This window comes from Diuraphis noxia, unplaced genomic scaffold (assembly GCF_037042655.1).
Source record: "Diuraphis noxia isolate RWA-SAM2 unplaced genomic scaffold, SU_Dnox_SAM2 contig0002, whole genome shotgun sequence".
NCBI classification, from domain to species: Eukaryota; Metazoa; Arthropoda; class Insecta; order Hemiptera; family Aphididae; genus Diuraphis; species Diuraphis noxia.
In genome coordinates this window covers 37,067,227-37,139,315 of record NW_028301712.1, presented here as the reverse complement: position 1 = coordinate 37,139,315, position 72,089 = coordinate 37,067,227, and the positions used below count along the sequence as shown (strand labels likewise).

Below are 72,089 nucleotides of genomic sequence, written 5' to 3'. Positions count from 1 at the left end.
ATATTATGAATACCACGAAGAATTAGTAATTTTTAGCTATCATTTTTTAGTTAATTAATAATTTAAAAAATGTTTATTGATTTATTACAATAAAAATCTAACAAGAATAATTTGGAGAATTATTGAAGTACAAATTATACTCACTGCAGATAAATTGGATATGCGTTGGGTTTTCATTTTAAACTCTCCAACAGCTTCAATAAACTCATTCATGAGTCTATAATCTATTTGTGAAAATAAAAGCTAATTAATAATGTTTCTTTAAAAATTACAAATACCTTTAATACCTTGACCCATATCAGCGTCATTAAATTTTTCTAATTTTTTAAACCCTGTTTTGTATTTCTTGCCATCACAATCTAATTCTTTCTTATGAATATTAACACATGACAAACTACAAGTTTTCACTTCACACCTTGGGCAGCAGTACTTAGCAGCATCACCGCTGCACACTTCACAAAAGCCCAATCTGTATAAAATAATATGACAAATTTGCATTTAAAAAATTATTTAGAATAAAATATAATGTTTTATATTACCGATTCTTAGATTCCATACTTTTATTTAACACAAATTAAAAGATTTACTACAATACAGAATATCATAAATAAATAAAAAATTTAATTTTCTAGAAACTAGGTAAATTTAATGTAACCAATACAAAGTGAACTTTAAGAATTATAAAACTGAATAAAAATATTTTAAAAATCAATCACTTAATAAAACAAAATAAAGCATTATTTTAAAATTTGAAATATGCTGCATACTCTGCGTTGGCGATTTGCCGATTTCAATGATTTCATGTAACATGAGACATGACACATGTGACATGCACATACTCACATGGCTTGGCTTTTGTCTATCATCACGATTTAAGATAGTACTATCTTACATGAACTAAGATATACAGGACTGGACACAGAGCCTTATCAGCCGGTCAGACAATGTTACGCATCACTCCTTTAAGTGGAACTTACGCTATCTGGTGACGAATTGGTTTATTAATGTTATTACTTAGTAATACTAAGTAACGAGTAACGACGAATATCATTAACATCTAGTGCATTGTATAAAGAATAATATTATTCCTTAATTTACCATGAATACTATGATCTAGTGTTATAGATGTTTCAACTTTTAAATTTTAACCATTTGTTAATTGGTTATAAAATATATAAACTCCTAATAAAAAAAGGTGCGAAAATTATTTAAAATATTTATCATTCTGTATTTATATATTATACATTTAAACTAAAAATATTACTTAGTAATAAAATTACAATTAAGTGTTGACTAGTTTTGACAATTTTTTTTTTTTTAACTTAATTTGTTTTGCTCTCTATTTTGAAATACTGAATACTGCCGCATGCACATTGTAATGTAATATGTTATTATATCAGACATAACATCGGTTTTATGCAGGGAGGAAACAAAAACTGTTTATTATTTTCAGTCATGTGGTTGACAGTTAATTCAAAAACATCAGCATATTTACAGTACTGGGTAAATAAATCTTCTATATATCTAATAAATTCAAATAAATTATGGTTAGGATGTAATAACCAGCCTTTGGATTTTATATTTGTTAGTGCAGCTACAGGATTTGCAGATGCTTTTGTTGAACTATTGAAATATGTTGTACATTCTTCACACTTATAACGTTTAGCTAATTGCCTAGTTATATAGCCACAAACATAATAGACCACACAATCCACTGCTGAAGCTTTGTAATAATTATGATCATCAAACACTGAATCAACTTCAATGTTTCCTTTCTCAATACATGTATCAAGTAAGTCCTTTAATACCTTAATTTTTTTTGATCTTTCAGAAACATCTGTAAATTAAATAAGTATTTTTTAAATTTTTATTCAATTAAATTAATTTAAAATGTTAAAATGAGAAATTAATAAATTAATATATAACCATCATTTTCATATATTGTTTTTATATTCATCATAGTAATTTTCGGTACATCAGTGTTAAGTAATTCACAATTTCCGGTTGTAGGAGGTTTAAGTATAGAATAAACAGATAGAATTTTGTATATTTGTATGAATGTTGGTGTGGAAGGATGATCATTAGGACCTGAAGCTTGGCGAACAGTTCCAAAAAATAACTAAAAGAAATGAAATGATTAGGTAAAAATATTATTAATGTATATTTGTTTATTCTTACTTCGAGTGAGTCTTGATTCATTTTATTAGTTAATACAATTTTGGACCATATTTCAGAAGTATCTTTATTTTTCGGAGCTTGAAATATCGAGTACTTTTTAATGTGCTTTCGACTTTTACACAGTAACACAGAACAGTTGTTAACCATTTTTAAATTTTTTACGGAGGTTATAACGATATACACAATTTAAAACAGTATGCTTAAAGCATGTACAGTATAGAATGATATTATAATGTGTTAAAATAACCATATTTATGTTTTATTTTTGAAATATGTATTTATAGCATGTAAATTGTGTTTTAATTAGGTTGCAAAGTTATTCTCATAGATTGCGCCAGATCCACTTAAAGGAGCGGCGTAACATTTACTGACCGTACCCCTCATACCCGCCCACCCAACAGTGTCCAGTCCTGTATATCTTAGTTCATGCTATCTTATCATATTATTATTTATTTGCTTATTAAAATATTATCAATTTGTTTGATAAGAATTTTGATAAGATCAGTTACATTTAGTAAAAGTGGTTGATGATTATATAACATTAATTCGGTAATGACGGTAATTCCTATTTCCTATGAAGAATCATTGCAAAAAAAAAAAAACACCTAAGCAATTATATATTGGCAAATAAAGGAATTAACGGTAAAATATTTAAAATAAAAACTACAATGCTGGTGGCCTTAATGGTTTAGCCGTTCGGGATATATTGGGACAAGCTACTAACTAACAACAGACTAAGAAATAATTTTGTTCTGAGAGGTGCCCTAGTTGAATGCACAGAACACAGAACAATAGTCTCTGAAAAGATGAATTTATTCCATCTATTCCGTGGTTTAAGCATAGAACAGTTATGGCACGTTATGGTGGTTATGGTCTAGCTTAAGTCAAGTTATGCAAATTCTGTTTTCTAAGGTTGGTAATAATGATTTGGCGGTCTAATGCATATTCTCATAATTTTTTTTGAATAATAGGAAAGTTGGTGAATGGAGAGTTTCTTTTATGTTAATGGTTATTGAATATATAACGTTATTAATATAACTCAGACTTAATTATTGTAGAACCTGCTATGTATAAAATGGGAATATTATAGTAAGAAATAAACAATATTAAATATTTACATATATATTATTTTTTGAGGTTAGTGCTTATTGGCAATTCCTTAACGGATTATGGATAATGGATACCTTTTTTTGATATTTTTTAAGATAATCTTTTATCTTAGTTAAAGCCGCGCAGCATGCCGCATGCCTTCGACAGTCTGGTTGGTATTGACTGTTTTCAGTTGTGCTAGATTTCTCTGTGCTTATTTAGTTTTCCCGCTAAATGTTAATCTTAAATTACATTTTTTATTTTTGTTTAGCCAAAAAAAAAAATTATTGTGAGAAATAAGTAATAACAATTTTATCATAAAAAATTATTTTATTTATAATAAGTACATTTCATTTGAGTAATAATTATTTATTTTTTAAATGATAAATAAGTTATTGAACTTGTATACATGTTTAGTGATACTTAAATAAGTACCTATTTTCCTAGTTGAAAAAGTGATTTTAAGTATACTTTGGTAAGTAATATTAATTTCTAAACTTAATGCCGAGTTGCATAGATAATAACTAAACATGTTTTAATGAATCAATAGTGAACCTATAATCCTTGACATATAGTTTATAGGTTCATTAAATTTTAGTCAACTTAAAATAAACCAATTTTTATGCAACTGGGTATGAGGGAAATTTCCAAAAAGTTATTTAACTAATTATTGATGTACCATGTAGATATTTGTCTACTGGATAGATGATGGATTCTACATTAAACGTTTCAAGATCCATGGATACCATGTCCATGAAAAATCAATCACTATCAGCCAAAGACAGTTTAGATTTATCGGGAAAAATGTTGGATAGATTTTTTGCAGCAGATGACTCATTTCCAACACTTGTTGAGAAAATGCAGATAAATAAAAGCAGTCAGTACTTTCTTATTATATTATGATTCGGATTATTTATTTATTAACAAAAGTGCTTTTTCTTGTTACCTAGGTCAAAGTGTTAGTGGTTGTACTGAAAATGATTATCCTAAAGAAGAATTAGGGATGTCTTCAATTACTCCCCTCAAATCAAAACACAAGGTACCACTACCGGGTGCATTACTAGAACAATGGAATGGTATTTTTATTTTATATCATTGTCCTATTTCCTATTATTTTTTAAAACATTAATCAAATGTGTTTTATGTTTATGCGCAATATAGGTACCATTCAATGATAATTTTAGAAAATTATATTTACATAATATTTTATGATATATATATATATATATATATATATATATATATTAACATTGAATTACATTTAATTTCAATACATTTTTGTTAATCTAGATGCACAAAATTTTCATCGGAAGTTAGGAATATTTCCTGAGATCAACCGAGTTTGGGTAACAATTGATCAGGAATTCTTTTTATGGGACTATAGTGAAGGGTAACTTATTATTAATTATGATCTATATAATCATTTCATTGTATAATTTTTATTATAGAACGGATTTATCTTATTTTGATGGAATGAACTCTACTATTTTTGCAGTAGCATTGGTACAACCAAAACCAAATATATTTCAATCTCACATTAAACACTTGTTAGTCTTAGCTACTGGATTAAACATTGCAATATTAGGTGTTACATTTAAAAGAGTGACCAGTGTTGATGGTAATGATGTGATGCCATTTTATAATAAACAAATAATTATATTTGTCTATTTAATTTTAAAATTTGTTTGCACGTTTAGGTAAAACTGTAGAACAATTGGAACTTACTACAGATACCATTTATGAAGTTCCCTCTGAAGGTATGATAACCTCTAGAATTGTTGGAACCAACGATGGACGAATTTTTCTTGCAAGTGAAGATGGTAATCTGTTTGAAATTGATTATTGGGTAATTATTGCAAACAATATTTTTTTAAATTTTTTTTTAATATTAAGTACCTAACTGGTTCTTTTAATGTATTAATGAAATAATGAGTAATGTTTTATTTAAAACAGAAAGATTTGGGATGGTTTTCAATTAGAAATGGAAGTCGTTGTAAGATAGTTTGTCATTCAGCTAGTACTTTATCGTATTTATTACCTTCATTTTTAACATATGCAATGACCGAATCTTCTGCCATTATTGAAATAGCTGTTGATAATACACGGCATATACTTTACACTCTAGCTGAAAATAGTTCAATTGAATTGTATGATCTTGGACTTGATGGTAAATCTACTAGCCGAATTGTTTCTTTGTCACACTCTAATCTTGAGCATCAAGTTTCAAAGTTACTCAGGTAAATATAAAAATATATTTAAAAAAGTTTTGTTTGATATTAATCCTTTCCCTTTATCAAGTCGTCTTAAATGTTTTCCTGGCCTTTTTAGTTGTTTTTGTATTCCGTTAAAGAACTTTCAAATAAGAGTAAATAATAGTAATTTATTTTGTATAATTAATAGTACGGTTCATTGTTAGTATTTCATGATTTCAATAAATAGGCAAAAACAAAATTAGACAATATCTTGAAGATCCTCTAATCATCATTTCTTGACCTTTATCATGCAATAATATATTTTATTTGTAAACAATATATATATATTTTTTTTTTTTTTTAAACTTAATGCTAGTATTTAATATTATAGTGAATAAATAATTCATTAAAATTATTTTTTAGAATTAGTGTGATAGGCACTTGAAACCATACATTCAATTAAGTTACAACAAAACAGACTAACATTTGTGTAATGTAATAAAAAATATAGTATTAAAGATTTTTTCTAAATATATCTAGTAAAAAACTTAATTATGCGTAAAATGATGAATGCAGCTAATTAGATATCCTTTTTATAGTCACTTGCTGTTTAAGCACCACATAGAGTGGTGTTGTTCTACTGTACTATAATTGACTATAATAAACATTAATAAAAAATATAAATTCCTATTGAGTAATGATTATCAATTTGGTTTAATTTTTTCAGAACTATAGAAATAGCTCAAATGACTTTATTGAGTAGTATAAAAATCATAGAAGAAACTGAATCACCAGACATTCATCTATTGGCTGTATCCAAATCTGGATTTAGATTATATTTTTCTACTGGAGCAATAACCTCTAGAAATACTAGACCTTACACGTTACAACTTGTACACATCCGTTTACCACCAGGATATAATAGAGTTATTGGAAAATCTAAACCAAGTAGTGTTCAGCACGTGTTGTACAACAGAGGTATAATTTTATTTTATAGTTTAAAATCCAAAGATTATTATTAATATTGTTGTTATAACTTATAAATGACAATTATTTATCAATAACATATTAGAGTTGTTATTTATCTATTTGAATTTGAAACTCATTCATTTTAGTAGCTTATATTAATCAGTAACTATGGCATTTTAATTTTAAAATTATATATCTCCTCAAATTCTAAATACTAATGCATCATTTATGTGAATTCATGAATTATAATTGTTTTATCTTGTCAATAAGTTGTAAATAACAAGTGTTATCTATTACTTTCAAAATTGATGTTTCAATTTATAAATGCACTTTTACTTAGTATTGCAGAAAATAAATGTAAATCATAGGGGAACTTTAACCTGAGGTGAATAGTAGAAAAGTTCTCAGAATATCAGAAACTATTTTTATAAGCTTTCTACTTTGTAAGAGATGCTTCTACACATGTAATTGCATGTTTTGCTAGTAAAATACACTATATAATCACAATGAAAACATACAAGTTCGAATATTATAGACTAAAACTCTGTTCCACTTTTTTTTTAATTCTAAGTATATAATAGTATGGTGGAATAATTTTTGAATTAGTGTTTTTTAGTTTTAAGTGTGCTTTGTATGATTGTATGTCCAGGAGATTAACCACTATTATTCTAAATATTTTGTTTACAGGTACTATTTTAATGGCATGCAACACTGATATAACGAATTATAGGCCAATGTTGTGGTGTATATCCCCGGATGAATATGCATTTAGTTCTAACTTTAGTGAAAGATATTTTATTACTGATTTGGATGTTTGTCCATTATCATTGAATAATATAGGACCAAATTGGTTGATATACAATGACCCAAGTTCACCACAACCACCACTAATTGTTCGTCAACAATTTGAAAATCGTCAAGAATATATAACTTTAGCCCCACAAGTAAGGATTTTCGAAAACTTTGTTTTTACTTTTAAACATTATTTTCTTCTTTTAATAGGGTTTAGAAATTTTTGAAATGCTTCGACCTTATGACACCCTGTGTGAATTATTGGCCAACAGTCAAGGTTCAGAAACAGATGCTATCAAAACATATTTTAAAAATTTCACAGACAATCAAGCATGTGTAGCATGTCTCACAATAATTTGTGATCAGTCATTAAAAAACATAAAGGTTTAAATTTATTTTTATGTAAAGCTTGGACAATTTCTTAAATTTATGTTTGTTTTTATAATCAGATCAAAGAATACGCAACTCATGCATTTTTTGCTTATGGCAATGAGCCTAAATTAGTTACTGAAAATCTACATGAATCACTCCATCAGAATAATAGTAAGAAACAATTAGTGCTTACTGTTTATACTTGAATTGGCTTATTAAAAAATATATGCTTATTTTAATTTATCTATTTGTTCTTATAATTTCAAATGGTAAGTTATTTAAAAATGACACAAATTTAGAATTATTGTTTCAAAACTTACAATATAGGTACATGAGTGGTGGAGTGTTTTGCCTCAGTCACTAATGTATTCTGAGATCAAGCATTAACTGGTATCACTATTTCCCAGATGGGTGACCATCCAGGATTTTAGTGACAAATCCTTGTCACATATACACGTGTTCTAACAAACCATATCCTCCTTTACATAAATAATCCAGGATAATGACCACAGATGTTGAGCTTGCTCTCAAAATAAAAATGATTAAATAAAATTAGTACTTTATTTCAAACTTGTATTATTCTCAATATTTGATAGTAATTTTGAATTTTTTGTTTTATTAAATTCATTTTTTCAATATCAAATGTAATAAATTACTATATGTTGAGTTTGTGAATATACTTTCTTTGTTTTTTTTATAAATTATTGAATTATGAATTAAACATTTTTAGGTTTTAGACAAGGTTATTTTACAACATCGCCGTCTACACAAGCTTTTATAAAAAATCAGACAAACATCACAAACTTACCATTTGAATCTACTAGCGTTCAATACTCTTCAAAACATAATGGATTATATTTATTTGTGAGTCGTTTATTGAGGCCCCTTTGGAACATTAAAGCAGTTAATATGGAGGCCACTGATGGGAAAACTTATGTAATATAATATAGTCAATTTTAATGAATAAACATTAAATTCACCCCTTCATTTATAGATTGTCAACACAGTTTCTCCAGACGATTGTTCATTTGTTGCAAACCATTTGCAAACTTTGCACTCTTTCATGGACAATTATTCAAAAATGTTGGAAAATCATACCAAAACACCATTGGATGTATCTAAGCGTACAGCTGCACAAGATGCACAGCAATCTGAATCAAAATCCATAGAATGTTTGAAACTATTAGTTGTTCGTAGTGCTGAAGTGTTTAATTTGTGGAAATTGCTCAGCGAACATCAATTTTATCTTATAGCAAATAAATTAATTGATGTAAGTAAAATTAGAAATTCTTTTTATAATTTAAAAAAAAAATATTATTTTTTGCATATTTTTGATATTAAATTTTGTGTTTTACTATAAATAACCCAATTTATTATAATAAAAAATATTTATATTGTTTTCAGCAAGAACAACGTTTATTGGAAAATGTTACTTTCAAAGAATTGATCCTTGTACATCAAGAAATGTGCCAAACTCTAGTACAAAAACTATTAGATACGTGAGTATAGATAAGAATAAAGACATTTTGCTCCTTGGAGCAGGTATTTCTTCAATTTATTAGTAATCATTGATTACTATTTTATGGAATAATACTGCTAATAAAATATTTTATTATAATTATTCTGTGATTTACCATAATACAAAAATCTTATATATTTTTAAAAAGCGTTCCCTCTACCCACATTTAATTCTAATATGAGTATAGAGGTTTATTTATGTTATATTTTCAGATATTTAAGTGAAAGTTCGTCTATTGAATCAATTAGTACAAAATTACGACAAGTCTGCCCATCTATTTACCATTCTGAAGATGCTGCTTGTGTAAAAGTAAATAATATTTAAAGTATAATTCAAGCCAAAATTCAAATCAAATAAAGTGTACTAAGACATTGTGCTTTTGGACGTTGCTCTCCATCTTACAAACTCATAACATAACAAATTTTAAAATCAAAATAATCCTTTTTACTGTGTCATTTTTAATATCCGAGTAGATTGGCATATCATTAAATTTAATATTTAGAATATTATCTTGATTAAAAATTAAAATATCCAAAATAAATTAGCTACATAGTCCAAGATAATATTCTTAGCTTAAATCTGATATGTTAATTCATTCTTATATCAAAAATAAGAGAGTGAAAAGGATAATGGCTCATATACACTTTCACTGTGACTTGTCTTTTTATGCGAATGTGAAGTTGTTTTCTTTTTTTGAGTTAAAAAATCACACATAGTGGATAATGTTTTTAAGGTTAAGACACATCAATTTGTCTAAATATTTTCTCATATTGATTTAATGTTCATTTAAATTGACACATTTTATTTTTGTTATTAAAGTCTAATATAAAGTCAAATAATATTAAAATATTAAATTATAAAAATTTGCAACAGGTGATTACTCAAAAATCATAAATAAAAATTATATAAAAATTATATATATATATTGTATTTCATGGATGTGTTTTTTCTATGTTAAGTGTGAGTGTTTAGAGAAAAAATTAAATACTCTGTAACATAAAATAATAAAAGTAAGATACAAAGTATGTACAAAATTTCAAAATGTTTATCTGTATTTTAAATGTAAATGATAAAAACTATAAATTATGTCGCCCATTAAATTCTTTTAGGCTTCAGAAATGATTAAATTAGCGCAGTCTACTGTTAATGAAGATGAACGTAAACGAATTCTATATCAATCGCTTATGGTAATTATTGATTAAAAAATTACTTTAAATTACATCAAATTGTTTTATGTTTTTTTTCTCATTTGATTGAATTAGGTATTGAAAGAAGTAGCACCAAAGTTTAATTTAACATCAATTTGTTTACAATACACAAATTGTGCGTATATGGAAGGCCTATATCAAATATGTAGAGATTGTGCTCAAAAACTTGATCCAAAGAACTTGGGTGGTCATTATTTCGTCAACAATATGGTATTGGATAGAGATGGGCCAGGTTATAGTGCCTACATGCTCAGGTAATTTAACTTAATTAATATTTTAATTATTGTGACCGTAATACTTATAAGATATTACTTTTGTAAGCACGAAACACTTTTATTAAGAATTTTTATGAATTCAGATTAGATATTTACAAAGAAATAAGCGCATGTTTAGATTACTTATACTCAATCATGGTTAAAAATCCATCTGTAATTATACCTACTCAACCAAATTTAATACCTGGAATCCTAGAAAATTCTGCACTGACTTCTGAACAATCTTCTAATTTGGTATTTATTTTATTTAAATAACATATTAAATAAATGTGTATACAAATATTTTGGTGCATTTGCTTTCAACAGGTTTCTGAATTGATAAAATTGTGTATTTCCTGTGATGATGAAATCATGCACACTGTAGTGTATAGATGGATGATAGATAAAAAATTAATAAAAGAAATAATTGAAATGGGAAATCTAAGTTTGGAAAAGTTTTTATTGGCTCAGTCCAGATTTGATAATAACAATAACTATATCAAAGATGTACTTTGTAAATATTACGAGTATAATGGAAATTATTATGAGGCTGCTGAAGTTCTGGCATCATTGGCTAAAAAACCAGAGTAATTATAATTGTGTTATTGTAAAAATTTAAAATATATCATATATTTTAAACCTATTGTAATGTTTTGCATGTTAGAAGTGGCTTAACTTTAAGTGATCGACTTATGTATTTGGGACGGGCAATGGCTTGCTTGCGCAGTAAAAAGTTGAGCATACCAGCTTTGAATGTTACCAGTCTCAGAGATGTTGAAGACTTGTTACAAGTAGCTGAAATACAGAAAATGGTTGGTTTCTAAGATATAAATGTTTATTGTCTTTGTTAATTTTTTCATTCTTTCATTTTTTAATTAGATATTGGATTTATTGTTGTCTAGTCAAATTGATGGAAAATCTGATATCATCGATAAGCTAAATAGCTTTCTGTTTACATTGAGTGAAGTATGTATTTAAAAATTATGAAGATAATGTTTATATAGAATAATAATATTATGTATGCATAGCTTTACAGTGATTTTGCTGAACCGTATAGTTTATGGGAAGCTCAGTTGGCAATACTACAACTTTCCAATCATGATGATCGTGAACTAGTGAATCAGATTTGGGAAAATATTTTACTAAAGGGCAAGTACTCAATAACTAAAACAAAACTACTAAATTGTATTAAAACCTTAGTTTTTATTAGTTTTATATTAAAAACTTAGACTAACTGACTATATGTTTTAATAACTAATAAGTGTAATAAGCTAATAATAACTATTTTAATTTGATAATGAGGGTATTTATGAAATTATTAATAGTAATTTCTTCCCTTTAAAGTTGATTGTAATCATAAATTTAATTATTCCTCGAGGTATAATAAATATTACACTGTAATATAAAAAAAAATTAAGTACATATTTCTAATGAATAAATTGATAGTCAATTAAAAAATAACTAAATTATTATAATATTGTGTCTTGATGTGTTTACTGATATACAACTGAAAGAAGAATGAAGCCCTGGGAATAATAACAAATCAACAAATATAGATTTTTTTGAATTCATTGTACTTTTATTATCTTAATAAATAAATTTCAAATTACATCTCTATCACACAAAATACAAATCAAAAAAACACCATCAGTCTTTTAGTGCTATTGAGTGTACAATATTTTTAGTGAGGCCATCTCTAGCTAACACAAACAAACTGGATGGTTTACACACACGAGAACATGCCACTTATAATTTTCTGTGTACAAAACATGGTGTGTCCAAATCTAAGCCACAAACAGACATTGATTGGTCTTGAGAATTATTGATTGTCATTGCGAATGCCAAACAAATTGGAAATTGAACTGTTTGAATTTAATTGGGACAACTGTGGTGATAATAGAGATTTGTAGTAGTAATACATATTGTTCTATATTTTTAATGATACTAGCAAATAGAATATATTCAAATTAAAAAAAAAAAAGTAATAAATAAGAATTATTCTCAAATCCTATAACTCAATAACTCATAGCAACTATTAATAAACAAAAATTTCTATAAAACTCTAAATTTCTGTTTGAGCACCTCCCACGGTTTTGAGATTAGTCTAATACATATTCTCAGACACACCAAATATACACAGATAATTTGATGAAAATCGATCAAGCTGTTTTTGGATGATTTATTGGATTGAATAGCTGACTCTGTTACACAACATTTTTGTATATTGGATTATATATAAATGTGTAATCTGTACATCATATTATGCAGTACATAAAACATCAATGACAATAATATTGATACTTAAGAGTTATATATTGATTGTTTATTTCATCTATAGTCTGAGCCATTTTACGGCGGTTATTTACGTTTATTTTAGAAATAATAATTTCATATTTTTATTTATTAGTTGTGGAAGATTGCGGAGATATTGATGAACACAATAAAATGACCATTGCTTTGGAAAAAATAAAGTCATTAGCTAGTTCACATCCAATAAATTCGTCTACGTTTGACTTGGGTATGTAATACAATTGTTGGTTTCTCATTTTGAAAATTTACAAATAATATAATACTAATTGCTTTATACTATTTCTTTTTCGAATTGTAGAATATGTAACAACTATGTTGGAATATTTGAATTGTAACTTGGGTGGAGATTTGGAATCTGTATATACAACTATGTTAACTATTGGTGCTCCTATTGAATCATTAGTGGCAATATATAAAAAGTAATATCTTATACCTAATCATAGTTACATCAATTAATTATTATAATTTAAAATCATTATATTTATTTATTTTTCTTTCAGGATTTATTCTACCAATGATCCACGGTGGCAAAAGACAAGTAGTGAGCTGCATGTATTGGAAGTTATCATGAGTTTAGCTCGGTATTATTTACAAAATGTTGATCTATGGCCATCAGGGATGCAAAGGTAATAGCTGTTATGCAATTTTCATTTATAAAAGAAAATAATTTTTTTATTTTATAATTATTGAAAATTTTCAGGAGATCTATTGCTGTGAACTTATTAGATTTGTTGGTAATTTGTCAAAATATGTTGTACAGCCGTTTTGCTCATAGTCCACTGATTGAAGGTGTCATTGCAATCAAAAATGAACTTGACAAAATCATTAAAAACTGACTTTTCAAAAACTTGATTTTTCAACATTATTCGCGTGTCAATTATTTATACATCGCAACTACTATATTTATTTCAAAAAGTTAACCTCGATCTAAATGAATCTTAAACTTTTCTTGGAATCTATAAGTATTTTATTTGTAAAATATTTTGTATGTTGCTCATATAATAAAATGCATTACCTTTTGAGGTAAAATTGTCTTCTTTGTTCAATGAATATAAATATATATTAAGTATTGAATCATTTGAAATAGTTGTTATTAATGGGGGTTAAATGTAAAAAATGCTTGTACTATTGGAATGGTAAGAATTTGTTTGAAATTATTTATTTTATTACATTATTATTATATAAGATTACCTAACGGGAATAATAAGTACCTAATATATAATTATAATATACGTTATGGTAATAATAATGTTGATATAATTGATTACAAAAGTAAAAATACTGAAATTTAGATATTGAGCCATTTAATAGATGTTATTACTAGGGTCTGGATGTTTATGACTAGGGCCGAGGACTTGAAGTATTTGCATATTTATTTTGCACGGTCACAAAAATAGCAAAGTGCGATACAAATAACTTTCATGCTTTCACAAAGCTAGTTTTGAAATTTTATTGTGCATAATAATGTATATTTTGCATTTTTTTGGTTTTTTAAGTCATATTTAACACTTTTATACGCTATTTTATACTTTTTAAGACTTATTTAACTTAAATCAATTTTTCCCACTGTGACATTTCTATTTCAAAAAATACAGTCAAAATGTTTGGTTAAAAATTTATTTATTTTTAATTTTCATCGTATAATATGGTTTTTGACTGACCAGGCACTCATTCACTATACCTACAACACCACCACCATGCAGGCTTTTATTCAATTAGGATTTATTCATAAAACGTTTCTAGACATGACAATAATCAATATTTTAATATTTAGTCTCAGTCAGTTCTGCAGAATGTACATTTGTGTTTAAAAAAATGTTAAGTGCATATTATTGGGTTTTAAGTGCATAAGTGCACGCATATTTAAATTTTTTTAGAGCTACAAGTCCTCTGCCTTATTTATAACTAATACATTTTTTTTTTTTTTTAGAACGCCATAGATGATGCTTTCTAAGCTTAACAAGAAGTGTTTCAACAAACAAATCTGTAGCTCATATTTATTTTGAATTTTTTCGTATGTAGGCCATTAAAAAAGTATTTGATCTTTTTTACATTAATTAATAATTGAGAGAAAAATATTTACAAATAAATAGTTTGTCATTATATTTTTCAGAATTTACAGGTATGAAAATTACCATAAAACTAGGATTTTTAGGGCATCGACATCCAGGTACTAGTTATGTCCATAGGAAGTGTGCTTGACTTCTGAAGAAAAATGAAAGTACACAGTACACTATAGTTAATGCTCTGGCAGGATTATTTGATGCAGCTATGGAGCCATCAATAACTTTAAAATTAGGAAAAAACTAATGTCGGCTGCATGATGACATGAGAAAATATTTTTAGAAAATAATCTGAGTGTAAAAAAACATGATTTTATTCACGCACTTTCTGCACAAGGCTTAATTCATCCTTAGCAAGCTAAGGATGCCAAACTGCCACACAGTTAGTATTTTGGTATGGTTGTATTGAGCAAACCAACACAAATTAAAGAGTACTAAGATAAGCTGAGGAGCTGAATATCTACATTTCTCGCAACACACTATGAAACCGAGAGGAATAGACTTATAAACACTCAGTTATATGTTTTAATATTTGTATGGTAATCAAAATTGAAGTTGGCGATAAAATATAGATCTTTGATTAATATCTGTGACAAATTTGTCTCTGAAATGGTCCAATTTACTTTTATAAACTTAATTGAAAGTATAACTATAGAATAATATAAAAATTTAAAAGCTATACAATTTTAATATGTCTAGCCACGTTTTGTTTACAATGAATTCTTTATTAATTATGCAACAGGTTTATTAGTTTATCATAATGTTATGAATTCTATAGGACTAAATCAATGTATTAAAAATGGCAAAATTTTTTTTTTTAATTTTAGATTCTGAAAGGAACGACTGTAATAATTCATAGTAGTTTTAAAAAGCACCGGAAAAATCAAAATCAAAATAATAAAAAACGCGAATTTCTATGCAAAATTAGTTTTCAATAAAATTGATTTCTATTTTAGGTTTTTAGTTTATGTTCTACTATCATGACATTCATGACAAATTGACAAAATATACTTATCATCATCATAGATACTATCTTTAATATCTATGCTTGTCACCACAGACATCTATATTACCACCACAGCTATAGATATATATCTGTGATTACCACAGAACAATAATATAGATATATCATAGACATATAAATATTATATGTTATATTTATCTGTCTATGAGATATATTCTGTGCTTGTCACATTGAACTCTATATGATATCATATAGAATTCAATGGCTTGTCACATAGAGTAATTACTCTATGGGCTATACCGTGATAATGTGATAACTGATAATACGAATATTACGAATAACGATCAATGAATGATAATTTAATTTTGTATTCATATTAATTCATAATGACAAGATAATTGATACATTTTGCGATTTTGTCATGGTACCTATCCATAATAAATTAAGACCTTAATTAACTTTAATTGCGCTATTCAGTATTCACTTCTTACGTAATTAACATAATAAAAAATTACAGCAATTGCATAAGATAATAATGATTTAAATATTTAATTATCTATGAGTAATTTGTATTTACAAATAACACATTAATGCAGTATTACAGGAACGACTGATGGTTTTTTACTTCTGATTTTTTTTCGAAAATACATGATTACAATTAAAATATTCTAATAACTAATTTAAGTTATTAAATATTATTGTTCTGTGTTACCTATTAGCTATCCACTACTAAGTATGTACCTACTTTTAACTATTTTTGATTAACATTATTTTGTTTGTTTATTTTGAAATTAAAATATTTATTGATTTAAGTTAAAATGTACATTAAATATTTAAATGTATGCACTACTTTAAGTGTAATCATATTTTTACTATTTTTTTATTGAAATGAATTTACTTCCATTGTAACTCATTTTAAATTAGTTATTATTTTATTTTTAATAGGCATACAACTTTTTCAGTTATGGATATTTTATATCCATGTAGTATGTGTCCAAAGACTTTCACATTAAGAAAACATATTTTAAAACATATAAAAACTGTTCATGAATCTAATGTTCCTTCAATGTGTTATGATGATTCGAAAAGCTTATTAAACTGTTCACAATGTCATAAACAGTTCAATAGTCAAAATTTGTTGAATAAACATATAAATTTAAATCACAATATTTCAATATCAAATTTGAACGAGAACACTTCAAGGCCATTGGAGAAAAGAGTTTCTCAAAAACTCAATGCTTATTCATCATTAAAAGTAAGTAACATAATAATGTACTTAAACTGTATTATTTCAGTGCCTTGTGGCTACAGGCCACAGGGGCATTTTTCTCTCATTTATAATTCTCCCCAGCCCAAAGAAGTTTTTTAGCATAATTCAAATTTTATTCTGCTTTGCTTTTGAATTTTAATGGTCTTAAAATTTAAAGTTTGGTAATTAACTATTCTTTCCCATCAAATATATTTTTTCAGGTACATACTTATAAACATTTTTAGACATTGAATTAACTTCATAACATTTAAGATAATTGATGCTTTTTGATTTGAATATCGTTTCGCAAAAATAATTTTATATTTACTTTAGGATTGCTTGCCAGTTAATTATTCTTATAAAATATTGGCATTCAAAGATTTATCGTTCGGACAGTTCAAAGCAAAATTTCATATTGTTAACATTGACAAAGAATCATTTTTAGATTGGTTGAATAGTTTATGTCATAAAACAAAAGTTAATTATATAACTGAAAATGTATCATCTATTTCTTTAAAAAATATCTATCGAGTAAGTAAAGTTAACTCATACATTTATCATAACATAATAGTATGTAAATAGTAGTATAAATATATTATTTCTATGATCTTAGATAGTATATAAATGCAAAAACATTGACTATTGGAATGTTAAGTCTAATAGTATGCTGCAGAATCCGACTAGTTGTAAAGCGAGTCTAACAGTTATGATTAAACCTTTGAATAATGAGTTGTAAGTATAATTGTGATTGGAGTAGAAAGTACAATTACATTTTTAAAACGTGAGATTTGTTGTTTACAGACCTCATAAATCAAAAGCTGTCATATTAATGAAACATTGTCATTGTCATCCCATGAATTGTTTAACATCAATGAATTTATCCCATGAAATATATGATGTTTATAATCAAATTATATTTTTATTAAAAAATGGTAAATCAGCTGCTGGTGCACTGCATGAATATACAATTAAAACTATACAAAATAAAGGTAAAAATCATTATTTGAAATTAATGGATTCAGGAGTCAAACCAGATGTAGAATTTGTGTATGAGTTGTACTACAGGCACATGAGAAAATCTAGATTTTCATCACCATATGTTAAACGTGTAGAATCATTAATGAAATCTATAAAATATTATAATGCTAGTATAGGAACAAAGTGCGCCCTTATTCAATTAATAAAAAATAATATCGTCATTACTATTCGAACCCCGCTAATGGGAACAATTAATACTGATACAGTATATGTGTGCTCAACTAGTTTTGATATTTGTAAAACATGGTTCATGTTTAGTAAAAATGATAGAAAGATAATGATTCCTATAGGAGTAATTATCTCCACTGAAGATAAAGACTGTCTGTTAAATGCGGGCTTATGTTCTTGGGAAAAATTAGGGGGTACGTTCAAAACTATTGTAGTAGATTTAGTGTATATTCATACATTCAAAACAGTTTTTCCTAAAGCTACTGTATGTGTTTCTAAATTTCATTTTTTGCTGACTGTATGGAAATGGCTTATTAGTATCACAAATAAAAATAATTTGATTGAAGAATTAAATTGCTTTGTTGAATTTAAAAAAATAGTATGTTCTACAAGTTTTATTGCTGACCATTTGATAGATACAAACTTTGATATTTTTGTAGAAAAATATCCAAATTTCAAGCAATTTATGCAAAATATTGATAAAAATATTTTATTTTGTTCACCCATGGCGTCTCATCCATGCTTTACAATTTCTGAACGGAAGCTTATTTATTATCATACTAAATCACTTTCGATTTTGCAAACATTTCATTTTGTTATTGATGAAATTGACTTCTTCTATAACAATTTGCCTATACATAATCCAAATAATGATCAGCAAATTATTTTAAATTATTTCAAAGAAATGTACAGAGATAAGAATTGTTTTACTTACTGTAGTATAGATGACGATCATTCTATGTACTTAGTAGAAAATGATAATGCTGATGAATTTTTTGTTGATATGGATATTGGAGTATGTTCTTGCACTGTAAATAATGTATGTTCTCCGTGTGTCCATCAAGTGTTTTTAAGTGAACGTTTAAATGAAAAAGCTAATAACTGTTCAGCACATAGTACTTGTGTATTAAATACATCTAATTATGATACAGAAGAACTAAATATTGAAAACAAAGAATTTGAAAATATTTTATCTGAATTTCAATCAGTTCATAATAAAATAAAAGAACAGTTTATGATTGATCCAGAGTATTTTAAAGTTGGCATTCAGAGGTTTGTTTCAACTTGGAAAAACAATCTAATATCAGATAAATCTTTATTTTTAGCCTGTCATTCTTTAAACAATCTTCACCATTCAAATTTAAACAAAGATGATTTATACAACCATGATTCATAAATCGTAGATTATTTTAGAGTTGTAATTATTAAAATTACAAAACTTAATTAACCACTTCCATTTGTGCCTGATAATTATTATAGATATTAGAAACTATTAGTTGTAAGTTGTAGAGAATATATTTTGTTAAAATCTTCTTCGTATGATGTAAATATTATAACATTATGACCTACATATTACTCAAAATGATTATGATGCTATAAATTGTTCTACATAGTTTTTAATTGTATTTTTTTTTTAATAATTTGTTGTGATTAAAAAAAGTGTTTCTTAGAATTGTTTGATGTTTATTGGAAGAACTAAAAAACTTTTTTAACTTACAATAAATGAATAATGGATTGACTTTATTCATGTTTGGTGACAAATGTGTAATATCTTTCAAATAATCTATCTATCAACTATTACATATTTTTGTAAAATAATAACCATGAAGAGTATGTATTCCATTGATTTTGATGATGTGTAAAATTATAAGATTTTAAACTAGGTACTTATAATTGTTTGTATTGCGTTATAATAAACATCTCATGATTTATTTGATATCAATCTATATTCTGTCTTGTGAGAGGACACACTCCTGCCTAACAAAAATCCGCATTCCTACGAATCATTCTGTCTAGCTCTAGTGGAACGGGTCTCTATGGTAGGGTTTCATGTGGGGACGCGCAGAATTAGTTAGTTCTCTTGCTGGTTAGAGTATACAAATTAAGGTACCAAAAATATACTATATAATATACAACAATTTTTCAAATTAATTAATTAATGTTGATTCATGGCTTAATTTAATTCTCATTCCATATTATTTTTTGGATATTGTTTACCATAATATTATTCAAAGTTAGTTCATGCAGATTGAATATATTATGCTTAATATAAATTAAATCAAACTAAATTTAAATACATTTATAGTGCCAATGATGACTAGACGAGTGCTAACCTTTGAATGTTTACTGTACTATAGATTTATTCAGCTATTAATATTATTATTAAATTAGCGAATAAAATTTATATTGCGTGATCAATGAAAACACAAGGTACTGAGGCTTAACAATTCTGGGATGAATAAACGAACAAATAAATTGAACTACTGCTAAATCATTAGGGGACAGTTCAGATTTTATTCGGATGATTTAGATTTCACATTAGACAGGTATAATATTTTGCATAAATATAATTTAAATACTTTTCTATGGCTATTAATATTAATAATTATTGTTTATTATAATTTATAAGTAAATATTATATAGTTTTTAAAACAAAATTATTATATTTATGTAATATAGGTATAATATGTTATATGTATGTTTGTTAATATAATAAATTTAATTTCAAAAATTGAAAACTATTATAATACTAATAAGTAGGTAATAATAGGTAATTTGATTATAATTCTATATATGACTAAATATTATACGAATCTTAAAATTTCTGTGTGGTTATACAATAAAATTGTAATTTTTCATGACTTTTGAGGAGAAAATTAACAAATTCATACTTAGAACATAAAAACAAATAAAAAAACTTTTAAAATTATATAATAAAAAAATACATAATAATTAACCTGTTTTATGGTTATTTCTGTATTGGTAACAATTGACCGGTAAAATATATAATATTATAACATAAATCAACACTTGAATAGGAAAAAAAAAAGCGTCAAGTTTATATAATATTATGCTGGAATTTCAAGCATCCGAATAAATGTTTTGTTATGATATTAAGAAGTCTAGAAGATAGTTGATGAGATCAAAAAAACATTTTTTGAGCCTATAGTTTAGGAAATACTAGCAAAGGGTAGAGCTTATATCGTGTATGTGTAACAGGATAAAAGAAATTCAATGTTGGGCCGGTGGTGGAGGCGGAGGTAAGGGTTGAGGTGTCTGTTGCTGGGGCAAAGCTTTCAATATGGCTTGCACTTCTTCTGCCACGGCGGCTAGAACCATTTGGAATTGCGCCTTAGTAGCCACCGCACCTGAACGCTGATCCCGGATGTGCTCCAAAGTAGCAGCTATATCGATCTCCTTCGCTCCTTTCGCCATACGATTAAGCACCATGTCCAATAGGCAATACGAACCAGTACGACTAACACCATCGCTGCGTATTATGACAAAATAGGTTAGGTATAAGTACATAATACTATGTATTGTTCCATTTACACTTTACTTTAAGATTGCGTGAATACTGAATAATATTTACCCAAATATAAATGGAACTTACCTGCAATGCACGACAATAGGACAAGATCTGCCACGGAACGACTTGTTTACTTTCCTGAAAAAAAAAAAAATTCAATAGATTTATTTAGTAATTTAACCTTACGCGACATACGTTATTTATTTCAACGGTTTTTATGTTTTCTATTCGTTTGTACAACATTCTAAACGAAAAATTACCTTCTCATAGATGCTGTAACATTTCAATCCCCGGATTTACGTCATTAAAAAATAGCGTGTAAAGGGTTAGAGACTATCCATTTTTAATAATAGTGATAATTGCCACTCACATTTGCAGAAACGTCATAAAACTGACGGCCTGTTATAGTGTTATTGACTTATTGTCATTTGTCTTATTGATACTTAGTCATCAGACATCAGAAATCAAGGCAAACTGTAGGATCATTAATTAATCCTGTTTTAATTTTTTTTCATCCGTAATATTATTCATCGTTTTACAAAATTTAATCGTTAAATGAAAAACTTTCAAATTAATTTTTTTTTTGAAAGAAAATTATTAGGTAATTACTAGGTATCAACAAAATTTGATCACAATATCATGACGCGTTCATATACCAAACAAACGTCAATGAATACTCTATCACCCGGACACCTGTTTACACGGTACCTATATGGCCTATGCACTTATTGGCAGCCTATTTTTACACTTTACCATCCAACTACCCGCATAATCATAAATTACCTGCGGAATTCTAGAAGAGCTTTGGTGGTGTTCGGTACGCCTCCATCCGGCCATGTCAAAAAGTGGAACTGAGTAACGGTCCTAGTCTCTCCGGTTTTCAAGTTCTTCAGATAAAAGCTTCTTACTAAGTAATCATCACACCATATGTGTTCGCTCACCAAATGCACCTGAAATATAAATGCGAAAAGAATGGATACCGATATTAAGTAGGTACTTAAAAAAAATATATATATAAATATAAATTAATTCTATTCCAACTAACTGAATTAATTAAGTAGGCATACCTGCAAGTCGTATCCAGAATTTTTTTCGTGGGAGTAGGGTGTCCAAAAAATGTATATGTATATACATATTGTAATTTAAGTCAATATAGAATTTAGGTTTTGATGTTTGGACAAAAATAAGAATGCAGGGTTATTCACAGGGAGTAGGTAGGTATCTTGTGGGAGTGTGGACACAAACAGATAGGTACGAGACATAAGTCACGATCTGCCGAACATAATATTGTTAAAATAATATTTTTGATTTACTTAAATGTTATATTGTTTTGTTAATCCCCATCGGCATCGCTAGTGATCGTTTAATAACAATTTTTTATTATTTTTTAGGCGCTATAATAATATTTTAATAGGTATACAAAACAGTCAATAGTTAATTTATTTGGAATTTTAGCCATTTGTGGCTGAAAATATTTGTGTTGGTATTCAAAATAAATAATTATTTTATGAATTTTAAAATATTGATGAAATTTCGGGAGGGGAGGAATCCAGACCCCCAGGATCCTCCATATAGACATGGATTTGTGCCTTTGTATATCTACATAGTAGGTAGGTACATACTTATAGATATTAGATAGGTACCTATAATATTGTCTAAAAGTTTACCTCGTATATGTGATAGAGTTCCGATCCTTCTTCCGGCCAGTAACGGTGACACAACACCACATCGTTCTCAACCAGTCTGGTCAACATGACGATCACCACGCATCCTTGTTCCCACACCATTTGCCAAAAGTCAGCCGATGTCTCGGCTAAAGGTCCTTGTGTCGCAATGTACGCAGGGTTACGCGGATCGTGATCGGTCTGCACAAAATGTGAACGATAAACAAAAAAATGTAATCGCATAAAAGTTCGTTGATAGCAGTTGTATGGGATACCAAGGTGCTGTACATCTGCTGCAGGGGGAGGGAGTTCATACCCTTTGGTTTTTAGAACATATACAATATCTATACATATATATTTTAATATAACTCCTGCCCCCTCCCCACATAGATGTCCGTGAAACGCCACTGGGAAATACCCCATACAACATATTATTGAGAATTAGTACTCAACACCTATATACAGTATAAACCGTAGACAAATTAATATATGGACTGTGCGTTGGACTTTTATACAGGTTATATGGTTAGATACAAAGCATACGACAGGAAATGTATAGCTTAACCATTAACCTGCATCGGTATACGACAGGACTAGTATGCTAACTTTTTCTAAAATGTCGATGTCTTTGTTGACTTTTCTTTCTCACTATCAAGGCTGGATTTAGGAGAAGGTCCAGGTTTCGACACAGTGGATTTTTTTATATATATTATATCTTAATATATAGCATATTATTACACCATAAATTTAAATCACAATAGGAATGTTTATATTGAATTAACTATATTATTAACAATTTATAGAAAAACGAATGCATAAAACGAGGTTAAGTTTATAATAAACTGTTAGGGACTCGTAGAGTATATTTAATATGGCCATTAATTCGGTATGGATTACAGATAAGTTATGGTTTTACCAATTTCAATTTTATTAGTTATAACTTATAATAAGTTATCTTAATATTATTTATTATCATTAATTTTTTAATTGTATTATATTCTTTCTGCTTTGCAGTAAATTGTAATACATTTAATACATTTAATAATTATTACGTTGTATACCAATATTAGCTGCTACATACAATTTGAAAAATAATGGCTGCTATTAAGTATAGGTCACCTCTCAACTAACAGTTCCCGGTCTTTGAACTGGGAAAAAAGGGCCAGCCCAACACCTAGATCCAGATTTGTTATTGGGTACCAGCCAACAGTCCATTTATTTGTTGGTTTATCGTTTATTTTAGGTATTCATTGATTGGACGTACTATTGTTGATGCGTTTATGTAGTCCGAGTTGTTCATGTTAGCGTACTCGTTGATTACGACTCTGGCGTGATCGTATGGAAGTGCGTTGATGTAACGATTCTTCTTGGCGTTGTCCGGCTAGACAACGATATATGAAAAAAAAATATTAATTAAAAATAACCGCCATGCGTGGCTGTGCTTAAAAACAGCTTGTTACAATAAATGTGGGCGTTAATATATATATAGTTACCTATTAGCTTATAGTTTTTATTTATTAATTTAAAAAAAAAAACAATTTAAGTAAAAATCTTTTTTGCATACATATCAACTATATATCTAACAATTAAGCCTTTTTTTTGGTCAAATTATTTTAAATAAAAATAAATATATCCATATTCCTTGAATAGTAATTTTGTAGACACTAGACAGTATATACCTTATAGGAAATCGGAAATCCTCTTATATTATATTTAGTATTCACAGTGATTGTAAAACTGGGGGGGGGGGAATTAGACACCCCCAAGGTTTTTTCAATATTTATAACAATTTTTATATAATATATATACAGTATAATGCATTAACATTTTTATACAAGTTTTAATATTTAGGAAATACTAAGGTAATGCTCTAGAGGTAATACGCTGCTTATCTTATGCGTGTTGGGTGTAAGAAAATATTTGTTAAATTGGAATAAGTATTAATGCAAAGTGGATTTCGTTACCATATCAAAAATTTTGAGACTTGTAAATCGAACTACTAGAAATAACTTATTAGTTAATTTTTATCCGTAGAAAAGGTGTTATGATAAAAAATGTATAGTGTTTCCAGGGGCCTTAATAGTTTAAATATTGAAACGTAAACAGATAAACACGTTTTATATTTTAAACTGTAACTTTTTACTTTTTTAGGTTTTGTTTATTTCTTTTGAAGCCAAACTAAAAGTAGGTATGTTTGAAATGTCAATTTTTCGAGTATAATATAATGTAAATGTGTAATTATAATATGCTAGAGTCGTCTTAATGGTTTGACCACTATGACTGCCCTTCGTTATAAATAAAACCGCAAACGAAATTTGAACAAACTAACCAAAATCAAAAAAAATTGTTCAATAATTTCATAAAAAATAATTAATATTAAACTTAACATTAATATGCACTAACTTTAAAATAAAGTTAGTTTTTAATATTTAAAAATTTTATTAGGTTTAACCAAAAATTATATTTTTTCAATGATCGAATAGTGTATGTTAAAAAAAATCAGTTCCCCCCCCCTCACATAACAAAATGATTTGATCACCACTGTGTGTACAATAGATAGAAATATCTATTGAAATAGGTAGGATATGGATTTTTAGCAAAACAAAACAAGTCTTTGGTATTATTTATACAGTTTTAACTTTGCACAATTATTTTTGGGAGATACTGAAACTTATGGGTCATACTCATAACTCAAAAGTAGTGTAATAAAAAAAAATAATAATATTTTTACAAATTGAGATTAGTAAATAATATGTTTTTTCATACCTATTTAATAATAACTTTTAACTTTCAGAGTTACTTATTTATTAATATTTGTTTATTGTTATTTAATAATTTTAAATTCATCGAATCAAGTAAATTTTTTTCCATTTACTTGTCCACCTTTGACCTTTGCCTATTAGATATTATATATTTATACATTGGCTGATTTTATTTTCCTCACTTTTCTTGCGACGTTCACAGCACATGGTTCCGCTTCGTACGCGCATAGCGCTGCCCATTCGCTGTCCAATCGGTTCTTGTTGTTCAGATGATCTTCCATATAGGCCTAGAATATATTACGCAGCATTATTGCATTATTTCGGTCTGGGAACACAAATGCGTTTCAAAGTTTTTACCAAAACCATGTGTCCGGTAGATATATCCATGTTCGATAAGACTGGTTCCTCTCCCCTTAAAAGTGAATACCATCATAAGTTGAAATAATTTTTCGGCGTGTAAATGTATTTAAGCGTGTAATGTGTGCAATCTTGGCCCCAATCCCAGCATTAAAGAATAAATGACCCAACTTGTTATCACTGGCCAATTTATTTAATTATCATTTACCAAATATATGTTTTTATTTTGCTGATTCAATCATTCCTGAATTTTTATAGAGTATTAATTGTAAAATGTGGATTGGAAATTTTGAAAAAAATACGAACTGAATAAAATAGTAGGTACTTATTATCCAACAAAACATTACTATATACTATTTTCCATCACTTATTTATTATATTTAATTATATTAGATACCTACTTACTTATCCTATCTATATGTAAATATTGTGATCGTTGAATATAAAAACCGTATTTTTAATTAGGTTAAAACCGTTTATATTATATATTATACCGCACACTTCATAATTACTTAAAAATGTATAACCATAGGCGCAACTAGACCTCTAAAAAAAAAAAAACGTGGGGTGCTATACTATTAAAAATATAAAATTGATGTTATTTCATTATAATTATAATAGTTAGATCTAAAATATCAAGGGGTGCTAAATTAGAACTTGGGAGTGCTAAAGACCCTTTTGCACCCCCCCTAGTTGCGCCAATGTGTATAAAGTATTATTTATCATTTATACATATTTTTTTTTCATTAAAGTAATAACCTTCGACAACTTGGCCATTGGGATAAGATGCATTTTTTTTTTTTTTTTTTTTTTTGAAAGGTGTTACATAATAATAATAATAGAAAAGGTTTAATAACAATAACAATAACAATAAATGTCTAAATTATATGAGTATAATAATAATAATAATAAGGTTGTGTGTTTTTTTTTTAATGATTAAATAAGTTTGTCCAGTCCTGTCTCCCGGAGAAACACGAATATGTCTGGTGATTGCAGAACAGGTCCCAGTATATCGTATAAATCGGTGGATAGATTTTGCGTCATTTATATTTATTTATCTAAATAATTAAAATATTAAAAAACATTATGAAGTCATCAATGTTCGGTTTTTGGATGCAACCATTGTAAATTGTAATAATAGGTATAGGTACTTGTTTTGATCCGGTTCATCAACTGTCAACCGTGTATTAGTGGCACCAAAGTCTAAAATTTTACTTATAACATTAGACACCACCATATACAATTTTTATATCCACCTATTTCTTATAATTACCTTACTATACACCAAGTATAGTTTTTATGTAATATTATTGACTTTTAGTTCACAATTAACTGTAATATCTAATACAATTATCATAATAATGATAACCCTCCTACTTATACTAAAATCACCTATGATAATAAATTAGGTAAATATATATTTAAATAAATAGGTAAATATATATTTTGGTGCCACTGCCGAGTAAAGGTATCATACATTTTACTATGATATTTTAAACCCGTCTGTTACATCCACATGCGCGACTAAGCTTAAATATTTTGCTTATAATTATGACAAATTAATACCACGAAGACGTGCTTGACCTTGAAGAAGGACTGTTGTCAGGATCTTTTGACAAGCTTGCTATTCTCTGGGACGCGGCATTCGGTTCTTCTTTCTTATTTGACATTCGTGCTCGGCATAATTCCTAAGTAATAAAAAAAAAAAAAAAAAATACAAGCAAATGTACGCATTATTATGGTAGGTAACTATTTACTAAACGAGTCAAGTACCTATATATATATCATTATATCTCCAGTACATACCTGATAATCTTTACTGACTTCCGCACTACTACCAAGCAATCCTTCAAATTTGTTTTTATATCTTGAATGTCTTCTAATTATTAATAATGCCGCAACTGATGCTACTACCGCGCACACAGCTGCGACGGACATGAAAATCCATTCGAAATTTTTGCTGTCTTCATATGTAGAACTCATCATCACTGATGGTGTCTTGGCCTAAATTTGTATTATATAACTTATAAATTCTACCTTTAATACAACGCTGTCATATAGGCAAATTTACCTTATCTCCAATGCTCACAAAGTCAATTGTATAACCAGTTTTCTTTGCGAATTTGTTCTTCACTATTTCGATTTTTCTCACTATTTCCGTGACGTTAATTCCAGCGCTTGGGAGTATTTGGAATGTAATTTCAGATTCTTCAAAACTGAAATGAATAAATAATTTCACAGAAGAAAAAATATTAATCTTTATAAATAATTTAAATAAAAATGTTCAGACGTCAAAAGTATTATAAATCTATTCTAGTTATTAGTTTTGTCCTTGCAGGGCATCTTCAGATAGTATAAATAAATATTTAAAAAATAAATATAGAGATACCTAATATTTGTTATATTATTAATTTGTATTTAAATTATTTTTACAATTATTATTTTTTAATGTATAATAAGTAAATTAGTAATAATCTAACCACTATATATTAAGAAAAAATGTATTTACATCATACACCACTTACCGGGCATTCACCATATATTTAAATTCAACGTTAATAAAATTCGCCAGTGTTTTAAGTAGTTTATCTCCTCTATCTGGATGACTTATCCTATAAAAAATATAAAAATCATCAATTATAATTATAAATTAAACATTGGATAATAAAATAAAATTCACTTTTCTTTTAGTCGGATGCAAACATATGAAGTGTCGACCACTTCATAATTATCATTATCCGTGTCATTCATTTTATCCTGAGTTTTTTCTTTTTTCTGTCCATATTTTTCTTCTTCTGGTGTAATTTTGCTTACATAAGTGGTCTTAAAATCATCTTGAGTTAGTTTAGTTGAAGTCTTGGAGTTGGTTGATTTATTATCATCTGAATTCATTTTTCGGTTTGTTCCTAACAAAGTCGTTGCATCTGTAAGAATAAAAAAAAAACTAATTTTCTGAGGGCTTTTAATTACGTTATCAATTACGTACCAACTGTTTTCGTTATATCCTCGGTTGATTTTGGTTCATTTTCTTCATCATTTTTCTGAAATTATTAATACCGCAGTTTATTTTAGTACTACAGTTCATGTTCAAGGTTTAATTAACTTACTACGAAATTATTTAATTTAAAGAATGGTCCTGGTTTCTTAACGTCCAATCGTTCTGGTCTTTTGAATCCTGCCCAACCTGATTCTGAATCATAATTATTAATAAAATCACTAAACATAACTTCATCCTCCTCGCCATTAGTTCCTATAAATACCCATCCTAAATTATAATGTGTTTTAGTTGTTTGCCTACTATCGTTAGCTTACCCTTTTTCGGCAAGAATACTAAACCACCTTCCGTGTAAGCTTTATTCGAATTGTCTATACCCTTCGACAACATGTCCATCTGTCTCAATTTTTTCCATTCGTCGTCCATCTTATCCTTCATTTCTTCGCCTGCTCTAAATCCTTCCGGTGTGTTGTAATCCGGGCGGAATCTCGGTTGGCCATAAATTAACGCACTTGGATCTTCTTCGTACTGTTGTTGCTTAGAACCTATAAAATCAATGCATTTCAATAAGCTGTTTCACACGTATAACCATTAATAATGTATTGCCTGGCATCCACGGCAAGTACAAAGGAGTTCCTTGAAGTCTATTTCGGTTGATAATATTTCGACGATATTCATAATCTAGATCAAACACTAGTTTTAACTTGATAAGTTTTGTAATATTTAACTTTAAATACCTATATCGGGATAGTAGTCACGTCCACGACCAACATCTTCAGCACCAACATATACATCAGGTTGTTTGTAGAAGTTCGCAAAATCTCCATCATCAATCTGGAATTGAAAAAAAAATAAATTCATTGAATCGATAGTTAAATGAAAGCGGCTTACTTGTCTACCGTCTGGTACTCTTAAATATTGATTACAAATCGAATTGTCAACTGGTGGTAAATTATACCTTATCAATTTCAATCGATGTTGAAGTACGCATTGTGTAAAAGGATGCGGCCAACTATAACCATTGTAGTAGAGAAATTTCATATCTTCCCGTAGAATCAAAAGGTTATTCATTATTAATTTGTACCTAAAATAAAAAAAAAATAAAATATTTGGTTTTATTTTTGATTAATTATTACATGATTATGTAAATAAGTGTTATTTCACATTAATTCCAGCTGAATTTATGTGATATGAATGTACTAACTATACCGAAGGGAAAGCGGAGGCTACTTTTCAATTATTAATATCATTATGTAAACACATGATAAACTGAAACCGATTTATGTCAATGAAATTGGATATTAAGGGCTACAAGTTATGATTTGGTAGTAATAGTCTAGTATACACATATTATCATCATCTTACGTGTATTCTTCAGCTCCATTATCATAATTTGAAATGCATTTGCCAAATGCATGATCTATGATAAAATAAAAAATTGTATGGTTGTTAGTTTATTCAATTATATTACTGATGTTAATAGTAACTTTTGATTAAGTCGTTTAATTAATCATCTTACCGTCAAAGCACAATTCGCGTTGAGTACAGACATTACGGTTAAATAAGCAACCTGAAATGAAAACAATATTTGTTTGTTAATATAATTAAGTCACTCAAAAAGGTTCAATATTATTAATGATCTCTAACATAAGTTTCAGTCAAAATTATTATTTTATTTCAATTTTATATTAATATTTATTTATTTATTTATTGTTAATTTAAGAGTATGTCACCATTTTTTTTTTCATTATATTTGACTCACATTCAACATAGCAAATTTTATGTTTACGATAATGATTATGATCATAATAGTTTCTAAGATTAGAGTGAAATGACTTCTTATAAAATTTAAAGGTGAGAGTATTATATATAGCAAATCATAGGCTTTTTTATTATATTTTAATTTTGAAGCGAATTATGAGTATTTTAAAATTGTTTAATGTACCTCTTAAAATACTCACAATTCTCTTTAAAATTAAAATATGATAAAAAAGCCTATGAGTTGCCACACAATACTCTTAGGTACCTTTAGATTTTATAAGAAGTCATTTCACTCTAATCTTAGAAACTATTATGATCATAATCATTATCGTAAACGAAAAATTGATAACGTTGTACGTGAGTCAAATAATGAAAAAAAGGTAAAATCCTTTTAAGAAATTTAGAATTCTATTCAATACGTTTTTTTTTTCGTTAATTTTTATTATTCATCATCATATTGCATGGGTCATGTGGAAATAAAACATATTAATAATAATATGCTTACCAAAATCTTATTCAATACTAATTTATCCTTATTTTTTTTTCTTTCTTTAAAATACATATTATTATAAACATTCAACAAAATTTTAAAATTTTAATTTAAAAGCAGACTTTTACACTTTTTGTGTTGGTAAATAATTTGTGTTCAAAGTTTCTTAAAGTCTCTTTATATAAATATAACCTATATACTATGAACTTCATGTAAAATTATATGTTAAAATATGTATATTTTTATTATAATATAGCTATCACTGATTGAAATTTAAGTACAGCTGGTTCGTTAAGCTTATCAAACTTTCTAAGTTCCTATTTAAAGTTTACGATATTTTAATATTCATTCTGTTTATAATATAACAATAATATATTTAATTAAAAATGTGTTAAAATATAAAACTAAGAAAACAAAAAACTAAGTATAATATTTTTTTTAGTTCATCAAGTTTATACCTATTGTATTAATTTCACTCTGAGATATTTTATTAGTTGTTTATTTGTATTCTGTTTTTTCACCAAATTATTTTTATATACTTATCTTTCCTTATCACTCAAGTTATAACTCTCTAACAGTTTATACCTAATTGCACATTCATATGGAGATAAGAAGAATTAGTATATTTTAAAACGAATCTTTCCTAAGCGGTGCATGTATTACTGTATTAGACATTAATGATTATTATTTAATATAATAGTAACGATTTTTTTTTAGGATTATTGTCCTCAAATATGGATGTCTAATCACGTTTACTGAATTATTTTGTATTCGTATACCATTTTAATGTTGGAATTTTATATAGGTACCTAATTAAAAATCTGTCTAAATTATTCATGTCAGCACATTTGAGATGAACCATACAAATATAATACTTGAATATTTTTTAGACTGCCATTTTGCAGATGAAATTTACATTTACAACTTATACTTCAATATTATACTACAAACGCAGTGTCTACTCAGATAAATATTTCAAAGTTTTTATCTATTTTCAATGTGTACCTACTATGTTTTAAACTTTTACTGTTTTCTGCTATAATCTTTCGTCTGTATTAACTACTTGGTTACTTGGTATTTACCAATACGAAATTATTACTGTTTTAACTTTTATTTTCAACATTTTAAGGTTATTTGTAGTATATCTACTGACTACTGTGACAGGCGTACAAATAGTATAATGTTAAAAGTTAATTAAACAAATTAGTACCTTCATATATAAACAAAAACCCAAGCATTCTCGTTCAGACTTACAGTTTTGCACTCACGTTTGAGTAGGCAGACTTGAGTAAAATACTTAAAAATTATTTGGAATAAATATTCGAATACTTATGAAAAATAGTATTCCCAATACTTCATAAATAAATTACTTTGATTAAAGTATTTAAAATATTATAAAAGTATTCCAAATGCCCTAAAAGTATCTTTTGTTTTAGATGTTAAAAAGTCATGCTTGTCAAAGGGAAGATTTGCAGGTATTATAATATATAGCCAATGTCAAAATGTATTGTATTTGTTAACTGCGCTAATTTATGATTTACAACATAATAAATATTAGATTTGCCGTATCCATATAGATACCAGAAAAAGTCTAAAATTGCCCGACAACCTCTTTGAAGCCCTCATCCCTACCTATGACAACACCAACAAAATAATCACATTTTTAAAACAAATTGATATGTGTAATCTAGTTTAAGAATCTATTGTATAACTATATTTTACTATGTACTAAATACTTAATTTTGTTACAAGCTAATAACCTTAGCAGTTGAAGCTGTACCATGAATAAAAAAATAAAAATAAATATTAGATTATATTAAATATTAAAATAAAAAGATTGAATTTTAAAATTGAAAAATATCTTATTTAGAATAAAAATTCGAAATACTTTCAAAAGTATTTCTAATAGCATTAAACACTTTCGGGAAATAGTCTACGATGCGACGCATTAAAGCACAGTAATGGTAGAGAGTATACAATGCATGTCATACACAACTTATAGAATATACTGTTGATATAAAAATTCATAGTTAAGTGAAAATCATAAAACTGCAGTATCGATTTCATGTATAACCTAGTTAGTTACTATACAAAAGTATTTTGATGTTAATAATTAGACAAGTCATTTGATTGTACTGGCTATGATTTAACGTATAAAGCTGAGGGGAGACTTAATTATGGCGGCGAGGAAATTGTTTGACGAACGTAAGTCACATAGGCCGATCGGTGGTGGGGGTTAGGATTAAAGGCTGTCGGTCCACAATAAGGTGAGTGAACTATTACTAGTATTACTGCACAATAATGTCTCGTTTAACAGAAATATTTACACAAAATCTATTCAGAATTATACGGTACACACATTATCTGAACATGTTATGATATGTGTTTACAATTATACTGTTTTTTTCTGTCATGAACGATTAAACCAAACTCCTTGACACCCAGATACGTATTCAGAAATTTGGCACCGAGTATTCATTTTTTTCCCACCCCAGTACAAAAAAATTATTTAACTTTTGCTCCTAAAAAAATAAAAACACAACGAAGTTCTAGATTCTAGATATTGTTAATTCTCAGCCAAGTGTCACCAATGGGTGATTTCTTATTTCAAAATATTCATGTTACTATTATAATATAACGTATACTTTTTGTGCTAAGCTGTACAGATTGTGTATATCAAATTGTAAAATTAAAAAATTAAACTTTTCCTCCAACCAAACGCGTTGGACAGTGCCGGATAGACAAGGTATCGGCCCACCGAGTTTTAGTTTTTTAACCGGCCCTAAAAGGGGCCTTTTTCAAATAAAAATGTATGAATTGATTTAGATTTGACGTAGTGCACAGAGTTAAATAAATGTATTCAAATTTGTGTTATGAAATAATTGCCCAAACACTTACGATCGACATTTTTTTTGAGCGGCCCACCGAGATTTTCTCGGTAGCTCGCCTAACCAATCCGGCCCTGGCGTTGGAGCCAATATATATAATTACGTTGACTCCTCCCTCCCCATAATAATGACGTTTATGTTATTGTTCTTATTTGTGCATTCTGCTGGCGCATTATTTTGTCGTTATAAATTAGTCATTCCTAAGTATAAATTAAGTGTACTTATTATCCACTGATTATAAAACAACAAATATTAACAATTTTATTCATATATTTTATTTATTTGCAAGCTTTGAGGATTATTATTATTATTATCATTGTTATTAGTTTTATCGATTATCATAATCCATAAATATTGTCTACAGCCACGGGGCTATACGGTTTGCTAGATAGTTTTACTATCTTAGAATATTATCTATATTGAAAAAAAGTAATATCAAATTTATATAATTTTTCACGAGCAAAAGATGAGCAATATAAAAAAAAAAAATATGATGCCATCCAGGGCGATCAAAGTAACCCTTAGTATGTCACTGCAGACGTTGTAGTTTTGTAATTGCACCGCCATACAAATTTAAATAATGCAATAAAGGTATTTCCTAGCTATATACGAGAACATGAAAACGCAATAATTCAATATCATAATTTTAACGGAATGGTAGACGACATGATTAGTTTTAGACGCTTCGGAACAATTTTCTTGGATGGTTCGCCAATTCGGCCGATTTATGACGGATATTAATATATTATATAATTATAATACCGTCTGCGTCACATGTATCGGTTCACTATTTACAGGTACCTATTCTAGTTTATGACATAACCTGCAAGTTTATTTTTGCATGTACCAATATAATGGCAATATTTCTACAACATTAATTCATGTAACACAAGACATAATATTATCATATTGCTGTATACAAAATGAAGTAGCTACCTACCTAATATGGACTTAACTTCCCATAATTAAAATGAGGTACACGTCGTGTACACATGGTGCTGTTGTGAGCTGAAATTCCGTGCTTTCTTTAATAATGCATTTATTCAAACTTTGAGTTCGACACAAATACTATGTTCAAGCATATCTTTCCGAGTTTTATGGATATCGAAATGAAGATGTATAATATATGAATAATGGAAATAATACAAGGGCATCTAATGAGAGGTAAATTAATTTTTTGTTATGAAATCTTAATTGATTTTACTTTACGTTACCTACCTATTTGTGTACGATATTATATTTAAAAGAGATGAACTATGATAATAAAGAATACCATAGCATTTCGATTTTAAAACTAATATTTCGTCTCCATTAAATATATTACGAAAATCAGTATATTATATTACATCAGTTTGATGATACTACTACTTATATCCCAAGTAACAATTTTCAATCATACAGATTGATAAATATTTAACTTTAAGTAAATTCTTAATATTAAACTTTTAATATTCTGGAGTAACTAATAAATATTTGAAATAAAATATATGTATTGTAATATCATTATATATTTATAAAATATTGACTTAAAAATATATTTAATATATTATACACAAGTTGATAAGACAAAAGTCAAAATTACTATTTGCTATTAATATTGAAAAAAATTATGCTTCTCTGTTATTCCGAGTCTCTAGAGCTTAATGATTTCGTATTAATTTTTATGACAATATTTTAAGATATATTATCTGAAATAATTTTATAATTTTGGCAAAAAATTGCAGCTGAGCTTTTCAAAACGTACTTTTTTCATATGAAAGCCTTTTGTTTAAAGATAATTCGAAATTAATACCAAAAACATTGTTTATATTTTCTACCTAATTTATTATCTGAACTTTGCAGTTTACATCCTTTTAAATATATATTTGTAAATAGTTTCATGCTAAGGGTAACACTACAAAAACTTCTAAATTAAGCAGAAAATGTATTATTCGGAAAATTATATCTATACAAAGATAAAAAAGATATTATATGCATATTTGTGGCTTGGTGAGACGCGGCAGTACTACGTTCGATCTGCGGAAATTTATTGAGCGTACGTACCGACCGCAGTTGCTACCAGCCGGGATTTTCAGCAACATAATCTTTTCCATACCAAATGGCCTATGTTAACGTGGGTTCCCCCTTAAAAAAAAAAAAAAATATATATATATATATATATATATAGAGAGAGAGAGAGAGAATTATAAAATTAATGGCGAAATTGATTGACGAAAAATAAAATAAAAACAGAATTTTTATTGATTTTTTACAAGGCCAAAATATTTTTGTAAAATGTATAAAGTCTAAACTCTCATTCAAATTATTATTTGTACTCATTAAATTCGCACGTCAATAGAATGAAAAAAATACTGTGATTTCAAATTAAAGGTTAAATAATTTTTTTGTTTAGACTTAGGTAATCTGTCTCTTTCTTTCTCGCTCCTCTCCATGGACCAAAGATCTGATTCTTCTTGTACTCGTTTATTTCTCGGAAAAATGTATGTTTTTCAACGGTGAAATCGACGAAGATTCATAAATCTAATTCAGGAAACACAGAAAACGTCAGAGTGAAGATTTATGACCATGGTCAAGATTTTTACATATAAGAGACTTTTAACAAATTTTCTATTTATTCTGAACATCTTAAAGTGCATATTCTTTATTACTGTAAAAATATGGTCTGTTTGTTTTGTTAGTATATATATTATCTAATACTTTTTCTGAATATAAGATAATTTACGTGAATACTCGAAATGGTTCAAAATAGCTTTATAGTACGGTAGATAAATGTTGCGTATTATAAATTATAGTAATTAACTATAATATTAAAAACTGTACTTAAGTTAAGTAGTCTTATTTTTCAATAATTTGTATTCATATATTAAAAATATGAAATTAAATAATTAACATTTATTTAAAACGAACGTGATTATTTATTGGAAGTAAATTATGCAATAATAGACAAGATTATGTACACTGTGGTAAGTATAATGAAGTCTTGAAAAAATATATAAATCTAAAAACCAAAGGATTTAATAACCAACAATATTGTAATAGTAAAATAATATTGTTGATTAATATAGTAATAAAGCAGTATATTATAATATTTATTATATATATTACAGCGTTATTAAACAAATTATAATACCTTTTGAAAACGAATGAAAAAACATGAACAGATTTAAACGTAGAATAATATGAATATCACAAAGTAATAATATTATAATTTTATATAATCCCGAATTGTAAAATTATTTATAAAATTTGAATATATTTGTGAGGATGAACAATTTATAATTGTAGTTAATTTTCATTTTAATTTAAAAACATGATTGTGTGTAATGAAACATACATTAAATTACGAGGTATCAACATAATAATCCTTTAAAAACATATCAAATGTGTGTACAAGAAATTGAATTTAACGTTAAATTTTAATTTATTATATACCAAGGGCTCAGGGTTATATTACAATTACTGAAAATATTAGATATGTTTATTAATATACATATATGTACATGCACTTATTTATGCCATACTATTTGTTGAGTGTGGACGTATTTAAATTTGTCACTCGAATTATATTTTGTTATAATTTTCATCAAGATAAAACAACTGAACCGTGTTGTTATTAAAATTCATATTGTATTTAAAATGTTAATATAATGAATCGTAAAACAAAATAATAATAATAAAAAATAATTTATAAAGGAATATATTATATCCATGATCTTATTTCGGACCAAACAGAAATTTATGTTTGATATTCACATAATAATTTGTACAAATATTTAGAATAATGAGTGGTTAAAGAACTAGGCACGATTCATTTAATTATAAATAAAACGTTATTATATAATATGATAATATTTACATATTGTAATTTAAATTTATTTTAATATTTCCTGTATTTAGATAAACTTTGATATAAAAAACAATATAGGTACCTAATTATATGGTTTGTAAAATATAAATATAAAGTATGATGTAATGCAATACAAACGAGTATGTACTATGTATACAGCTAGTATATGTGAAATCAATAGATAGGTCGGTACTATTACATATAGATTGAATGACATTTAAATTGCATAGAATGAAGAAATTACTATTAGGTTTTATTTTTTACTTGCGAATCGTAATTTAATTTAAAATCAATTATTAAAATATTATTAACACGTGCATAATGCTTGTAAAAGTGTACAAGTTTTGTAGTTACAATTGATGTTTTAAGTGATAAAAATGTATTTTTTATTATTAGACAATAATCATATATTTATAATTATATATTGGTGAAATTGTGATCATTACGATATTTCAAAACACTATTATGTAATAACTTTTATTACAACCAATAAAAAAAAATCTATTATTATTTAGTTTTTATGGCTTTTATTAGTTATATATTAAAATTAATTTAAATATCGTAAAGAAAAAAATGTATTATACATAACAGTAACCTAATCAATACAATTCATCAATTATTTCCGTTGCAACCGGTATATATGTAAAATATTTAATGAATGATATACAACGATTGATGTATTTATCATGTATAATATATCATAAGATTGCAGAACTTTTTTTTTATCCTTAGCTATTTGTGTGTCGTATCAAATTTAAAGAAAACAACTTATTAATATAATATTAGATTACAGTGAAGAGAAGCGTGAAGTTGGGGTTCAATGAGATTTCACCAGAGTACGTTTCAGTGTATAGAACTTTTTTTCAGATGTGTTGAAAGAAACATGTTGTATCCGAATGTGGCAATGATGGACGATTTTTTTCACGGTACGAGAGAGATAACAAAAGTGATTGACTTTAAATAAAACTTACGTTTTGCGAGTAAATTACTATTAATATAAAACCTATTGTATATTGATGTTCTTTTTTTTTGATATAATGCTATTCGGACATGATTCCATTCCTTTTAAAAACTTAGAATGAAAAATTGTAAAAAAACAACAACATAATTTAGCATAAATATACAAAGAACCTAAATATTTGTAATATAAATTAATATAATATATTATTATCAATTATATTGATGGAGATGAACATCTAATTTAAATCTGCAGTTAAGTATACTTTCGCAATAAAATGTATTACAATCAGTGCATAACGTAAATTATATAAGATATAAGAGTTAAAGATACAGAGTATAAATCGTTTTATGTATTTATACGGTTATATACAGATAATAAAACAGTTGTAATAATATTATGTAGATATTCCGTTTAAAAAAAATTTTGTTGAGAATATACCATGGGAATTGTATTGCGGTCATTAATATTTTGACAAAATATTATTTCCAACTTGGGAACAATGTAAAAAATATGGACTTAAATAGAATTATAATTTGTTTATAAATGGAGTTTGTATGTTAATATATTTTTTTTGACATTTCATTTGTATCTGGATTGTACATATACATTTTTTAGAGAATTTTTTATCCAACAGACGACGTGTTACTTTTAACAAAACGAGTCTTTTATTTTCCAAGAGTTCTAAATGGCGCGTATAAGGCTGGATAAGGCCCTAAACTTTTTTGAATTTAATGTAAAATTAATGTTTATTTAATGGGAAATATGAAACGAACACGGTTTATTAAATATATATTTAAATGCGTCAATAATTGTTTTCTAAAATACATCCTTAAATAATATATTGGTGCCTATATTATAGCCTTTGCAATTTTGAAATTTAAGATTAATGTTTAATATGTTACGGCCGTCTCAGACATCAAGCATTTGCGATAAGTATATAGAAAATGAGCGTTTTCTTATAGAAATCGTTTGAGTATTTGCAAAATTAATAGATACGTACGAGACAAGTAATCGAGACGAGTGATAAGTGGATTTATCGTTTATTAATAAAATGCGTGTGTAGTTTAGTATTTTGGTTCTGTCAACTGAAAACGTTAAAGAGCACTACTATTGGAACATATAAAAAAGAAAAAGATTATGATAGAGATAGTGAGAGAGAGAGAGAGAGAGAGAGAGAGAGAGAGAGAGAGAGAGAGAGAGAGAGAGAGAGATGTTATTCTTGTAAAGTATAAGGTATCAGATGTTTTTAGATCACGTGAAATCGTCTGACCCGCGTACTTAGTATTTTTTTTTCTCTCTGATATTGGGCAATGACCGTATTATTATGAGTTCATATATTTTTTTACATGAATAAAAAATACCTATTTTTCATGGTAGTGGGAAAAGAGGGCAAAGCGATGGTCAGTAACCCACGTTCTGGGACATTCTCGTTTTGTAAATATAGAACGAGCGGAGAACTACCCTCCAGCCGCACCCTGCCAACTATAACTACGTCTTAACGCCAACGAAACCGATTCGAATGAGGATAGAGCGTGGGTGGTGATGATGCTGCTACCCAGACAGCGGTGTGACGAAGGGGGTGGTGGTATACGGCATATTGATCGAGGGAGGTTTTACGTAACTCTATACGTGGCTCCACCCGGTCGACACGCCGCCGCCGGAATATGATTCCCACGCACCCACATTTCTACCCTCCACCCTTAGACCTCAAATTGAAAACGACGTTATAAAATACACAAATACACACACACTGCATGTGTATATATTACATGTACACACAGGCATAGCCAAACGACTACGATACAAATGAAGACCATTCGATCAAATTGTGAATGTTATACACTTCAAAGATTGAAAGTACCTATATAATATATCTTCACGATAATGTGTCACATACCTATCTGTATGACAACATATATACATGCATTAGTAAACTACACATATTATTCTGAATACAGAATCGCGATGATTAGCATTTTCAATACAAATATTTTATATTACCAGTGAACAAAAAAAAAAAAAATAAATAATTAAGCATTTTGAAGTATGATATATATAAACAAATGTTCATTATTGTGAACGAATAATAATTTGAAAATTCGAAACTTAAATGATTTTCTGAAAATGTCACTCTACTATTGCTACTATCAAATTCTTTCGCTATGTTCACCAGTCTAATGTAACAATGTCCAATTTTCATATGATAATTGTAGGGTTTCGTTAAATTTTCTAATTAGATACTTCGAAAATTGCTTTTCGAGAGGAAACTAACTACTCCCGAGTCTTCGTGTATAGTTATTATCACATACTATAAGATGAAAAACAATTACGTAAATATATATAATAATGTATATATCCTTAATTTGATTTGTATTCCCAAATACAAATTATTATAAATACGCGTTTTTTAACATTTTTTTTTTTTTACTTCAAGTAAATGGGTATCATCTACCTGCAGTGATTAAAATTTTGTACTCTATCCAATTCTCTAGTATTCAATTCAAATTGCATTCACAAAATGTGATACTTAAAACGAACGCAATCGAAACAGCCATGAACCGTGGCCTTGGCTCTGACCAGTGCACATATAACACCTCATAAAATTGACCCTATTTTACTCGTGCAGTCGTGTGTATAACATAATCAAATTACAGCACGCGTTAATTATTATTCTAGTTAGGTACACGCTGAGTTCTAGAAAACTTCAAACTTTGAAGTTCAAAGATACATACTAAATTATAATCTACATGTACGTCCTTGTAAGGTTTATAATGAGTCAATGAGACCTATAACGCGTATACCGAATACTGCGGTTACAAGTACGAAGAGAACTTGAGATCCCTTGAATGTCGAATATATAGGTATAATTTTGGGCAAGTCACTCACGTCCACTGTACCGTATACGCCTGTATATATGTATAGGTGATTCCCCGAGAATCTAAAAGATTCAAAATATAATTTTTGTAATTTTTAAATTCGTTAAAAAGTCATATTATTATTTTTGTTATTTTCATTTAAGGAGTGTCGTGTATTTTTTTGATGACATTAAAACGAGAACTCCCTTTTTTACCAATTCTGAAGTTTGATTTTATGAAAATGTTTGTTGCCCAATCTTAATCAAAATTTAAACGAATAGTTTCCAACTTGTTAAATGTCATGTACCAGGATAATAGTTATCTATAATACTTATAATGACATATCGGCTATATCGTTATATATATAATACAAATAATATGTAAATTTAATATTTATCAAATAATGTCCTCATTAATTGTTATTCAGAAAATCATTCTAAATTGTAAAATATTAATATATTGATTTGGGTTAACTATAATATAATTTGTAAATCAATTGAAAAAACAGTCGATATCTATCCTTCCTTCATGTTCTTGTATCGAATTTCTTGTGCATTTTTTTTTTTTTTTTTTAACAAATAAATATTACACAATATAGTTTGTGTTCTGTGTTTACGCAAATTATGTATTTATTATCTTAAGTATGTAATGTCTATTGTCTAATAACTTGGAAACTACTCGTCAGAATTTTGATTTAGATATTAAGTTGTAGGCAATGGTGAAACTAACATAAAATAGCCTATAAACTATCTAAAATTAACCATCACTCACCCACCATCTTATAATCAATTTATAATATACATAAGTACTATTAGTATTCCTATTACAATTTACCTACTTGCTACTATAAAACAATTATAATTTTTATTCAATAATTGGTTTCGCTTTCATGCCGATAACCCCCCCCCCCCCTTCGACCCTAAATATTGAAAAAAATCAAGAAGCAACTGTTTCTCAAAAACCAAATTCGTTTCACTGCTGGTCTTAGGTACATAATTAAAAAAAAAAATCAATAACTGTATAATTTTAAGTAAAAAGGATAATTCAAATTTTTTAATTTTATCATCATACAATACTCTTTAAATGGTATGGAAAATCTAAAGTATTCGAAAATATGATCCTTAAGTAAGTAAGTAATCACCATGTATGGCTGTATGTATAGTATAATATAGGTATACAAGATACATATAATACGGCTGTACTGTATATATCTACGTGCGTATAGTGAATATAAAACAATATTAAAACTTTCAATCGTCCTGCAGCGCGCGCGTAATTAGATATTGTTGTTATTTCGCTCACACACCTTTTGCTTCTTCTGTGAACAATTGGTACCTAACTGCGTATACCTGCATAACCTGGCTGAGTTCCCAAATTAATTGAATTTTCATGACTCTACAAATACCAAGGAACGGACGACACAACAAGAACTTTATTTTGATATACATTGATGTGTTGTTAAAAAAAAAAAAAATAACCAGCTACCGTGAAAATAACGGCTACCTGTTGTTAAAATAAAATATTTCAAAGGAAAAAAAATATTCATTATATACGTCTTAATTTAATTTCTCACATTTTATTTGTGCTAAGTTTCCTTGTTACAGTTTTATTTGGTGTTATAGTCAGAGCAAAGATTGTTTTAATATTATATTGTTACAATATTGAAATATAGGACATAGGTAAACTTCGAATTGTACATTTTTTATAGCACATACGGGTACATTACATTAATTATATTAATCATGTAGCTAACCAGGGCATTAAGCACTAAAATATTATTTTTAGCACACCCGGTACTTGTATGGTTCCAGTTTACAGACCCTAATACCTATATGATTTCTAAGTAGGTACTACCTTTTTTTAAATGGTAAAATTATTTTTATCCTCGATAATGCAATAATATAAAAACATAAATAAACTAAAGTAAAATATTAAAATTAACAATGATGAATTTAAAGTAATTTTAATTGTAAAAATATTGTGAAATATTGTTTAGTAAAAATATATTTGCATTCATTTCTTTTCTTGGCATACAACAAATTTAAAGAATTAAAACTTAAGAATATATATTCACTCAATTTCACTTTATAGGCATACCTAGTAATTAGCACTTAGCAATCAAATACATATTAGATTTTGTATGCTAAATTTTGGTTTACTATTAAAAGCAAAAAATAATAATTACCTATAATTATAATAGCAGAAAATAGGTAGGTATATTAATATAATCGTATATTTTTATGTATGAGAGTAAAAATATCTATGTATAATTATAAGTTTACTAATTTTAATTGAAGTAAACTTTTATTTTTTGTGCTTGTACTATTTCAAATTATTACTAAAGTGTGAATGTGGTCATGTGTAATCTAGAGTTTAGGTTTAGACAACCGATTTATAATTATATTTTTATATTAAATGCTGAAAGTGATTAGACATAGGAACTTATTGATTTATATTTACCTTTTTCAACAAATAATAATGATTCAATGTGATTACATTCTTTTAATCATCCAAAGTTCATAAATGTTTAGATTAAATACATTAATAAAACATTTATATAACGATAGATGCACCCTTATTCTCCAATTACCATAAATGCTTAATTTTCAATAAGTTAATGAAGTATAATTTTTATATTTTAGAACTAGTCACCACGAAAATTAAAATGATCTTATGAAGCATGAATAATAAATAATAAGGTAATAACGAAATGGATAGACGGGAAGTAGGCATCTCAAACATCCTGTCAGAAGCCCTCCACCCAGACAATATAAGACAAATAATAACCTTTATTACTAAGTCTAACCTTATTAATAGAATTTAATATGTAACTTATTGTAAATAATTTAGAGTTAAACCCATTGTTGCCAATGGCCATAGTTGCCGAGGCTTAATTCAAATAAAAATAAAAAATAAGGTAATAACAAAGGTAAATCTTTAGCTAATAGATAGGTATTACGGTTTTGTTAAAAGTTATATTATTTATGTTAGGTATATTATATCAATTATTATAAATATCATATCAATATTGCATTTAAAAAAATAAAAAGGGTTAACATGCTTTTTAAGTCATTTCCTTCTATAAACTGTTGGGAGTCTATTATTAATATTATTATTATTGTTAAATGAAAGTTTAAATGAAATTTACCCCGAATTTGTTAAATTAATTTACCTGTTCTTTTCTTCCACTCCGACGTCCGTCCTAATTGTCAGTTTTACGGTTGCATTAAAAGTAAATGAAAAATCACAATAATATTACAATCAAAAAAGGAAATCATGAAACCGTATATACGGCACATGCCGGTATGAAAACATTTTATCATATTTAATCTTTCCTTTCTTTTCTTTCAATGGGTGACCAAAAATGTATACATAACATTGTATAATGTTTTTGAAAAGAAAAATGTATTTACATATTAATGTGTATTTCAATATAATATTGAAAATTTAAAATATTTATGCATATTATCAACGTCAATTTATGAATTTTTTTACCTAAATAATATTATACATCAAAATGTGATGAAATTTAATGGATAAATCCAGTCATGTATTGTGTAAATACATATAATATGTGTTGATATTATGATAAATTATTATTATGCTTACACATTTAAAATTGACAATAATTATAATAATATTCAATATAATAATAAATAATATTAGACAATGTGTAAAATTGGTTTAAATGACTTTTGATCCAACACAATTTTTATCAACCCGATAAAAAATCTATTAATTTATTGCAATAATATAAAAAAAATAGTGAATGTTTTAATATTTGAATATCATTGTATATAATATATCATATATACTTATTATATACCTACTTAGTTGAAATGTAGTGCAATTTTAACATAACTTTTATGTAGGAATATAAAAACGAAATTTGGTATTATTTTTTTTTTACGTTTTACATTAGATAGCGCATTCATAATTATTTTAGGTAGTTCTACAAAATTAATTGACCCACTAACCAACAGTTTACAAAATAAATAACACAATTAAACACGTTTAATTAAAAGTAAAGTAATTTTATTCATAATCGTCTTATATTAGTTGAAAAACCCTATCAAATATATACCTATATTTATTTATGATTTAGCAGAAATAATTATTTTACATGAAATAATTTTAGCACGCACACATGATGGGCGCCCATTGTTTAAGAGAGAGAGGGACATACCCCACCTTGGATAATAATAAAATATGGAAAAAATTTTATACACAATATGTTTTTAAATGCATGATTATTGAAGCAAACTCATGTTCATTTTTTTTATTTTTTTTTAAATAAAAATCTATACCTAATATTATATTTTCCTATTTTTGTAATTAAAATTTTTAAAATACAGTGTTTATCATATAGACACTAAACTGTTAATTGTTTCATGTTTTTGAGATCTTAGACCTCAGTGTTGTAAGTTTATGACCATAACTAATTGTCCAGTATCAAAATAAAATAATATTTTATTTTTATTTTTTAATTTGCCTTTTATTAAAAAATAATTATAGCAAAAATATAAAATAATAATTATATAGTTATTTTACTAAATAATCATATTACAAGTTACAATGTTTAAAAATAAATGATTTAATTTGGCTTAATTATTGGCAATTAAAATCAAAAACTCTCAGGGATGACATAATATTAGATTACATAAAATTATTAAAAGAGTGTAAATTTTTTCATAAAGTTATGCATTATTTATGCTAATATACCTTCTAATATAAAGGTATATATATACAGTACATGATTACTGACAACATGCACTACCTATATATATATATATTTATATTTATGCTATAGATGAGTTTTGAAACTTAAAGTTTCATTTTGTCCCATCTCTAAAAATAACTGTATGGGCGCCCTTGCACACAAAACAAGTCTCATATATATTATATTATATATACATTCAAAAGGATTTATTTTTATTTATTGTCTTAGTCTGAATATTAAAAATATATTATGTAAATTTAATAAATAAATATGTTATTTTCATTTTTTTCAATTTTTTTGAATAATGCAATTTGTAAGTATGAGTAAGTAAGTATGTATTATTTTTATTACAAAGTAAGAGATTGATAAAAAAATATTGAAAATACACATAAAAGAAATTAAGTACCTATCATACTACTTACCAATGTATCGCTCACAGTGTACCCCACAAATCACAATTGTGGTGATGAAAGCCGCCTTTATTAAAGGGCCAATCATGATTGGTTCAATTGTTCAGCATCTATATGGCTGGAAAAAAATTAATATTATAAGCAATTAATTCAAAAATAACTTTTTTTTTTTATATTTATCAATTTAAATAGTATAATGTGTATGTAGATATGAATATAAATGTTTAAATTTTAAATTTTTCACTTCACAACTTTATTATTCTGTGTGTGTTTTTATCCACAAAATGTGAACAATGTGACAGGCCATCATAAACAAGTTGGTTGGATAAACGAGATAAGCTTGCAGATTTGTTTTTTTAAATTAAATCGTTACTAGTAGTTTTTGGTAAATTAGTTCTTTTACTGAAATCGCTTTGTTTTTTTGTTGGAAATTTCATATAGTAATTATAAAGTGCAACGTGTAACGTGAAAATATAACATTTATTTTTATTGTACCTAATACGAATTGTGATATTGATGTACTATGTGCGTTTTAGAAAGTAAGGCTTAACTCTTACCAGTTATATGGCATTAAAAACTTGAAATTTCAAAGAATACGACCGTATGGTATATCTACTACCTACATATAATTATACCCAAACTTAATAATATAATGCATCAATAGTCACAAACATATTTTAATAATAATTAGAAATTAATAGGAAATTTTTTTTATCAAAAATCAAATAGTATTTTATCTATAAGTACGAAAAAAATCAAAATTTCACTAATAGTCACAAAATTGTTGTTTTAAAATATTTCCATATTATGTGTGATGTGTCATCTCAGTGTACGGGACGACCGTAGCAAGTATACGTGTTCTCGTTATTGCGGCGGCGCGGCGACGTGTAACATCTAACTGCGGAGAAACGAATAGGTACTCGACTATTGCAGGCTGGCGATATAAAGTCAATGAACCAGCTGAGTACATAGATCGGGACGTATATATTATGTACTCTTAAACGAAAACTATAGGTTATTTTATATATATACATATATAATATATTGTAAAATGCATATTTGATATAGGTTTGGGTATTAACGTTTTAAAAATTTAAGTCAAATATCTGTTTTTTTCCATCAAGTAATTTAAAATTGCATCAGTTTTTTTGTTACGAAATATACTGTCATACATTTCACGTACATTATTTAAGGCAACGTTTAAAAATTATTCATCTATGTAGGTACCTACTACCTACTTTATATACTTGCAATACTTTATACTTTAATATTTATTTTAAAATAAAATGTTTCAGTTAAAACTGCAAATGTAGTGATTTTTCTCGTAATTTATCAACTTTTTATTTATATAATTTGGTTGCAAAATTTTTGTGAATTTCTATTTAAGATAATTTGAACATTGCCGTAATTTTTACGTATTTAGTCAAAATTTGAACTTTAAATGCTTATAAAAAAAAATTGCAACTATGTATTTTTAATATCTTTCAACTGCTATTCAAACAATATGTTGGAAACCTTATATTAAATTTTGAAGCTTTTTGACCCAACCAATAAAATTTTATTGACATTAATAGAAAAAAAACTAAAAAAGTTGAAAAGTTAAAATGTCAGTAAATAGCTCAAAACTAATCAAAATATTTTGAAAACTTTATCAAGTATATAAAATGCCTATATAAACATTCAGTGAAAATTTCAAGTATCTGCGATCATTTGTTTTAGAGTTACACCAAAATAAGAAAATCGCTAAATGAGAAATCTAGTAAAAATCTTTAGTAAATACTTTTGACCCCCCTCTCAAAGTACCAACTAGATTTACTTTCTGATGTAACAAGGTACTGAAGTTGAAAATCGAAGCATTTTTACTTCCCCAAAACCTGATGACAGACACAAAAAAAAAAAACACACATCACGATATAAAGTTAATCGTGTACAAATGGAAACTGGATGACAACCGATTGATTCGACACTGACGATTAATGCATTTACGGTCGTTCGCAATTCAATATAATAATAATAACATTAATGCGGGATTTTTATGCCATTATAAATACAAACACACACACACACACATACACATAAATATATGTATATATATATATATACACTTTTTTTGATCCATTTTTTGAACTGAAATGTAATTTACATTCGAGTCGTGCCGGACGAGGGTAATATATATATAATATTATATTATTCACTAATGCGCCGCACATACATGAGGTATATATATATATACGATGTATGAATATTAAAATGGGATCGACAGGTGTTTTACCCGACCGGTAATCGGTCAGTGACAACGTAAACCAATGAATAAATTCTAATCTTGCGAGATTAACGGGCCCGGCTGTGAATAGTTATTGCGAATGTTATGGCAAAACCCCCTCCCCCAATGTATAAACACTGCTGCTGAAATTTGTGTGCATAATGCATACAGCGCTACAGTATAGCTATTATTATTGGAAAATGGCAGCTATATTGAGCTGTACATAATATAAATATATAGTTTTTGACCCTCACCGTGGGCACGAAACAAATAATCGTAGCGTACATACAAATTGGGATTGATACGTTTTCTTGGCGAGCGGATATTTGTGCCCATGCTGGATTAAATAAACCATCCGCCAATGCCTACGGAACGTGCAGTATCAAAAGCGTAATTACGGGGGACAGGCTTGACTTATTTTTACTTTTTAAACACCATTACACCACACTTGCATACTGTATTGTACAAATAGTGCAATATAAAAAAACTCGAATCCCCTTAATAAAACGCATTCTTCGTAAGTACTCCCCACGATTTTATCAATGTATTCCTTTTAACCTTGAAACACGCTAGAACAACATCGTTTGCGATTAACATTTTTATACTTTATGTATAAGCTTTATGCCAAAATATTTACTATACTGAGTTCTAAGTCGTTTTTTTGCTTCCTTTCTCCTACACGCAATATTATATAGGTCTAAAAATACATTTTATATTAACAAAGAAGCAATTTACCCCAAACAACAGAATTATGAAAACCATGTACAGACTAAAAGCTGATTTGAAGTTTGAACATATTATCACCACGATTTCGACTTATTTTAAATATATTGAAACTTTATACTATTATTAGATGATTCATAGTTATATATTATATAAAATATATAAGTATGTATTTTATATTATTTCTATATTGTATTTCATTATTTTTCATTTTATGATTTATGAAAAATTGTTATTATGATATAATTTATATAATAATTGGTCCTTTTGAAACTCGAATAGTAAATTAATAACTTAGATAAAATTATATCGTAAATCATGAAAAAAACACTATTGCTCAAAATATATAATATTGAATTACATCTTATTGAATTGTGAGTACAAAAATAAATCACTAAGCTCTCGAATATAATTTTATCGTTATGCAATGATGTACACATAAGCGTAACGTCATTTTTTTTTTGGGTGGGGGGAAATAATATTTTTTTGTCGTATCAACGAAGATTCCGCAACTTCTTGCGAATTACTTCGCATAAAGACTATAATGATTCGGAGACAGAGGTACAGAACATTTATCCTACAAATATAACTATAGAAAAATGTAAAGGAACAAAATGTAAAAAGGACTAAAGAAGACATTATTAAGTAAAATATAAATAAATAATATACTATACATCATATTATTATCAAATAAATATTTTGTATTTGAATTAAATATAAAAAAATTTCAATTTTAAATAGGAAATGATTACTATAGTACCTTTATAAGATTTAAACGCCTGCTTAAGGTTAAACCTTAAATTAACATTAATACATATAATACATTTTTATTTCTGGGGGCTTACTAGAATTCTGGGGGGGACTATAGCCTCCTAAGCCCCTACCATTCTACGCCTACATCATGTTTAATGTATAACTTAATACATTTTATGTGAATATTTAAATATTAAGTATGTAATTATTTGTTTCCACGTGTGCATTCATATTTACTACATCATATGCTTCGTACTTATATATTATTCAATGGTTGTATGAGAGGTGCTTATGAGTTATGATATTCCCAAAAATGTTTTTGTGATGTAATACATAAAATGTACAGCAATTTCACCCCCTCCTAAAAAAAAAGATTCGAAGAATTTACACCACTGTCAAGTATTCTGAATTGGATTACGATGCGATTATATTACGATAGACATCGTCGTCAAGATATAATAATTATGGGTAGGTATTCTATTACAGTTAATAAAAATTCATATTTTTTTTGATTTTTTAATTTCAGAATTGAACATACTAGGCTAACGCACAGACACATGATGTGGCAAAGAAATACCCACATATGTTATACTTGCAATGTGATACTGAACGCCATGAAACATTTTCTAATTAATCGTATAAAATACTTATACTTACTTAAATCTCCTTATTATATCAGAACACCTTTATTTGGAATTGACGAAGAAATAGAAAATAAATAGCCAGAATCATATAAGAATCTCATTTAGACAATTCAATTTAAGGACCAAAAAAATTATTTTAAAACTTCAAATTAAACCTGTAAATGTCGAAGCCTGTAATTATACCTAGCAATCAAGGCGTATTTTTTTAAAATCAATATATTGAACGTTTACACATCATTATCCGCAACAGTTTTTCAAGGATGAACATTAAATTATTGATATAATATATTTTCAAAATATAATAAACATGATACTTTGAAACGATGATGATAGAGATTTGAAATTAGGGAAATTTTTGAGTATGCCTATCGACTATAACTATATTATTGTACGTCAACGATAATACGTGAAGTAACAATAATATTGTTTTTGGTGTATTATGTATTTATGTCTCGGCGAAGTCGAATGACTTCCACATGACTCCACGAGTACTACAATACATTATCGGGAATACTGAGAATAGTTGAATATTTAATTATTTCTCTAAATATTGATTGGGTGGTCATGGGTTGGTTGTTTGAGGATTGTAAAACTATGATGAGTTAAGTACGACGTGAGGACCAATTGAATTTATCATTAAAAAATAATAATAATAAATTACCTATTGAAATAAAAAATTCACCTAATCAAACAATAGTATAATATAAATATAACGATAAACTCTAAAATACTCGTATACAAATAATAATTAATCATTTTGAGTAACCTAACGAAACTGATACCTAATTAAGCAATGCAGGAGATATAAAAACTGTATAGCTAAATATTGTTATTTGTCCGAACTGTACTAATTTTTTTAGACACACGTGGTAAATACAAAGCTTATCCAAAGCAGATGAGTTTTCTGAGAATTTAAAGTACCTATTTTTACGAAAATATAATAATTTGTAATAAGTTTCAAGTTTTAAAGTATAGAGTAGGTGGTACAAGCAACAGGGGTTAACCTAATCCGTATCATGCTGGTTCACTATACTTTACTCACAAAAACTTTAAATATAACATATAACTACATACTTGTTCAAAATTCAATATTTATTAATGGAAATTCTCAGAAATATTTTCTGTTCCTAGACAGAAAAAATAATAAAAAAACTGTTAACAATATTAATTTATTAGTAATTATAATAAATATTAAAAAACGAATAATAAATAATATTGTTTTGTAATAACTTCAAATTATCTATGAAAAAACATAAATGGTTTTAAAAACATTTCTACCTTTTGGGGTAAAAAGTATAAGTACCTTCCTATTAACTGTTACCAAACCATCCTGTATACATAATCATAGGTAGATAGATATATTTTATCATTTTATGTCATGTTAAGTGTAAACACGTTGAGCAATCAGGTTTTTCGCACGCTCGTGTTGTGTTATATACATACGTACCTACGTTGTATACATACATATATATATATATGCAGTAACTATACATTGTTACTATTACTTGTATGTATATTTATTATAATAACATTGCCATTATTACTTGTTAGACGTTAGGTTTCATTATACAATGCGAATTTATTGTTCTAATTTACATTGATCAGCTGCCACCAAGTACCTAACATATTTATATATTATAGTTTAACAGAGTACATCTACTCATGCGGGTAATCGTATACACATATCATGCTATATTAATGTTAAAAATTTTTGTTTGATGTTCATTTTAAAAGTATATATTATACACATATAGTTAGGTTATGATGATACTGTGTACAGTGTAATGTTAGTAAGGCTGAGCATATAAGAGTTAAAAAGTTAAAGTTAAGTTTCATAGCTAAATAGTTAATTTTTTCCCTATGATATGCGATTGCTAAACAGTTAATCAACTTTAAATACATTTTAATTCGTTATTTTCTTCATTATGTACAGTGCACGTGTACACACACTGATTTAAAATATGTATTATTTTGTACAAATTATTGATTTTACTTAGAAAAAAACATGTCACCACAATTTGAACGCAAAACTCAATCCTAGAGTTGTTAATAATACTATAAAAGTATAAAAGATCTACAAAACTCTGTTAACGAATTATACTGCGATTCTCCAGATTGATACTTACCATAAAACCTAAGAAAAGTAAAGCCAAGATATTTACTTTGAGATAATGTGTTAAATTTAGCCTTACAACGAATAAACAATCTAGAAATCAAAAGAAATAACTAGTAAAAACCTCTTTGAAATACTTAGGGGTAAACCTAGATGAAAAACTAACTTGGAAAATTAATATCAATATAACACTAAACCAAAAATACACAAAGATAAAAATCCAATAACCTCTATAAAACCACATATCAGTCATGCAGATGAATTTTTCTTCGCTGTTATTTTACTGTGATAATACGAACTTTTCTAACTTACTCATTCCTCGTTGGGGCTGCCGTTTCCACGATAAAAATAATACAATTTCTAATTTTCAAAAACGAAATTCCTTAAAATAGCACCCAACGGCTCTTGGTTTATATAAAATAAAAAATACTGTATGATGACACGAAATTTTAACTACCTGTACCTATCAACATTAATATTTATAACTAAAAAACTTTAAAAATAACCTAAATAAAACCTAAGGAATTCTCCATTCGATAAAAAATAAAAAACTATACTAAGGTTATAACTACGCCTACCACAAGATATTTCGTAGAAAACCAACCATACAGTATTAACACAAGAGATATGTTTTTTTTCGTTATAGAGTTTATACATTTTCATAGAAGTCATAATCTAACCCAAATATATTTACTTCAAATCTTACAATAATTGCACCATCAGTTGTATAATATAACAGTTTGGTATTTAAGGAAACAACGATATCTCAAAAAAAAAAAAATCCCAAATAATTAATAACTTCTGTTTGTAGGATTAAATCATTGGGCGATCTCCTTTTCTGTTATTTCTTATGCCTGTAACGCCTGTTACTTTAATAGGACACATACTAGTTGCGGACGAAATTATTCAGGTCAATATTGTAACATAACGATTGCGGACACGAGTTTCGTTATCGTAGTACTAGTTGCGTACAGAGTTTTTTTCTCAAACACATTTCTCAAATCAGGTGAGTTGCGGACACAAATATTTCCCTTCACCACTTTTTCAGGACTTAGGACAAGCTACCAAAAAGTTGGTAGGTGATGGGGTTAAAAATATTTGTGTCTTGTAAAAGAGCAATCGTTATTATTAAAATGTTGTTAAATTATTTAATGTTTTAATTTTGTAACAAAAATTGTTTATAAAATACTTATAGATTATCGTCATAGTATTTATAGATCTTTAAATCTTTTGGTAAAAATTTTTTTGAAACAGCCTGTATATATGATATTCTACTGAACTGATTTCACCACGTGAATATTGCAAAATTTGATTGCTAATAAATGCCTCTTTTTCAACAGTTATTTTTGCTCGTTTTAAATTTCGCACTGCAGAACAATTCATTTTCGTATAGCTACTAGTCTGTACTTCATTTAGGGCCTCGATCAATTGATATATATTAGGATGACTTAAAAATAATAATAGGTAATTTGTCCGCAATTAGTATCTTATATTTGTGTCCGCAATTCGTATGTTACCTTTTTAATCTCCGCAACTCACATGTTTTTACGGTTTTTGTCCGCAATTCGGAAACACCGCTTTAATATATGCTAATTGTTCTTACTACATATTTCATTTTTGTGTAAAAGTAACTTACTTTTATTAAATTTGCTATTTTTTTTTTTTATATATATATAATTATGTTTATTACGATAGTTAATACGTCAATATACTTATAATATTTTTTTTTGAGACTTGTACTAAGAACAAAGACAGTCCAGCTAAATACGCTCTTTACATGGGCGATGTCCATGATTTAAAGCCGGAAAATCTGAATACTGTACTCATGTCTCATCATCTTAAAACTCCTCTAAGTTTCTTATGCCTCCGCCGCCGACTTCAAAATTATCCCATTACTTAATAGTCACACCAGCGATAAGTCGTTGGCTAAATTTATTTCTTTACTTTCTTCATAAATTAATCCTCTAATCACTCTCTTTACAGCTGTTCTAAACAAACAACTTATTCCATTGTCCAATATTTATTACCTCATTAACTATATTATTACAATAATTTTAACTGTCGAATACGCTATCTGTAACTTGAACATGGTTTTCGATCCATTATTATTTTTATCTACCTAACATTCCTTTATTATCATCTAAATCACAATGTTTTACGAATACTATTTTGTAATGTAAATCTTAATTATCTTTGTTATATTTTGATGATTGTTGTAGAGCTATCATAGTTAATTTTGAAGCTAATAAAAAAAAATCTTATTTTATAAATCATTGAGAACATAATATAAAATAGTTATTCACAATATTGCTAGGTAATCAATTGTTATATTTGAAAAATAGCCAGTGCAATGAATAATTATTAATAATGTTATATTATTCAAGTGTTACGAAAATAGTTTTTATAATGTTTTTATAAAATACCTATAATGTAATATTGCAGTTGACCAAATGATTGGTAAACATACAATGTATTAATAATACAAATGTAATGTTATTGTTTTACGTAATATTCAAACAAAGATTTTGTCTATCTGTATATGTTTTTATGTTAAATAGCTTGGTTAAAACAAAGGGAACAGAGTCGCATCGCTGAAATAATGGAGGTAAACAGTCCACCAAACATTAGCTGGATATTTACAGATCTAATTAATTCGATGAAATATCAAATCATAATATTAATACATTTATATAATATCATATTATTGGACGAAGTTACGCCTTAGCGCATAAGATGATTATTGTCTTAGCGATCAAAGTGTGCTTCCATCAAATATTAGGTTTTTGATTGTCAATACAAGACAGTTGAACGGCGTAATGTATAGGCAATAGAGGTACATCACTGTTAAGAATAATGTTGAAATGATAAATTATTATTGATTTGTGGCAATTTTTGACTTTTCGTATAATATACAAACTATGTTTAGTATTTACTTTGAGCTTTATTAACTTGTTGCAAAAAAATCAATTTTACCATTTCAATTTTTTCAATTTATTCTATAGATCCGTCATGCTCAGTCCAATTTTTATGTAACTCTTAACTGGTTATTGAAAATGTGTAGTGTGCTGGAGCACCGATTCGTTTAGATTGTTACATTTTTTTTTCAAATTTAAGCTCTAATTTTATAAGAGCAAAGAAAAACTTGTTTTGCTTTATTAGTTCTACGTTTCACTTTTAGATTTGTTTAAATTAACATCGGTTACAATGAACTTTACGCTAACAATGAACAAACTTTTAATAATCAGATATTGAATACGAGTATATTTAACGCATTGTCACAATTTGATGTTATAATTAAATTAGTGGAAACTGAAAGCTATAGTAACTTATGATTCAACAGATTTTTCATTTAATATCTGGAATGAAATTGTAAGTCATTAAAATAATTTTTTTTAGATTTTTGCCAATATTTGATAAATGTTTTTATGAACGTGAGTGATTGTTGTGTAGATGCAAATAATTTTAAACAAAGCTAATTAGCCTTTAGACATTTTAACTTATATTTCTTAACTAAAATAATAGATTACTTTTAACTTTTAAGTTTTCTTATAAAATAAAAACAACAAAAATAAAGCATGTGGTTCCGAAATAAGTTTAAAAAACTTAGTTTATTCAAAATTACAAAATCAAAAAATTATGCATATTACCATAACTACACCGAACGTTCTCAACGATAAAATATCATACAATTTATTTAATATTTGTTTTTTTTTTTTTTAGTTTTGTGTAATTTTACTTTTAAATCATGAAAGTAAGTGATGTAGTATAATATGGAATATTTTTTTTAATGTGAATTCATAGATACAACGAATATAAAATAAAACATAAAAAAAACTTTTGAACTTAAAAAAACAAACAAACAATTTCATGGTTTAAACTTCTGACGAATATATTTCTAATTTTAATGTACTGGTTTTATTATTTTAGATTGATAATTATGCATAACATTAAAACACATAAATAACTTGTACGATTGATTTTATAATATACAATTTGTAACTATGAGTTCACATAAAAAAAATCATATTTCATATTATTACCTATACTACATCACTTACTTTCATGATTTAAAAGTAAAATTACACAAAACTAAAAAAAAACAAATATTAAATAAATTGTATGATATTTTATCGTTGAGAACGTTCGGTGTAGTTATGGTAATATGTATAATTTTTTGATTTTGTAATTTTGAATAAACTTAGTTTTTTAAACTTATTTCGGAACCACATGCTTTATTTTTGTTGTTTTTATTTTATAAGAAAAGTTGAAAGTTAAAAGTAATCCATTATTTTAATTAAGAAATATAAATTAAAATGTCTAAAGGCTAATTAGCTTTGTTTAAAATAATTTGCATCTACACAACAGTCACTCCCGTTAGGTTAGGATAAAAATGGGCAGGTAATAATAATACTGAGATATAAGACAGGCATCTAATAAATAATAATGTAGTAATTTAACTTATTTTTAATAAATTGTAAATATTTATTTTAAAATTATATTGATGTATTTGACGTAAAATAGTCAATAGAGGTCATTTAAGGCCAACTGAATACTGTCAATATCATAAACATTATGTATAAAAAAAAACAAATTATATAAACGTGTTTTATAGTTTCTACGCACTGTTGTTATTTTTAAATTAAAATTAAATTCCCATATTTTGATAATTGATTTTTAATGAAAAATAATCAAGTCTGGTCCTAGTTATGTATCGTAAATATTATGCTTATGGTTAGTGGACATTTTATTTATTTTTCAATTGCAAGACAAAAACGATTAAAACAAAAACATAAACTCCATAAAACTAAAATTAATATTTATACATATTCATTATTAAGCATATATTATTATACATTCAACTTTCAACCAAGTAATTATTAATAGGTATTATTATATATTAAAGTCTTGAATATTTGTTTATCAATATTCTATAGCGAAGTCGAAGTCAAGTTATATTGTTCACATTGTCCATATTTTAAATTCATATGTTTCAACTTTTAAAATCAATATAACCATTAACTTGTATTTAGTTTTTTTCAAATATAAGTATTTTCAAAGCAAATACATTTCGTGTTATAAAACTCGTGACGTTATTTTATTTTCTTTAGGTGAGATAGCGTGCGTGGCTTGCACGCTTATAGGTAGTTTTTTATTGTTTATACAGGTGCACGTGCATGATGTATGTCTGTTGTCAGAAGAAATTTTGGTAAAAACTCATACATTTTTACCTATAACCACATTACTATGGATTTCACTTGATATATATTGGGATCACATAAAAAATTATCCCGCATCAAGTTTTCCAGACGGAACATAGCTGTCAAAATGGTGTGTATGACTAAACTTATTATTTAAAATAACGACTAGAGATATTATATAAATATCCGATGACCTAGTTTTTTTCGTGTCGGTTTGACTTTATTGGTTATGATTTGTATCAAATACTATGTTTCATACAAATAAACTTATTGTTAATGATTTATACTTTCAAATACATATTTCAACAAATGTTCGTTAATATTTAATGTTATATTCCAAAGATTCTATACATATAAAAATAGTTAAATTATTTAAAATGGATTGGAATTTCTTGAATAATAAAGTGAAAAAAGTATTAAATTTGTTAGGATATAATTATTATATATAGTCCTTTTAACGAGTCAATCCCTTGAAATGTATATTATATCTAGTTCAAAATTAATCACTTAGATTTCTTAATTATCTCAACAGCAATATTTTATCTTAACTTAATTACTGAAGTCGTTTAGTTCATGAATGCAGTAGTAATTCTCTGAAAAGCTTTAAGCTTAAAGCTTAGATAAATTTCCCTAAAAATCTAATCATGAGTGTTCCCGCTAGGGACTTTACTTAAAATTACATTTTTATGTCTAGTTTAAAAGGATTCACGAATATTACTAAGAGTAACTAACTTATCAATTAGATGTTTAAATTTTAAATTTTAAATTCTAAGTATAAACTAACCGAATATAATCACTTAAGTTTTTATTTACATTTTATAATAATGCATATTATACTATTGCCTCAAATCAGTTTAATTCTGGAATAATTAAAGTATATTTTACAAATAATGATCATTATTGTTTAAAATTCTTTTAATAATATCCCAAATTTGTGATTAATATATTTCATACTAAATAGTCAACATCAAATACGTAACAATACAAAAAAAATAGTTATTAAAACGTACGCAAGGGTAAAAACCATAAAATTAGTAACTAATTGAAGTGTAGTAAGTATTACACACATTAGTCGTACAAAAATGTACAAACCTACCTTTCAAACTAGATAGAAACGGTAAACACTTAATAGTACATTTTGGATAATGGATCGAAAAACAGAATAATATTAATAAATTATGATATTATACGTACTATGTAGGTACAGGTGTATTAACAATATACAATTATAATTTATTATTTAGATCATCCGAGGTTTTTATAGACTATCACAACTATTTACCTTAGGTATAGTAGGTACTCTATTGTCCCCTATTACAAGTTAATGATTTTTTTTGTATTTGTTCTATATGACATTTCGGCTTAAAAAATAACCTCATAAATATAAATTGTATTTTTAGCAATGTAGTTATTCTAGGTGACTAGGTTTTACATAAAACATATTAACTGTTTATATAAGTAATATAATTCCATAAGTATGTATTATATTATATAATAGTATACTTTTGACATACGATAATAAATGAATACTCAAAATAATTTTAATGCACACAATTCATAATATGATAGGAATATATATATATTTTCTATTTATCTGCAGAATATAATATATATCATTATTAATATATGTGTATATGTGTATTGGGTTGGTACATAGCTTAAGCCGTATGACATTTTTATTCTCTAACCCTTACTTAAATGGTAAACTCTTTTTAGCTGAAATGTTCTATATAATCTCTATCCCTATATGAACATATAGGTAGCATTATTTATTATTATCTTATGCTACACTTATATATGTCAAAATGCATACAGTTTAAAATATTTTAATACAAGTATTCCAGTCAAAAATATTGTGAATTATTTCATAAATTATACCTAGTCTGTAAGAAACGACGCAATTGGCACAGACTTCAATCTATTACCAATTAAAGTTCATATTAGTACTATATCAAACAATCTCATTGACCAAAACAAGCATGGGAACTCAAACATTGATATTTAATAATTAAAAGAAAAATTACACAAGTGGGAATAGTTATTTCAATTCTATCATTATAAAAGGAGAACTTAAGTTAAAATAGTTAACTTTTTGTTATTATTATTTCGGAATTTGTCTAATTTATTATCTTTTATTTCTAATTTTTAAAAATATATTATCTTTTCCATACTATAATTACTATCACCAACTACTAAGTTTAGATGACTAAGACAAAATAACTTTTAAACACAATAGGTAAGTAGTAATTATACAGACATACCACTACTGTATCTATGTGGCTATGTTCTATATTATAATAATAAACTCTTACTGTTGGACACTGGTACTAACTCATCCATGTAAAAGTAATGAATAAAATACATTAATTAACTACATCGGCTTTAATTACACTAAAGATTCCATTATGGATTATGATAATGTGTAGATGTACTTTGTCAATAATATTATATGCGCTAGGTAGTTACTATAATTCAATTTCTCTAAGACATATAAATCAACATACTTATACATACACACGTACTATATACTTATTACTTACTAAAGGGTTGAGTTTTAAAAAGTTTGAATTCATGGATTGTTACAACTTAACTAACTTTATAATTTAAGAAGCGTTCATATAGGTATATTGTTGACTATCATATTACTCTGCTATTGAATTATCAATTTTATTTTGTATTAAATTATAGAAATTATACTACTGTACTAATTTAAGCAGGACTCCGGCTAAACTTACCGATATATCTATTGTTAATTTATATTTTATATACATTACATAATATCATTCTTTCTTCTTCTTTTCCTTCACTTTCTATCTACATACATATCATTATTTATCATTTCCATTATTTTATATATTTATAACTTAAATATTTGTTTTTTCTGAAATACATATTTACGTTGAGACAACTTAAATATTTAACATATACAGATAAGTACATATTTCTAAAGATATTATTCAAAATAATTGAAGTTTATGTAAGTAAGATTTATAAAATCCATTTAATCGCACAAATAATATATATGTGGTCATAGAGATTTGTTTAAATTTTTTGGATTCACGTTTTACGAGTTTCATATTATCTGATTTTCAATATTCAATATACAATATACATTTTGTAAAACCATTACTTCAGATAAAATAAATTTGCTTATACAGTCTACCATCTACAATATACAAACAACTTTAGTATAAAAATCACAATTCAATTTAAAAAGTGGATTTAATCAGAATAACACAAATACTAGCTAGCTGTTTTAAAAACAATAACAAAATATAAAGGTAGTATAGAATTAAAAGTATTTTTTTATTAAATTCAAGAGTTATTGAATAGTTATGTTAGATATAATTGTGAAAAAAATAACGTTTTGGTTACACAAAATATCTTCATAATTTAAGGCTTTCGTTCTGCCGGTCACGAGCAGTATCCATTTTAAAGCATTTAATGTTGTGTGTATTTTATTTAAACTGTAAGATTGTGATAACTGATAAGCATAGCCAAAGCCGAACAAGAAATATCTGCCTATTGTTATTAATACATAACATTGAAACTCTTAGCTCGAATACCCTTGGAACACGGTTAATCAAAATATAGATTTCGCTACAAGGTAAAACAGATTCAGAATAAATGAGGATGTATTAATTCATATTTGAAGATAGATTTTATATACTATTCAACAGACACCTAAAATGATAATCAAAAAAATAGCCCGTGATTCTTCCTTTTAATGCATTTGTAGCGATGCTGAAATATGGCTTCGAGTGTTTTGAAATTCGAACAATATATTTGTCCAATTATAAAAAAAAAAGGACAACATTATTTGTATATAAATATGTGCGTGTATGTGACAACATTGATTGATTTTGTTGCAGTGATACATAAACTATATAAAGTGGTACATACTAACTTTTAAGGACAATATAGATTGATTGTAAACTAGAATAAGATGACAGATAGAAACGGATAAGAAAACTGAAATAATAAATGAATATATATATATTCATATATGCATATATATATAGAGAGAGATGTCTTTGAACTCGTTAAAGTTGAAAAACAAAATAAATGCGAATCAGATAATTCTTACGTAGGTACACCAGTCACTCGTGTGAAACAAACAATATCAGATTTTTTTACTTCTGAATTTATTTTCTAAAAAAGTATATTGATTTAAATAAGTTTGTAAAAATAGGTATCATTGTATACGAAAAACGATTTTGAACGGAGATGATTTGTCAGTCAAGGATATATTATATTTAAATGTTGTCATATATTCCATTTTGAAACAAATATTTTATTTTTCAATTAGGCCGCATTTTGCATAAGGCATGGTTAATCAGTTTTTCCAAAAAGACTGCATGTAGTTATCATAATTCATAATACCTTAAATTATCATAGATATACATATACCTGGTTTGAGGATAAATCGTTATCGTTACGCGATTTCATAAAAATTTAAAACTCAAATGCTCAAAACATTTTTCCTATAATGACGCTTCAAATTTTCTCTATAGCTATTTGAAGCAAAACTTATGGAAAACTTAGTGTTGTATTTTTAATCTTTAGTTATAAACACAAACAATTTTATGATTTTTCAACTTCAAAATTACTTGCAAATTTTGGCGTTTTCGACAAATTTCATAAAAATTTGAACTATAAACGCTTATGAAAAAAAATAGGTGCCTATGTATTCGAATAATTTTTTAATCACTATAAGAATAACTTATGAGAAACTTTGTATTAAATTTATCAAGTATTTTGATAGGGCCAAAAAAATGTTATCGACACTTCAAAAAAAATTTTTAGAAAAATTGAAAATTTCAGTCGTCTATAAATACCTAAGTCAAAAAATTTTGAAAATTAAACTGTATATACATAGATAACACTAACATAAACATTTGGTGAAAATTTCAAGTATTTACAGTGATTAGTTTTTGAATTACAACCATATAAAAAAAATCGATTTGGTCGAAAACTGGTTTTGCGTAAAAATTCCTGTTTTTCTGTCATTTTTTTTTTGTTTTTCTCCATTTTTTTGAAAACTGTTGGAAATTGTTTACGTTTGACCTCTATAGTGCACCAAAGATATTCACTTTTCCATCGGAAACCACCCCCAAAGTTAGCATTATTTCGACTAGTTATGCTGTACACAGATACAAAAAAATACACACACATCATTGTAAAATCAATGCATTCATCACTCCGTTCAGAATCAAAAAAATTGAATTGTACAATGACATATAAGAATGTAAGAATGTAATACTTTTATTAAAGCTAATAACCTATGTAGTTGATGCTTAATCAATAAAATAAAAAATAAAAATATTTGTATTCGGAATATGAAATAAAAAATGTATATTTTAGTGTTCAAAACGTAAACAAATTTAAAAAACCGATAACATATTATGTCAGTGAAAAAATGAATTTACTATGAAAAATAGTTCAAAAATAAATATGCAATAACAAAATATTTAAAAACGTTAATATATTTCTTAATAATGAGTTAATACAACAACTACCTAACTGTTCAAATAATCACTCATACGATATTTTAGAATATAGTTTTAGTTTATACATAATGACAATAATATATTAAAATATGACGCATATGGTAAACTCTAAATAATTAAAATCAACTAATATATAAATACTTAAAAATAATATATCATAATTTTAATTTATACTTTAGATACATGCTTTTGTTATTAAAGTATGTAGTATACCCTAAATTAAATTAATTTTAAATTTTAATTGCATAATACCTAGTATAAAACCCACTAAACCCAGTATAAATCACTGAACTTTTTAGACATTAATTTGGTGGTCGTGTTGTATTTCTTGTACATGAATATATTCATATATATTTGAATACAACTCAAACTGAGTTATTGAGTGCATCATGAAACTTAAGACTATATCGAGTTAATAGCTTACACTCAATTTTTTCCCATTAACTTAGGAATAGATTTTTGAAAGAGTTTACTCCAATTATCTATAATTAGGTTTCATATAATATACATAACACAAAAGTGTTCTTAACTAACTACTTTTTTATAAAATTCAAATAAAATTCAAAAATATATTTCCCTAATGCTCATTTTTCAAAGTTCTCTGATTTATTTTCTTATTTTTTTATTTTATTTTTTTGATTATGTGCACTCAACTTTATTCACTTGATAATATTTATTCAACACACATCATTTACCTCTATCTTCAACTCTCCAATGTATTTATTGAACTATTCAACCTTACATGACCAATCACTTAATGTAATATGATTTATGAATTTATGATCTACAGTAATATGATGCAATAATCTTCCTATACGTCATACGCTTTTATTCATCAATAACAAGTCTGAATCTTAAATATTTAATTAAATTATTTTAATTTATTATTTTTAATTGTACCTATGCAGTAAATTGAAGTGTTGCACTTGTTATCTATGTCTAATTATGTTATTTATAATATGTTATTTGCTTATAAAACTGCTGATTGGAGATTAATAAATTAAAAATTATTCTTTTAATAATTTAATAACAATTGTATACATTATAAATAATGAAATTATTCAATAAATTTAACTAGATAAAAATTACAATAAGTCATGGTTCACTAATGGTCTCCTAATATTTTTTTTGTGGATATTTGTTATACCTATGTGATATGTGAAATATTACTTTATTACTAATTGTATTCTATAGTAAAACCGAGCAATAACCAGATACATATAAAGACGAAAAAGTATCTGAAAGATAAACAAATCTTTTAGATTTATGGCCACTGTCAAAAAAATTTACAGATTATGGATTTATGGATATAAAAATAAAAACATTATGGAACAAAAATTAAAAATTAATTGGCATCAATGAATATTCCATTTTGGATAAATTAATATTTAAAAGAATAATAGTTTCATAAATTTAAGATGAACAAATTGTATAAGAATGATTTTTTTTCGACGAAGTAGGTACTTAACAATATACAGGGTGTCCCGAGAGGATTTACCCATTGTGATATCTCACGAAATAATGGAGGTATTAAAATTCTGGTTTTATAATAATATTCAGAGGGATAAGAACTACATGTCTACATGTTTTTGTAAAAAATGTAAAAAAATATTTTTTTATTTAATTATTTTCAAAAATATTAAAGATAGCCATTTTCCTGATAATATTGACGTTTCAACATTTTATTTTTATTAATTTCCCGATTTTTAATATTTTTTCTAGTTTTGAAGAAATAAAATATGATTATAATTTATAACTATTAGGAACATGGAAGGTATTCGACCGGCCGTATGGGAATGCGCGCGGCGCGGTGGGTCACATGTTTTCACATTACGGTGTTAAATAATTCGCAATTTTTCTCGAAACTAAAAAAAATATTAAAAATCAGAAAGTTAATGAAAATAAAATTTTGAAACATCAACATCTTCATAAAAATAAACTCTACAAAATGGCTATCCTTAATTTTTTTGGAAATAATTAAATAAAAATATATATTTTTTAGCTTTTTTACCAACACATTAAAATCAATTAAAATATGATATAATTGTAGTTCTTATCCCTGTAGATCTTATTAAAAGACCAGAATTTCGATATCACCATTATTTCGGGAGATATTGCAATGGGTATATCCTCACGGGACACTCTGTATTATAAATTATAATTTATTTAAGTGAACTTTTAAAAGGATAGTGTTTTTTTACTAATCAGATAATTCATTAATGTATTGATACAACTGTAGAATTTAAAATGTTTTAGTATACCTTACAAATAAACAGTTTAAATATGAGGGTTGAAACCTATTTAATTATATCTCATTAAATTAAAGTTATCTTTAAATCAGATTTAATTTTAAAATTTACTGAATTGCCAATTTTTTTAATCCCAAAAAAGTGCAGAAAATTAATTGAATCATAATTATAGTATCTACTCGTACACCTAAATTATATACTATATTTCAATTATATAATAATATAACCTAATCCCACATTCATAAATGCTTTTCCAGTAATTACCTATAATAAGGTTTAATTGTTAAATATTTATCATCAAAATTGAAATTATAAAATATAACCGTTAATCATAATAACTGTGAGGTTAAACTAAACCAACAATCTGCCTAAACATGAAATACTTAAAATAGAATAAATTGAGTGAACAATAAAATAATGCGCTCTTCCAATTATGAACTGTTGACACTATGAATTTACTACATTATACATATCTTGCGACTACATATTGTGCATATTTAATCTATTTGTAATATTTATTTTTTATTCAAGAAGATTGCTGGCCTCACCAAATATGTTTATATGGGGACTGGGAGCCCAAAAATAAATATGTATATAAATATAATGTATAGATATATCATGCAATATGAACTGAATGATAGGTACAATGTCAATTATAATTGTAAAATATGTATAAGTACGTTAATATAAGTTAGTATAAGTATGTCTGACTGATAATGACTGTTGTTACTATTATTTTCGTTATTATTGGAAGTTCGCAAACGTATCTACTGATACCGTTATTCTAATGGTTTCGTAAATACATACATTTTTTTCTAATGTATCGTAGGTATATATCGTATAATAATATGTAACAAAGTACACGATCGGCGATTGTGATAATATACTGTGAATTTAAAGTGATTAAAAATTGAAACTATTAAACAAATTATTGTTTGTTTAATTTCTAAAATGAAAAAATACACCACTAATCTTGCCCATTACTGTTGACGTCAACAGTTGGTCGTTGTTGGCGCACTCCAGTTAACGCTATGATCAAGGAACTAACCTTTCAGATTATGTTTTGGTTACAAATCTGTTCAGTACACTATGCACTTCTTATTATGTAGTTGAATAATATAGTTAATATACATAATAATGTATTCATTACGTATTACTATTATAGTAATAAAAAAAAAAGTCAGTCGAAATGCAACAAGACAAATATTATAATTCATAATCGTATCATAGTAGGTATCATAATTTGCTAAAAATCCATAAAAACTAGTTGCAAACATGTGTGTAAGTTATCATGAAAACCAATTGGATTGTTGACAACCATGTAGAGGTTATCTCTACCGGATGCGCGCAACAGTTGTACACAGCAAGGTTAGCCGTGCATCGTTTGGAGCTCAGACACGGACCGTATAGTGTGCGTCCGTCTATCGCAGAAGTATTTCAGCCGATAACAGCAACTATATACCAAAAACTGTCGAGCAAAACAAACTCGTGACAAAGTAATACCAAGCATTATTATTATTATTAGCATTGTTGTTGTGTGAGACCAATAACTAGCCTGCACTTACAATCTACAGGTGTGACAGAGAAGAAGTAATAATGCAGAAATAATAAAACACAATAGCATACTCGTATAAGTGTTGAAAGCCACCTACAAATTATATAATTTATTTAGTTCCTGATAAAATAACACTGCGTACTTAGGCTCAGATTTGGGTAGCATTCGGAATAATTTTTTAACATCCAATCACATTTTATAAATAATTTCACTATTTTATTTTCCAGTCATAGAAATTTCTTTTTTACTTGTAAATATGTATATTTCTATACAAAATATTTTATAGTAATTTATTGTTTTGTTTTCTACTATTTTTAGTGGAACAGTAATGTTATATTCCAATTTTGTGCCAATGAGCTATCGATGACGAAAAGATGATAAGATATTATTATACATTCATACATGATTTCAGTATTTCCCTTTAACAAATAATAAACTAAAGGGTGACAGTATGCCTATTATATATAAATGTATAACTCCATTCCCTCTCCCCTCTCTCCCGAAAATAGATCCTAGTTGGGTCACTGAATTTGATTATAATTTATAAGTTATAAGTTTATAACTAATAGAATGCCAGATAGGTGTGTATTATCGAGATTATTATAATGTTAATTGTTCATTTATAAACACTGAATTAAAAATAATAAAATATTCTTGTTAATAAAATCAAATAAAAAGATCACTTAATCTACAAAAGATATTTGGAATACTTTTTTTGAAGTATTCCGAATATTTGGGAGTATTATAATCTTAAAGTATTCGAATACATATTCTGAATGCTTTTAAAAAGTATTTTACCTAAGTCAGGCTGGGCTACCAATACGCAGGATATAATCAATTGTAAACAATCGAGTCTAGAATAGACGTCCCCAGAAATTTTTCTGGGGGGGATAAAATTAATTTAAAAAATAAATGAAGATTGTTTTATAAATGCAATGCTTGCATTTTAAAAATAATCTATGTTTAATAAATAGGCACATTACAGATAATGCTTTGGTAAACAAATTTAAAATTCTAAGGGGGGCAAGCTCCCCGTATTGACCCCTGGAGTCTGGTGTAACATATTATAGGTATACCAGACTTTATCTATATGGCCACATGGCTATGCATATGAAGATACTGTACGGTACCTAAAGTTTAACATCGACTCATATAGTAACATAAAGCTTGAGAGAATGGAAAAAATTCCAATCATCGACAAAAGGTATAATCTAATCAATAAAGTATAAATAATTACGACTTATCCAAACAATACACAAGACTAATGTTAACTATCATAAAAAAATACATAAATACACATTATGTATCAATAAAACTCAGAAGAATATCGAGTTTAATTTGGTGTAGGTGCAGCATTAATTATAATATTGTCAACGGTATAAATCAGTTTGGAATCGATTTTGTAGCGCGTCCTAGACCGCCGCTGTTACCATATGGTAGGGACACTATGTAGAATGACCATCCGAACTTGGCGTCGGTGTGCGTGTGCGCGCAAATATAATAATACTACGATTGTATTATAACACTATTACACACATTACTTGCACTATCCACGCGACTTTCGTTCGGATAAGAGAACGATTATCACAATTATTATTATTATTGGCAACGCCATTACAAGTATAAGTGAGCAATGAGCATAACTCATAATACGGACATCCTATTTTATTGTAATATTATGTATACGGGTGACACGATACACGATAATCATTATAATATTATATTATAATCGTTCGAAATATGTGACCAATTATTATTATTATCATTTATCACCGTTATAATAATATTATGCAGTCACTCACCTGGTACATAATGTTCGACGACGAGCACGCTCAAATAATAATATTATGTGGGTAATTTACATGGTGTGCAGGCGCGACGGACCGCAGTGAAATGTGTTGCACGTCCGCGACCCGACGACGTTCGACTGGATGTAATGTTTTGTTTTCGTCCGCGCGGTAGGTGGCAGAGCTTTCGTCCCCCCCCCCCCCGTTTTCCCACAACACCGTCAGTCGTAGCGCTCCTCTTTTTCCACCACTCCGCATCGGCGACCCGCAGTCGCGACTTACTATCGGCCGGGCGACGATGCGCGCAGTTACCTTTTTATATACCGCTCCGCCCACCATCTATATATATATATTAATATATATATATATTAATATATATATATATTAATATATATATATATATATATACATTAAATGTATAGTATGTATATATAAGTAATCTTTTTTCACCACTGCCGCCTTTTCACCTTTACACTCGCATTATATTGATATATACATATATATACATGGAGCATATACTATATATATATGTACATATTTGCTCTCGGGATACGCAAGAGCGCTCGCGCAACTTTCATGTGCGTGGGTGTCCGGTTCATTATCAATGAACGCCCGCCCCCCTATAGCCAGCCGCCGCAACTACTGCTCGCAAACGCGTATCGATCGGCCGGTGGCCACTTGTTGGCCTCGGTTTATCGGACTTTCATGGCGTTATGTCTAAATTATAACGCTCGAATTGGAAAGAGGCACACATTTTTTAACTTTATATAGTAACAAAAAACGACAGGTACAAAAATATAGATAAATAAAAAACGTATACACAATCTACATGAAAACTGTTGAAGGGTCATTATTGCAAACTGCCATAGCCCATTATAGGAGAATTGAAAGAAGTCCACTGTATTGTATATATTATTTTATGGGGCCTTATAACTGCAATGTTATCTTTTTAGTGGGGGTTTGGTAGGGGCTAGTGAGGTATTTGGCTGTCTTGGCCCTTTCCACCCTTCTCCACTTACTATAGAGATAAGACGATTTTATAGATTTCCGACAGCATTTTATATAATATGTTACGCCGAATTTATGAAATTGCCGATTACATGAAATTTGCATCGCTGTTGCCGACAACGTGAACCATTCTTAAGACCATTCTTAAAATAATGATAACACATAATTCAATATAAATTAATGTGGTATATTTATGATTGTACATAAACACTGGAAATATAATAAAATCATATTGTAATAATAAATTATGTGTAAAAAGTCGTAAAAAAAAATAAAAAAAGTCGAAAGTTATGAAATTATATTAATATGTTTAGTTATATATTCATATTATATTTATACTTTTATCAAAGCAATACAAACTAAGATAAAATGTTTGTACTTACCTATATGATGGCATCGTATTATCGTCATAGGGAATAAAGATAATGGCTTGGTAATGCCAATAATGAACACGCGTGAAATTTTGATTATTTATATAGGTATCACTATTTCATATTTGGCATGTGTTACCGAATTCATGAAATCGGCAGAAAAAAGTGTGCCTATTTCATGAAATTAGCAATCAACATTTGCCGATTACACGTTGTCGGCAACAGCGTTGCAGATTTCATGAAATCGGCAATTTTTCTGCCGATTTCATGTAATGGGCAATTTCATAAATTCGGCGTAATAAGTGATGTGGGCTGGTGAATTATTCAACGCGATCACATATAATCCAGTAGTGAAATATATAGTTGCTGAAATATTTTTCAGCTTAACAATGATCAGCGAGTCCGTAAAAACCTTTAAAAGTGGCACTCCCACTAATTCTCACGAAATAAAAATGTAAATATTTATTTAAATGTTTATAATAGAAATGGCATTTTCTATTATAAACATATTTATTTTTCCATGGATAACG

General features: G+C 27.1%; 5 protein-coding genes across 13 annotated transcripts in view; 2 read left to right on the top strand and 3 right to left on the bottom strand.

The window, feature by feature from the left end:
* LOC107161558 (box C/D snoRNA protein 1) overlaps nucleotides 1–682 on the bottom strand; it is a 2,834-nt gene extending 2,152 nt beyond the window's left edge. The window contains exons 1-3 of the mRNA XM_015508007.2: nucleotides 540–682; nucleotides 288–469; nucleotides 145–224 (exon numbers count right to left, since the gene is read on the bottom strand). Of these exons, the coding sequence (XP_015363493.1) occupies nucleotides 145–224; nucleotides 288–469; nucleotides 540–556 (279 nt within the window). The 5' untranslated portion in view covers nucleotides 557–682. The remainder of the gene's footprint in view (nucleotides 1–144; nucleotides 225–287; nucleotides 470–539) is intronic.
* A 709-nt stretch (nucleotides 683–1,391) lies between these two features.
* On the bottom strand, nucleotides 1,392–2,407 carry LOC149058413 (uncharacterized). Its single transcript, XM_089218370.1, has 2 exons — nucleotides 1,927–2,407; nucleotides 1,392–1,837 (listed from the first exon to the last, which is right to left on the bottom strand). The coding sequence occupies exons 1-2, from the start codon at nucleotides 1,958–1,960 to the stop codon at nucleotides 1,392–1,394; spliced, it is 480 nt and encodes a 159-aa protein (XP_089074496.1). The 5' UTR covers nucleotides 1,961–2,407.
* A 243-nt stretch (nucleotides 2,408–2,650) lies between these two features.
* LOC107161570 (nuclear pore complex protein Nup155-like) lies at nucleotides 2,651–13,967 on the top strand. Its single transcript, XM_015508028.2, has 27 exons — nucleotides 2,651–3,090; nucleotides 3,150–3,742; nucleotides 3,954–4,144; nucleotides 4,218–4,343; nucleotides 4,558–4,657; nucleotides 4,716–4,885; nucleotides 4,965–5,113; nucleotides 5,221–5,504; nucleotides 6,187–6,437; nucleotides 7,116–7,372; nucleotides 7,431–7,604; nucleotides 7,670–7,763; nucleotides 8,323–8,528; nucleotides 8,587–8,862; nucleotides 8,997–9,091; nucleotides 9,324–9,420; nucleotides 10,221–10,298; nucleotides 10,374–10,573; nucleotides 10,678–10,828; nucleotides 10,901–11,160; nucleotides 11,238–11,385; nucleotides 11,453–11,539; nucleotides 11,602–11,722; nucleotides 12,981–13,091; nucleotides 13,182–13,302; nucleotides 13,384–13,509; nucleotides 13,584–13,967. Exons 3-27 carry the CDS (start codon nucleotides 3,973–3,975, stop codon nucleotides 13,717–13,719), a joined length of 3,990 nt encoding a protein of 1,329 aa, XP_015363514.2. The 5' UTR covers nucleotides 2,651–3,090; nucleotides 3,150–3,742; nucleotides 3,954–3,972; the 3' UTR covers nucleotides 13,720–13,967.
* A 2,267-nt stretch (nucleotides 13,968–16,234) lies between these two features.
* On the top strand, nucleotides 16,235–20,082 carry LOC107161552 (uncharacterized). Of its 2 annotated transcripts, none has more exons than XM_015507997.2 (5): nucleotides 16,235–16,643; nucleotides 16,873–17,165; nucleotides 17,493–17,690; nucleotides 17,773–17,891; nucleotides 17,961–20,082. In XM_015507997.2, the coding sequence occupies exons 2-5, from the start codon at nucleotides 16,875–16,877 to the stop codon at nucleotides 19,540–19,542; spliced, it is 2,190 nt and encodes a 729-aa protein (XP_015363483.1). In that variant the 5' UTR covers nucleotides 16,235–16,643; nucleotides 16,873–16,874; the 3' UTR covers nucleotides 19,543–20,082. The 2 variants fall into 2 exon arrangements, with proteins under 2 accessions (XP_015363483.1, XP_015363482.1); XM_015507996.2 differs by having other exon boundaries at nucleotides 16,856–17,165.
* A 298-nt stretch (nucleotides 20,083–20,380) lies between these two features.
* Nucleotides 20,381–70,337, bottom strand: IA-2 (tyrosine phosphatase IA-2). Of its 8 annotated transcripts, none has more exons than XM_089219068.1 (23): nucleotides 70,196–70,337; nucleotides 47,398–47,503; nucleotides 45,428–45,457; nucleotides 30,973–31,023; nucleotides 30,819–30,873; nucleotides 30,345–30,537; nucleotides 30,191–30,287; nucleotides 30,060–30,146; nucleotides 29,771–29,998; nucleotides 29,566–29,723; nucleotides 29,445–29,499; nucleotides 29,139–29,382; nucleotides 28,984–29,070; nucleotides 28,530–28,674; nucleotides 28,265–28,462; nucleotides 28,025–28,146; nucleotides 26,459–26,513; nucleotides 26,284–26,388; nucleotides 24,604–24,720; nucleotides 23,343–23,540; nucleotides 22,459–22,625; nucleotides 21,760–21,813; nucleotides 20,381–21,636 (listed from the first exon to the last, which is right to left on the bottom strand). In XM_089219068.1, the coding sequence occupies exons 2-23, from the start codon at nucleotides 47,471–47,473 to the stop codon at nucleotides 21,378–21,380; spliced, it is 2,781 nt and encodes a 926-aa protein (XP_089075194.1). In that variant the 5' UTR covers nucleotides 47,474–47,503; nucleotides 70,196–70,337; the 3' UTR covers nucleotides 20,381–21,377. The 8 variants fall into 8 exon arrangements, with proteins under 8 accessions (XP_089075194.1, XP_089075195.1, XP_089075197.1 ...); XM_089219069.1 differs by having other exon boundaries at nucleotides 28,028–28,146; XM_089219071.1 differs by having other exon boundaries at nucleotides 29,566–29,708.
* Nucleotides 70,338–72,089: the final 1,752 nt, after the last annotated feature.

Excerpts from the sequence above, each read along its gene's own strand:
- LOC107161552 (XM_015507997.2), top strand. The coding sequence starts at position 16,875 with ATGGATATTTTATATCCATGTAGTATGTGTCCAAAGACTTTCACATTA. Across the intron at positions 17,166-17,492 it reads ATGCTTATTCATCATTAAAA|GATTGCTTGCCAGTTAATTA; the intron begins GTAAGTAACATA and ends TATTTACTTTAG. Across the intron at positions 17,691-17,772 it reads CTTTAAAAAATATCTATCGA|ATAGTATATAAATGCAAAAA; the intron begins GTAAGTAAAGTT and ends CTATGATCTTAG.
- IA-2 (XM_089219068.1), bottom strand. The coding sequence starts at position 47,473 with ATGATTGGCCCTTTAATAAAGGCGGCTTTCATCACCACAATTGTGATT. Across the intron at positions 30,147-30,190 it reads TGACTACTATCCCGATATAG|TGTTTGATCTAGATTATGAA; the intron begins GTATTTAAAGTT and ends AGTTAAAACTAG. Across the intron at positions 29,500-29,565 it reads TTAAATTAAATAATTTCGTA|AAAAATGATGAAGAAAATGA; the intron begins GTAAGTTAATTA and ends TAATAATTTCAG.
- LOC107161570 (XM_015508028.2), top strand. The coding sequence starts at position 3,973 with ATGATGGATTCTACATTAAACGTTTCAAGATCCATGGATACCATGTCC. Across the intron at positions 9,421-10,220 it reads AAGATGCTGCTTGTGTAAAA|GCTTCAGAAATGATTAAATT; the intron begins GTAAATAATATT and ends AAATTCTTTTAG. Across the intron at positions 13,510-13,583 it reads TGGCCATCAGGGATGCAAAG|GAGATCTATTGCTGTGAACT; the intron begins GTAATAGCTGTT and ends GAAAATTTTCAG.
- LOC149058413 (XM_089218370.1), bottom strand. The coding sequence starts at position 1,960 with ATGATGAATATAAAAACAATATATGAAAATGATG. Across the intron at positions 1,838-1,926 it reads AACAATATATGAAAATGATG|ATGTTTCTGAAAGATCAAAA; the intron begins GTTATATATTAA and ends TTTAATTTACAG.